The sequence below is a fragment of the Elephas maximus genome, chromosome 2 (assembly GCF_024166365.1).
Source record: "Elephas maximus indicus isolate mEleMax1 chromosome 2, mEleMax1 primary haplotype, whole genome shotgun sequence".
Taxonomy (NCBI): domain Eukaryota; kingdom Metazoa; phylum Chordata; class Mammalia; order Proboscidea; family Elephantidae; genus Elephas; species Elephas maximus.
The window spans coordinates 198,240,349-198,309,587 of NC_064820.1; the positions used below are offsets into that span (position 1 = coordinate 198,240,349).

Genomic DNA, 69,239 nt, shown 5'->3' on the forward strand with positions numbered 1-69,239 from the left:
TAAACAGAGCTGCAATAAACATGGGTGTGCATATATCTGTTCGTGTGAAGGCTCTTGTTTCTCTAGGGTATATTACGAAGAGTGGGATTTCTGGGTTGTATGGTAGTTCTATTTCTAACTTTTTAAGAAACTGCCAGATAGATTTCCAAAGTGGTTGTACCATTTTACATTCCCACCAGCAGTGTTTAAGAGTTCCAGTCTCTCCGCAGCCTCTCCAACATTTATTATTTTGTGTTTTTGGATTAATGCCAGCCTTGTTGGAGTGAGATGGAATCTCATCGTAGTTTTAATTTGCATTTCTCTAATGGCTAATGATCGAGAGCATTTTCTCATGTATGTATTTGCTGCCTGAATATCTTCTTTGGTGAAGTGCGTGTTCATGTCCTTTGCCCACTTCTTGATTGGGTTGTTTGTCTTTTTGTGGTTGAGTTTTGACAGAATCATACAGATTTTAGAGATCAGGCACTGGTCGGAGATGTCATAACTGAAAATTCTTTCCCAGTCTGTAGGTGCTCCTTTTACTCTTTTGGTGAAGTCTTTAGATGAGCATAGGTGTTTGATTTTTAGGAGCTCCCAGTTATCTGGTTTCTCTTCATCGTTTTTGGTAATATTTTGTATTCTGTTTATGCCTTGAATTAGGGTTCCTAACGTTGTCCCTATTTTTTCTTCCATAATCTTTATCGTTTTAGTCTTTATGTTTAGGTCTTTGATCCACTTGGAGTTCGTTTTTGTGCATGGTGTGAGGTATGGGTCCTGTTTCATTTTTTTGCAAATGGATATCCAGTTATGCCAGCACCATTTGTTAAAAAGTCTATCTTTTCCCCAATTCACTGACACTGGGCCTTTGTCAAATATCAGCTGCTCATATGTGGATGGATTTATATCTGGGTTCTCAATTCTGTTCCATTGGTCTATGTGTCTGTTGTTGTACCAGGACCAGGCTGTTTTGACTACTGTGGCTGTATAATATGTTCTAAAATCAGGTAGAATGAGGCCTCCCACTTTCTTCTTCTTTTTCAGTAATGCTTTGCTTATCTGGGGCTTCCTTCCCTTCCATAGGAAGTTGGTGATTTGTTTCTCCATCACATTAAAAAATATCATTGGAATTTGGATCGGAAGTGCACTGTATGTATAGATGGCTTTTGGTAGAATAGACATTTTTACTATGTTAAGTCTTCCTATCCATGAGCAAGGTATGTTTTTCCACTTATGTCGGTCCTTTTTAGTTTCTTGCACTAGTACGTTGTGGTTTTCTTTGTATAGGTCTTTTACATCTTTGGTAAGATTTATTCCTAAGTATTTTATCTTCTTGGGGGCTACTGTGAATGGTATTGATTTGGTGATTTCCTCTTCAATGTTCTTTTTGTTGATGTAGAGGAATCCAAGTGATTTTTGTAGGTTTATCTTAATACCTGAGACTGCCAAACTCTTCTACTAGTTTCAGTAGTTTTCTGGAGGATTCCTTAGGGTTTTCTGTGTATAAGATCATGTCATCTGCAAATAGAGATAATTTTACTTCCTCCTTGCTAATCTGGATGCCCTTTATTTCTTTGTCTAGCCTAATTGCTCTGGCTAGGACCTCTAGCACAATGTTGAATAAGAGTGGTGATAAAGGGCATCCTTGTCTGGTTCCCGTTCTCAAGGGAAATGCTTTCAGGCTCTCTCCATTTAGAGTGATGTTGGCTGTTGGCTTTGTATTAAAAAAAAAAAAAAAGATGCCCTTTATTATGTTGAGGAATTTTCCTTCAATTCCTATTTTGGTGAGAGTTTTTATCATAAATGGGTGTTGGACTTTGTCAAATGCCTTTTCTGCATCAATTGATAAGATCATGTGGTTTTTGTCTTTTGTTTTATTTATATGGTGGATTACATTAATGGTTTTTCTAATATTAAACCAGCCTTGCATACCTGGTATAAATCCCACTTGGTCGTGGTAGATTATCTTTTTAATATGTTGTTGAATTCTATTGGCTAGAATTTTGTTGAGGATTTTTGCATCTATGTTCATGAGGGATATAGGTCTGTAATTTTCTTTTTTTGTAATGTCTTTACCTGGTTTTGGTATCAGGGATATGGTGGCTTCATAGAATGAGTTAGGTAGTATTCCGTCATTTTCTATGCTTTGAAATACCTTTAGTAGTAGTGGTGTTAACTCTTCTCCGAAAGTTTGGTAGAACTGTGCAGTGAAGCTGTCCGGGGCAGGGCTTTTTTTTTGGTTGGGAGTTTTTTGATTACCTTTTCAATCTCTTTTTTTGTTACGGGTCTATTCAGTTGTTCTACTTCTGATTGTGTTAGTTTAGGCAGGTAGTGTTTTTCTAGGAATTCATCCATTTCTTCTAGGTTTGCAAATTTGTTAGAGTACAATTTTTCGTAATAATCTGATATGATTCTTTTAATTTCAGTTGGGTCTGTTGTGATGTGGCCCATCTCGTTTCTTATTTGGGTTGTTTCCTTTCCTGTATTTCTTTAGTCAGTCTGGCCAATGGTTTATCAATTTTGTTAATTTTTTCAAAGAACCAGCTTTTGGCTTTGTTAATGCTTTCAATTGTTTTTCTGTTCTCTAATTCATTTAGTTCAGCTCTAATTTTTATTATTTGTTTTCTTCTGATGCCTGATGGATTCTTTTGCTGCTCGCTTTCTATTTGTTCAAGTTGTAGGGACAGTTCTCTGATTTTGGCTCTTTCTTCCTTATGTATGTGTGCATTTATCGAAATAAATTGACCTCTGAAGCACTGCTTTTGCTGTGTCCCAGAGGTTTTGATAGGAAGTGTTTTCATTCTATGAATTTCTTTATTCCCTCCTTAATGTCTTCTATAACCCAGTCTTTTTTCAGCAGGGTATTGTTCAGTTTCCAAGTATTTGATTTCTTTTCCCTAATTTTTCTGTTATTGATTTCCACTTTTATGGCCTTGTGGTCTGAGAAGATGCTTTGTAATATTTTGATGTTTTGGATTCTGCAAAGGTTTGTTTTATGACCCAATATGTGGTCTATTCTAGAGAATGTTCCATGTGCGCTAGAAAAAAAGTATACTTTGCAGCTTTTGGGTGGAGTGTTCTGTGTAAGTCAATGAGGTCAAGTTGGTTGATTGTAGCAATTAGGTCTTCCGTGTCTCTATTGAGCTTCTTATTGGAAGTCCTATTCTTCTCTGAAAGTGGTGTGTTGAAGTCTCCTACTATAATTGTGGAGGTGTCTATCTCACTTTTCAGTTCTGTTAAAGTTTGTTTTATGTATCTTGCAGCCCTGTCATTGGGTGCATAAATATTTAATATGGTTATATCTTCCTGGTCAATTGTCCCTTTAATCATTATGTAGGGTCCTTCTTTATCCTTTGTGGTGGATTTAACTTTAAAGTCTATTTTGTCAGAAATTAATATTGCTACTCCTGCTCTTTTTTGCTTGTTGTTTGCTTGATATATTTTTTTCCATCCTTTGAGTTTTAGTTTGTTTGTGTCTCTAAGTCTAAGGTGTGTCTCTTGTAGGCAGCATATGGATGGATCATGTTTCTTTATCCAGTCTGAGACTCTCTGTCTCTTTATTGGTGCGTTTAGTCCATTTACATTCAGCGTAATTTTAGATAAGTAAGTGTTTAGTGCTGTCATTTTGATGCCTTTTTATGTGTGTTGTTGACAATTTCATTTTTCCACTTACTTTTTTGTGCTGAGACTTTTTCTTTGTAAATTGTGTGCTCCTCATTTTCACATTATTTGACTCTATGTTTGCTGAGTCATTATGTTTTTCTTGGTTTGGCAACTGGTTTTTAAGGAGATACAACAACAATGGGATTCTAGGTTGAATCCTGAACCAGAAAAAGGGCATTAGTGGAAAAACTGGCTAAATCCAAATGAAATCTGTAGTTTAGTTAAGAGTAGTAATGTACTGATGTTAATTTCTTAGTATAACTGATGATTGTACTATAGTTATGCAAGATGTTAGCACTTGAGGGAGGCTGAGTGAGGGTATAAGAGAACTCCTCTATTTTTGCACCTTTTCTGTTATGTCTAAAAGGTATTCGCCCAGAGCTATTGACTGTTAACTTTCCTAGTAAATTTTCTTTCTGTTCCTTTTTCCTGTCCTGGGTATTTATGTTCCACACAAGGAAGTGCACGCCATACCCAGGATTTTACTCCACAATGGGCTTTCACACACATCACTACATTTAAGCCTCACAACAGAGGTCACCACCCTCATTTCACAAATAAGGAAATTAAGGTCTAGAACAGGTTACAGGTTACACAACTAACAAGGGATGAAACCCAAAGTTAGTGCAGGTCCCTGATGCCAAATTTCAGGATCTCACTGTTAGGGGCTGAATTCTGTCCCCCTGAAAAATGCTTTGAAATCCTAAGCCCTGTACCTAATCCTATGACCTAGTTTAGAAATAGGAAGTTTCTTTTGTTACATTAATGAGGTTATACCAGTATAGGTTGGGTCCTAAACCTAATCACTTCTGAGTTATAAATAAAGCAGAATAGACACAGAGACATACATAGGGAAAGACAGATGCCAAGGATTGACAGTAGTCACCAGAAACTAGGAGAGGGGCCCACAGGGCTCAAAAAGACCCAGACCCTGATTTGGACTTCTAGCTTCCGGAATCATGAGAAAGTAGATTTCTGTTCTTTAAAGTCACCCACTGGTGGCATTTGCCATTATGGCAGCACTAGGTAACTAAGTCAGTCACTAAAACATAATTCTTTAAGAATGAGTTCATGCACTTGCTCACGCATTCATCCAACAACTCCAAGTGCCCTGCAGCACACTATGGGGAGATGACATCTAAGAGGTCACGCCCACCGTCCACCATCAGCACCTTCCATTCTAAAGGTTTTCTGTCTGCAGTCCCAGGGTGCCTAGCACACAGCTTGGCTTGGTGTGGCTGCGTGGCAGACAAGCAGATGTGCCCCTTCCAGAAAGGACCCACCGTCCAGCTGCAAAGAGTATGGTTGGGACCATTACAGCGTTCAGATCCAGGTCATGCTCTTCTCACACAGCCACCAGCAGTGGTATAAGGTCCTGGCCTCTTCTGCCTGGTGAGGAGTCCTCTAACAGATCTGAGTTCCATGTTGGGCAAGCAGAGGCTTGGCCAAGTTGGGGGTATGGTGCAGCGGTAGATTTCTCACCTTTCACACAGAAGACCTGGGTTCAACTCCAAGCCGATGCACCTCACGTGTAGCCACCACCTGTCTGTCAGTGGAGGATCTCATGTTGCTGTGATACTGAACAGGTTTCAGTGGAGCTTCCAGACTAAAAGGGACTAGAAAGAAAGGTCTGGGGATCTACTTCCAGCAATCAGCCAGCGAAAACCTTACAGATCACAAGGGTCTGATGTGCATCTGATCATGGAGATGACACAGAACTGGGCAGCATCTCTTTCCATTGTGCATGAGGTTGTCATGAATCAGGAGCTGACTCTACCACAGCTAACAGCAACAAGCACTGCAGTCTGATGGCGCCCCCTGCCCAACCTGGCTCAAGCTGATTCTGACTCAGAGTGACCCTGTAATACAATGCAGAGCTGCCCTGTAGGGTTTCCAAGGCTGACAGAAGCAGACTGCCACATCTTTCTTCCTCAGAGTGGCTGGTGGGTTCGAACCTCTGACCTTCCAGTTAGCAGCCAAGCGCTTTAACCACTGTACTACCAGGGCTCCTTTTCACAGATGTTACTCCACAATAAACCTCTTGCACTCCTAACTCCATCTCAACATCCCCTTCCCAGAAGGCCAAGCTCTGACGAGTAGCTCAGAAAGTTCGTGTGAACTTTCCACCAGTGCCCAGGGACAGGTGGTCTTCACCATCTCAGGCCACCCTTCTGGCCCCATCTGCCCAGAAAGCCCCCTGGTTTCTGCCAGCAGTGGACAAGAGGCCGGTGCAGGTCCTGTATGTCCTGATCTCTCCACACTGCATACCCTGTACCATCCTGCCATCAGACCTGTCCAGGGTGTGAAGTGCTCATGCTCGAAGGACCCAGAGGACTGCAAGGACCTGGGTGTGGCCCGGATCTTGGGGAGGCGGAGCTGCTGCCCTGGTAGGTTTGGAAGGAAGGTGGGGGCAGGACAGGCAGTACCAGGCAGGCAAGGTGTGTGTGCCTGTCTGGCTCTCCTGGGTGGGGCTGGATTAATGTTTGGGTATGGGTGGCGGCCGTCACGAGGCCCTGTGAGTCGGCCAGACTGCGGGTCTGGGACAGAGGCCAGGGAGACAGGCTATGTCAGGCACTCCTGCTCACTGGGCTCAGGAAGTAGAACAGACAGGGACCCAAGGAAACCTTTGTCTTAGCGGAATATACTGAGGAAAGAGGAATGGCTTACAGAGGGTTTTCAAGGCCTCCACTGAGGGCCCAAGGGAGGGAGGGCTATGCCCCTGGCATATCCTGGGCATGGATAAATGGAAAGGAGGATGACTGGCTGATGGGTGGCATGTAGGTGAGAGGCGCATGGATGGCGAGGTGGCTGGGACCCCTAGGACCGGGACCTACTGGTCAGGCCTGTGGCCCCCATAATCCATGGGAAGCGTCCTCTTTTTGGTGCCGAGGTGGTTCACTTCAGCACCTTAGCCACCTTGTCCACAGGTAATCCACGTCTTCTCTCCCTCTGGGGCACCCTGAGGAGGAAGGGCAGGCAAGAGTCACTTCTCCTGGCCTTCCCTTGAAGTGGAAAGAGTGGGATGAGCTTCCTCATTCTCTTTTGGCAGAGCAGTATCAGTGGGCAGGTGGCCTGTGGCACTAGTGGAGAGACAGACCAACTGACGGGACGCTGCTCAGAAGATCCTGCAGGGTCTTCATCCTCCAGCCTCGTTGTTGGCAATCACATCCGTGAGACTGTCTGCCCTAAAATAAAGGCACTGGAAAAGCGTGTCAACACTGAAACACTCAAGGATGAAATATCATAATATTTGGAATTTGCTTTAAAATAACCTAAGAGCGAGAAAGGGGCTGACAGCAGGGTTTACGTGGAGGTGAATGAGATCAGCCTCCAACTGGTAACTACTGAATTTGGGCGATGGGTACATGAGAAACTTTCATTCTCTTTTCTCTGCCTTTGTATATATTTGAAAAATTTCACAAGTGATCTAAAGAAAGTCTCTGTAAATAAATGCCTGTCCCGCTACCAGCACGTTTTGGACTACTATGGAGCATGAGAAAGTTCCCTGGGTGGAGCAGAGGTTTGCAAACAGCTGCTAAACTAAAGGCAAACCAAAGGTTTGAACCCACCCACTGGTGCCATGGAAGAAAGGCCTGGTGATCTGCTTCTGTAAAGTTACAACCAAGAAAACCCTATGAAGCACAGTTCTCCTCTGTAACAAATCGGGTTATCATGCACTGGAATTGACTCAATGGCAACAGGTTTTGGAGAACGAAAATCCAAGCCCACTGCACTGGACAGGTTTGTAGTGACCTCCCCCACCCCATGTCACCCCCATCCCCGCCTCCCTAAATCACTGCAGTGGAAGGCTTGGAGCCCAGGTCTCCTGAGTTCCAGAGCAAAGCACCCCCTTTTCATCTGGGCTGGCAACTCAACCTGGGGTTGGCCACAGGGCCCGTCCAGGTTTCTCGTGACCAAAAGTGGGCCAGCTGTGTGGCCTGAGCTTCCGGGGTGGCGTCCACATGGAGTCCTGGCTGGCTCCTGCAGGTCTGAGCTCTGCCCCGGGGTAGGTAAGCACCTGCGCAAGCCCTGGCAGCTCTCAGCTTCCACCTCCACCTCCCGCCTGGGGCTGCCCGGTCACCCTGGGAAGGGGGCAAACAGGGGTGAACAAGGGCTCCTCCCCAGCACTGGTGACTCGGGGAGGGCAGTTAGGGTCCCACAAGTTCTCTTTCACCCCAGGGCATGGGGCACATCTATCAGGGTGTGAGGGTGGGTGCACCCTGGTGCAGGATCCTACTGCCTCCTATCCGGACACAGCCACAATGTCCCCTCCAGGGCACAGCTCTCGGGCTTAACCAATCTTGGTGGCACTGACAGGAGCTAGATTTGTGAGCCTGCTTTTCCGAGGTCTGAAATCCTCAGACACCGCTGCTTCTTCAGAAACGCCCAGTTCTCTCCCTCAGGCTGGGGCTGGCCCTGCTCCAGGAGGGGGAGGCAGGACAAGAGGTGAAGGGCAGGTGGGGGACATGCAGCTGCCACGTCCCTCAACCTGCCGGGAACCCTGTCCTGAGTTATTTCATTTAATCCTTGTGGAGATGTTGCTTGTTTTACAAATGAAGAAACTGAGGCTCAGGGAGCTCCCCAGGAAGTTACAGTCCAGGACTTAAAACCTGGGCTGCCTTTCTTCTCTCTCCTCCTCCTGGTTAGAAAACAGCCACGCAGTTTCCTTTTTGCAGATGGTGTGTTGGAGCTGAACATGGTCAACTGTCATGCGCTGGAAGAGGCACTGGAATATGGATACAAGCTGGACACCAGTCCCTGTCTTCTCGTCCTCTCTGGGCTCAAGTCTCCTGGGGAGAGAGACAGGTCAGCCACGAATTAGGATGCAGCGTGGTAAGTGGAGTCACTGTGTGGTTACAGTGAAGAAACGGATGAGGTCTGGAACCTTGGGGGTGGGTGAGGGGCCTTGAGCACAGTGGGTGCCCATGATGGAGTCTCCCAACAACCCAGCCACTTACAGATGAGGACACCAGGCAGGTCGCCAGAGCAGAGGTGCAGGGAAGCAGATGCTGAACTGGAAGAAGCCGCGGGACCAGTCCTGGCGCTGGGACTCCACCTCCCAGGCAGGGGAGTGTGGGGACGGCGGTGTGGGCTAGGAAGCTTCCTCTGGGGCAGAGTGAGAGACACTGCAATGTAGGGAGTCCACGCAGGCTGACGCAGCCATCAAGGAGAAAGGCGATGAGGTCAGAGGTGGTAGCCAGAGAAGTGGGGGCAAACGTAGTCACCACTGGTGGCTCCATGATTCCACAGTCCTGGCTACTCGAAGGCCACACTATCCCAGCAAGGACATGCACAGATTACCCAGCTCAGACCCTAGGCAGTGCCGGTACACGCCAGTGTGGCAGCACAGTGACCTCACATAGCCTTCCCGGCCACTTCAAGACAGGCTCCATGTCAGGCATTTTGTCCTCTGGATAAACTTTCCCCATAAGAGAAGAGAGGCCAAACATTTCCAGATGGCTACCATTTGCCAGGCACTTGGTAGGAACTTTACATACATTAATTCACTTGATCCTCACAGCCAAATTTCTATCCCATTTTAAAGATGAGGAAACTGAGACTTGGCTCGGAGAGAGACATTAAATTGTCCAAGGCTAGCCAACTGAGGAAATGGGTGCATTCAGGGTGTTTGGTTTCACTTCTCCTGGCATGGCACCCGAAGTGCCTCACCCCTTTGCACCTTGGAAGTGTCCTTCCCAAGCCAACTCCAGGAAAGCCACAAGTCTGGGGACAAGGGGCTCCAGGCAGAAGGCTCTGCCCTACAACCCCAGGAAGGTGAGTGAAGTTCACTGCATATAAGTCCCCCTTCTCCTATGAGTCTCCCCTCCCCAAGAGCCCACTCTCCCTCATAAGTTCCCCTTTCCCCACTAGTCCAGGCAAGTGGGGAGAGGGGACACAAGCCTTATCTTCCTCCTGGCTCTGGACTCTCCCACCTCTGCCCAGCCTACCTTCTTTCAAAGGCCTCAGAAAGGCAGATAGCAGGCTAAAGGCTAATGCCAACATTAGCATGTTTTCAAGGTTCATCCTTGTTTTTACGACGAAATGATAGTCCCTTGTATGAATATGCCACATTTTGTGTATCCATTCATGTGTTGATGGACATTCAGGTCATTTCCACCTTTTGGCTACTGTGAACAGTACTGCTCTGAAGTGCTACAATCACTGCCAGGGCTGAGGGTGCACAGGTGAGAAGGCAGAGGGCAGCCTGCATTTGAAAGAATAACAGTAGGCAACAAGAGGCCCAGCTCCGCCAGGAACTAGCTCTAAGATGGTCTTTGTGGGAGAAAGGGCATGTGCTGTCTCTGGGCTTCATTTTCATTTGAGGAGGTTGGACTGAGGGCATCCAAGGAGTCAACGTATGGTTTACGATTGCGGATGTGGGAGTATCTTAGTTACTTTGTGCTGCTATAACAGAAATACCACAAGTAGCTGGCTTGAATGAACAGAAGTTTATTTTCTCACCATTTAGGAAGCTAGAAATCCAAATTCAGGTCACTATTCATAGGGGAAGACTTTGTCTCTTGGGGCTCCGGTGGTGCAGTGGTTAAAAGCTAGGCTGCTATCCAAAAGGTCTGTAGTTTGAATCCACCAGCTACTCCTTGGAAACCCTACGGGGCAGTTCTACTCTGTCCTATAGGGACACTTTAAGTCCAAATCAACTTGATGGTAACGGTTTGGTTTGGTTTTGGTTTTTCTCTCTCTGTGGTCCCTGGGGAAAGGTCCATATCTCTTTTTAGCTTCTGTTCCTCTGTTTCTGGCAATCTTCATGTGGAGTGGCATCTATCTTCCCCCATCTGTGCCTAATCTGTTCCTTTTGTATCTCAAAAAACGACTGGCTAAAGACACACACTACACTGATGCTAACTCATTAACATAACAAAGAAAACAGATTCCCCAAAGGAATTACATTCACAGGTTTGTTGTTGTTGGATGCCTTCAAGTGGATTCAGACTCATAGAGACCCCTGTGACAGAGTAGAACTGCCCCAAGGGGTTTTCTTGGCTGCAGTCTTTACAGAGCAGATCCTCAGGTCTTTCTCCAGTGGAGCTGCTGGGTGGGTTCGAACTGCCAACCTTTTGGTTGGCAGCCAAGCATTTAACCATTGAGTTGCCAGGGCTCCTTTCCACAGGTATTTGGGTTAGGATTCACAACATATATATATATATATATATATATACATATATATATATATATATATATATTTTTTTAATAATTTTTATTGTGCTTTAAGTGAAAGTTTACAAATCAAGTCAGTCACATATAAGCTTATATACACCTTACTCCGTACTCCCACTTACTCTCCCCTTAATGAGTCAGCCTACTCCCTCCTTCCAGTCTCTCCTTTCATGACGATTTTGCCAGTTTCTAACCCTCTCTACCCTCCTATCTCCCCTCCAGACAAGAGATACCAACACAGTCTCAAGAGTCCACCTGATACAAGTAGCTCACTCTTTGTCAGCATCTCTCTCCAACCCATTGTCCAGTCCCTTCCATGTCTGATGAGTTGTCTTCGGGAATGGTTCCTGTCCTGGGCCAATAGAAGGTTTGGGGACCATGACCGCTGGGATTCCTCTAGTCTCAGTCAGACCATTAAGTCTGGTCTTTTTATGAGAATTGGGGGTCTGCATCCCACTGATCTCCTGCTCCCTCAAGGGTTCTCTGTTGTGCTCCCTGTCAGGGCAGTCATCGATTGTGGACGGGCACCATCTAGTTCTTCTGGTCTCAGGATGATATAAGTCTCTGGTTCATGTGGCCCTTTCTGTCTCTTGGGCTCATAGTTATCGTGTGATCTTGGTGTTCTTCATTCTCCTTTGATCCAGGTGGGTTGAGACCCATTGATGCATCTTAGATGGCCACTTGTTAGCATTTAAGACCCCAGACGCCACATTTCAAAGTGGGATGCAGAATGTTTTCATAACAGTATTATTTTGCCAATTGACTTAAAAGTCCCCTTAAGCCATAGTCCCCAAACCCCTGCCCTTGCTCCACTGACCTTTGAAGCATTCAGTTTATCCCGAAAAGTTCTTTGCTTTTGGTCCAGTCCAGTCGAGCTGACCTTCCATGTATTGAGTATTGTCCTTCTCTTCACCTAAAGTAGTTCTTATCTACTAACTAATCAGTAAATAACTCTCTCCCCCCTCCCTCCCTTCCTCCCCGTAACCACAAAAGTATGTGTTCTCAGTTTATACTATTTCTCAAGATCTTATAATAGTGGTTTTATACAATATTTGTCCTTTTGCCTCTGACTAATTTCACTCAGCATAATGACTTCCAGGTTCCTCCACGTTATGAAATGTTTCACAGATTCCTCACTGTTCTTTATCGATGCATAGTATTCCATTGTGTGAATATACCACAATTTATTTACCCATTCATCCGTTGATGGACACCTTGGTTGCTTCCAGCTTTTTGCTATTGTAAACAGAGCTGCAATAAACATGGGTGTGCATATACCTGTTCACGTAAAGACTCTTATTTCTCTAGGGTATATTCTGAAGAGTGGGATTTCTGGGTTGTATGGTAGTTCTATTTCTAACTTTTTATGAAAACGCCAGATACATTTCCAAAGTGGTTGTACCATTTTACATTCCCACCAGCAGTGCATAAGAGTTCCAATCTCTCCGCAGCCTCTCCAACATTTATTATTTTGTGTTTTTTGGATTAATGCCAGCCTTGTTGGAGTGAGATGGAATCTCATCGTAGTTTTAATTTGCATTTCTCTAATGGCTAATGATCGAGAACATTTTCTCATGTATCTGTTAGCTGCCTGAATATCTTCTTTAGTGAAGTACGTGTTCATATCCTTTGCCCACTTCTTGATTGGGTTGTTTGTCTTTTTGTGGTTGAGTTTTAACAGAATCATATAGATTTTAGAGATCAGGCGCTGGTCGGAGATGTCATAGCTGAAAATTCTTTCCCAATCTGTAGGTGGTCTTTTTACTCTTTTGGTGAAGTCTTTAGATGAGCATAGGTGTTTGATTTTTAGGAGCTCCCAGTTATCTGGTTTCTCTTTGTCATTTTTAGTAATGTTTTGTATTCTGTTTATGCCTTTTATCAGGGCTCCTAACATTGTCCCTATTTTTTCTTCCATGATCTTTATCGTTTTAGTCTTTATGTTTAGGTCTTTGATCCACTTGGAGTTCGTTTTTGTGCACGGTGTGAGGTATGGGTCCTGTTTCATTTTTTTGCAAATGGATATCCAGTTATGCCAGCACCATTTGTTAAAAAGACTATCTTTTCCCCAATTCACTGACACTGGGCCTTTGTCAAATATCAGCTGCTCATATGTGGATGGATTTATATCTGGGTTCTCAATTCTCTTCCATTGGTCTATGTGTCTGTTGTTGTACCAGTACCAGGCTGTTTTGACTACTGTGGCTGTATAATATGTTCTGAAATCAGGTAGAGTGAGGCCTCCCACTTTCTTCTTTTTCAGTAATGCTTTACTTACCCGGGGCTTCTTTCCCTTCCATATGAAGTTGGTGATTTGTTTCTCCATCACATTAAAAAATGTCATTGGAATTTGGATCGGAAGTACATTGTATGTATAGATGGCTTTTGGTAGAATAGACATTTTTACTATGTTAAGTCTTCCTATCCATGAGCAAGGTATGTTTTTCCACTTATGTAGGTCCTTTTTAGTTTCTTGCACTAATACGTTGTAGTTTTCTTTGTATAGGTCTTTTACATCTTTGGTAAGATTTATTCCTAAGTATTTTATCTTCTTGGGGGCTACTGTGAACGGTATTGATTTGGTGATTTCCTCTTCGATGTTCTTTTTGTTGATGTAGAGGAATCCAAGTGATTTTTGTATGTTTGTGTTATAACCTGAGACTCTGCCAAACTCTTCTATTAGTTTCAGTAGTTTTCTGGAGGATTCCTTAGGGTTTTCGGTGTATAAGATCATGTCATCTGCAAATAGAGATAATTGTACTTCCTCCTTGCCAATCCAGTTGCCCTTTATTTCTTTGTCTAGCCGAATTGCTCTGGCTAGGACCTCTAGCACAATGTTGAATAAGAGCGATGATAAAGGGCATCCTTGTCTGGTTCCCGTTCTCAAGGGAAATGCTTTCAGGCTCTCTCCATTTAGAGTGATATTGGCTGTTGGCTTTGTATAGATGCCCTTTAGTATGTTGAGGAATTTTCCTTCAATTCCTATTTTGGTGAGATTTTTTATCATAAATGGGTGTTGGACTTTGTCAAATGCCTTTTCTGCATCAATTGATAAGATCATGTGGTTTTTGTCTTTTGTTTTATTTATATGGTGGATTACATTAATGGTTTTTCTAATATTAAACCAGCCTTGCATACCTGGTATAAATCCCACTTGGTCGTGGTGGATTAATTTTTTGATATGTTGTTGAATTCTATTGGCTAGAATTTTGTTGAGGATTTTTGCATCTATGTTCTTGAGGGATATAGGTCTGTAATTTTCTTTTTTTGTGATGTCTTTACCTGGTTTTGGTATCAGGGATATGGTGGCTTCATAGAATGAGTTAGGTAGTATTCCGCCATTTTCTATGCTTTGAAATACCTTTAATAGTAGTGGTGTTAACTCTTCTCCGAAAGTTTGGTAGAACTCTGCAGTGAAGCTGTCCGGGGCAGGGCTTTTTTTTGGTTGGGAGTTTTTTGATTACCTTTTCAATCTCTTTTTTTGTTACGGGTCTATTCAGTTGTTCTACTTCTGATTGTGTTAGTTTAGGCAGGTAGTGTTTTTCTAGGAATTCATCCATTTCTTCTAGGTTTGCAAATTTGTTAGAGTACAATTTTTCATAATAATCTGATATGATTCTTTTAATTTCAGTTGGGTCTGTTGTGATGTGGCCCATCTCGTTTCTTATTCGGGTTATTTGTTTCCTTTCCTGTATTTCTTTAGTCAGTCTGGCCAATGGTTCATGAATTTTGTTAATATTCTCAAAGAACCAGCTTTTGGCTTCGTTAATGCTTTCAATTGTTTTTCTGTTCTCTAATTCATTTAGTTCAGCTCTAATTTTTATTATTTGTTTTCTTCTGATGCCTGAAGGATTCTTTTGCTGCTCACTTTCTATTTGTTCAAGTTGTAGGGACAGTTCTCTGATTTTGGCTTTCTTCCTTATGTATGTGTGCATTTATCGATATAAATTGACCTCTGAGCACTGCTTTTGCTGTGTCCCAGAGGTTTTGACAGGAAGTGTTTTCATTCTCATTGCATTTTATGAATTTCTTTATTCCCTCCTTAATGTCTTCTATAACCCAGTCTTTTTTCAGCAGGGTATTGTTCAGTTTCCAAGTATTTGATTTCTTTTCCCTAATTTTTCTGTTATTGATTTCCACTTTTATGGCCTTGTGGTCTGAGAAGATGCTTTGTAATATTTTGATGTTTTGGATTCTGCAAAGGTTTGTTTTATGACCCAATATGTGGTCTATTCTAGAGAATGTTCCATGTGCGCTAGAAAAAAAGTATACTTTGCAGCTGTTGGGTGGAGTGTTCTGTGTAAGTCAATGAGGTCAAGTTGGTTGATTGTAGCAATTAGGTCTTCCATGTCTCTATTGAGCTTCTTATTGGAAGTCCTATTCTTCTCTGAAAGTGGTGTGTTGAAGTCTCCTACTATAATTGTGGAGGTGTCTATCTCACTTTTCAGTTCTGTTAAAGTTTGTTTTATGTATCTTGCAGCCCTGTCATTGGGTGCATAAATATTTAATATGGTTATATCTTCCTGGTCAATTGTCCCTTTAATCATTATGTAGTGTCCTTCTTTATCCTTTGTGGTGGATTTAACTTTAAAGTCTTTTTTGTCAGAAATTAATATTGCTACTCCTGCTCTTTTTTGCTTGTTGTTTGCTTGATATATTTTTTTCCATCCTTTGAGTTTTTGTTTGTTTGTGTCTCTAAGTCTAAGGTGTGTCTCTTGTAGGCAGCATATGGATGGATCATGTTTCTTTATCCAGTCTGAGACTCTCTCTTTATTGGTGCGTTTAGTCCATTTACATTCAGCGTAACTTTAGATAAGTATGTGTTTAGTGCTGTCATTTTGATGCCTTTTTATGTGTGTTGTTGACAATTTCATTTTTTCACTTACTTTTTTGTGCTGAGACGTTTTTCATTGTATCACAACATGTATTTCTGGGGCCACAATTCAGTCTGTAACAGGACAGGAAGGGGTGAATGCACTGAGTGCGTGGAGGGGGGACGAGGAGGTACTTTTTGATTAGGACTGAAACTGCTTCTACCCTGGGGCAGCTTGCCACTACCTAACCAGGTGACCAGGGCAACCTTAAAGGCCTCAGAGACAGCCAGGCAGGAAGGAGTATCTGCCAGGCCAGCTCCAGAGGCAAAGGCTGTGGGGGAGGGGTATGCTCTCATCACCCCAGAGCGAAGAGCCTGTGCAGGAGCCTGTGCACGAGGTGAGGACAGGTAGCCTGGTCCTGGTGGGAGGGGCTGGGAAGCTGAACTTTGTTTCTGCAAATGATGAGTCTGCTAGAAGGACAGAGCCAGGTTGCTCTCTAGCCCTACCCCAACCCCTTGAGCCCTGCATCCCAATCCACTGCAGAGAAGCCCACATCAGGTGTGAGACAAGCTCACTACTGAGCTGTTTGTTGGGGGAGGCTGGCTGGGCGGGGCGGGGCGGGGGGGGTGGGAACAGCCTCCTACCTGAGTTTTCAGCCACTTTCTCCATGATCCAGTCAGTCAGGACCCTCCGGACCCTCTCCCCTCACCAGCCTGTCTTTGACATCTCAGGGCTGGAGGATGCCTTCTGATTTCTTTCCCACCTGCTGGGAATTTCCAAGATGCTGAACACCCTTCCCTTCCCAGCTCCCACTGGCAGCCTGATGCAGGGAAAAGAACATTGGACTGAGAAGTCAGAAGACCCTGGATAAGTCACTGTATTTGTAACAATCCAGGCTTGTGACCCCTGAAGCTGAGTTTTCATCCGAACTAATCATGGAGCCCCTTCTCATAACATAAAATTAACCTTTGAAAATGCACAATTCACAATGTACATTTCCTACTTTCACAGCGTTGTGCAACCGTCACCACTCTCTAGTTCCAAAACATTTTAACCACCCCAAAAAGAATTCCATTAAATAATCACTCCTCACTCCCCCCCTTCCATTCCCTGGCAACCACTAATCTGTTTTCTGTCTCTCTCAATTTCCCTCTTTTGAATGTCTCATGTAAATGGAATCATACAACATAATACCTTTTGTGTCTGGCTTCCTTCACTTAGCTTAATGTTCTACACGGCCATCCTCTAGATGCTTCTTTCACTTAGTATTATGTTCTACAGGTTGACCCCCAATACAGCATGTATCAGTACTTCCTTCCTTTTTATGGGTGAATAATATTCCATTGTATGGATATACCACTTTGTTTATCCATTATTCTGCTGATGAATATTTGGGTAGTTTCCACCTTTTGGCTACTGTCAATGAACATACCTGTACAAATATTTGTTTGAATACCTCTTTTAATTCTTTTGGGTATATACCTAAGAATGGAATTGCTTCCTCATATAGCGGCACTGGGTTTATTTATTTATTTTTTTATAGTACTGTATGTTTAACTTTTTGACGAAAAGAGAAGTTTGAATTTTTGGGATTCGAATGCCTTTAGGTGGATGCCACGGTCTCCATCTCTTCCCATTGTCTTACACCCAGCCCGCTTGACTCACTTGTCTAGCCCCTGAAGGCATCTGAATTTGCTGCCCCTGGAAGGCTTTGGCGGCAAAATACTTGGGAGAGTGCCCAAGTCAGCGGCTAACAAGCAGTGGACCTCGAGAAAGTGTCTTCACCTCTCAGAGTATTATTTCGCTTGGCCTCAAAAGGATGCTGCTGCTCACGTGCGAGGAGGCGCTGAGATCATGAAGGTGAGGGACCGAAGCTGTCGAGTTCTGGAAACGGAGAGAGGCGGGCGAGGCCAGGAAGAGGAGGAGGAGCCAGGCGCCGTCCCAGGGCGTCACCGCACTGGGGCTGCGGACCCGGCCAGTCCGAAGCTGGCGCGCCCAGGGCGGCCGCGGTGCGGGGTGCAGCCAGCAGAGAGCTACGCTGTTGGGCCGGCCTGGTAGAGCGGAGCCCGGCAAAGCTCAGGTTGGATTACGGGTGGGCGGGTGTGCCCCGCGGTCCCCGCCCCCCCCATCCGGGCCTGGCCGGGCTCAGGGCTCGCCGCGCGCGGTGAGTCAGACCGGGTTTTCCCTCCACCTCTGGGCCAGGAGAGCAGCGCTCGCCGCGCCAGTCCCTCCCTCGCCAATCCGGCTCCGGCGTCCGCCCGCCCGCCCTCCCGCGTTTTCCCGGCGCCGGCCGCAGCGCCGCGCCGGCCCGGCTCGCGGTCCCCGCAGAGAGCGGCTGCTTGAAGAGAGGTTTCAAATCCGCGCGAGGAAAGCGTAGTGCGCAAGGCGGGGAGCGCGGCCGGCGCCGAGCGCACGAGTGCGGCGGCAACATGGTAAGTGGGCGCGCTTTGCCGCGGGCCAGGGCCCGGGCTAGACCCGGGGGTGGGGCCGTCGCCGTGGTCGTTCTGTCTGGGCGTCCTTGACCAAGCTGTAGCCCCTCGCTGCCTGAGGCACCCGTCTGAGACAGGGTGCGAGTGTGCCAAGGTGGCTGCGACTCCCGGAAACCGACCGAGTCACGGACCGATCCCGACGCCCGGCTGGAAGGTTAGGCGGCAGGTTTATTCTCTTCGCCGCCGCCCCCTGCAAGTGCTCTTTACTTGGCGCAGCGCCCCGGACCCCTGGGGCAGGCGTCCGGGGCGCGGGAGTCGGACCCAGCAGCCTCCACCCCAATGTTAAGCAACTCCCTACAAGCCCCAGGGAGGGTAGAGCCGCGCCCCCCACCCCAGGTAGCTCGAGGGGAATTAGGTGGAGATGCCAGCTTCGGCTGCCCCTCGGCTCGCCCCATGAGACCCTTTGGCTCTCCGCGCCCAGATACCCCCTTTTTTCCTCACCCCCCGCCTGTCCACGCTGCAGCTTGCTGCCAGGCGCCCTGACCTGTGGATGAGGGACGCCCCCAGGTTTTGGCGCCCAGAGCACTGTCCCAGTGCTTAGACAAAACCTTTGGCCAAAGTGAGGGCCGCCCTGGGACCAGGTCGAAATCAGGACCTCAGCTGTGTCCGAGAATAGGACTGGGACCCGCGGTCCCCTCCCCACCCCCACCCCCATCGGAACAGATGGGGCTCTCCAGGCGTTCCCCAGGGGTTCGCCCCTGCCACCTTCTGTCTCCTGCCGGCCTTCTTTCTGCACAGCCTGGGGAAGGGGCAGAGACCGGGCGCCGTCTTGGCCCGGTGAACAGTGTGCGTGCTCCCGGGGCCTTCCCAGGCAGGCAGGCAGGGCTTCTCTGTGGCTGTGTGTGGGTGTGTACGTTTGAGACTGTGAATGAAAGCGCCAGCTTGCTCCCGCCACCGCCTATGGAGCTAGCAGCTTCCAGGGCTTGGAGTCTACATGGAAGAGTGATCCCACTATTTTTTCCTGCCCCAGGGGCAGGCGGGAGGGAATCAAGGCTGGAGGAGGGGGCTAGGGTCCAAACCTGCCTGCTACAGATGCTTTCGGGAGAAGTGGGCGTGGGGGGCTGAGGTAAACATACATAGAGACAGTGTGTGTCCCCATGGGGGCCAGGAGGTGACCCCTGGCTGGGACAGTCTGGTCCAGTAGAGAGAACTTCGTCCAGGGAATCCAGATTGCTTGCCACTGTGGGATTTGGGGCAACTCACTTCCTCTTTCTGGACCTCAGTTTCCTTGTTTGTAAAATGGGATGAAGGTAATTACTGTCCTGCCTGCCCCAGAGGCTGTTGTGGATATGAGATGAGATGATGAAATGCAAGGGCTAAGAAAACTGTAGAAAGCTGTGCAACTGTATAGCAATACTAAGAGTCGCTCCTCCAGGGGCTAGGCACTGAGCTCTGCCCCCAAGTGTCCTCTCTCCTCTCTGGGCCCCCTTGCCCACTGCCCCTCTTTTAGAGCTGGGACATTCCAGTCTCATTCCTCTGGGGCAGCTGCAGACACGCCTCCAGCTAAGCTGATCCCTCAGCAGGTGGTGGGACCCTCCCTTGGGGCCAGGGCTCAGGAGGGGCTAACCACAGCTAAGACCAGACTGGGAGCTTCCTGCCCACATAGGGGCTGGGATGTCCACCCCAGAGGAGAGAGGCAAGGCAGGGCCAGAGAAGGCCTCCTAATAAGACAAACATACTCTTTAAACCTGTGCACTTTCTCTCTGGGCAGCTGACAGGACCTTAGCCACATTATTTCACCTCTTGGGCCTTAGTTTCTTCTTCCGAAGAAGGCGATAACAGTCCTCACCTCCTGTGTGTGTTACAAGGATGTGGTAGTGCCCAGGTCAGGCCTGACCCAACTTGGTACCCACTGCCAGGCATGGGCATACTCCCTGCTAGTCCTTCTCTGCTTCAAGGCCAGTACAGTCCCCCAGATGCCCTGTGTCTATCTCCACAAAGTTAGTCCAAAAAAGTTACCCCTCTGTGCCCAGGGTTTTCTGTGCTGCCCATTAGTCTTGGTGTCAGGTGATGAGAGCAGAAGTAAGGGGCCCTGTTGGGGCAGCTGGGGCCCAGGGAGATGTGGCTTGTGCTGCCTGGCCCAAATCTAGCCCAGCTGGGTGGTGGGGAATTTCAGCTCTGTGCTGAGCCCTGGGCCCAGGGCAGGCACCCAGCTCTGGCCAGGGAAGCAGGAGGAAGCCCCAGCTTTTTGCTTTGCTGGTCCCATTGAGGCTGCAAGGCCCTTGCCCTCTTGCCCCCACTTCTTTCTCTCGTAAGTCCTCTGCAGCCCAGCCTGCGCAGCTGCCCCAGCCAGACCATACCAATCCCGTGGCTTCCCAGCAACAGGGAGGAATGTGTATGTTGAGGGACGGGGTGGCAGTGGGGTAGACCCCTTCAGGAGGAGAGACTAGTCCCCAGACAGACCCGGGCAGGCTGGAGCCTCCGGAAAGCTAGGGGCTTGGGCCCTCCTGGGGGAGCTGGCCATATAGCAGAGCAGTTACCCGGTGGGGGAGGGGGCCTGGAGGAGAGGGGCCACCTGTACCCCTTTCATCAAACTTCATGGCTGTTTCTAACTGCTCCAGTTATTTACACACACACGTGCACCTGCATCTAGCCTGGAGGCTGGGAAGGAGACCTGGGTCTTCATGCTGGGGTGTTGCTCTATTCCATCTGTGTGTGTGTCCTGGGGTGCTCGGTGCTGTGTTACTGTGTCTGCTGTTGGAGGGACTGTCCGTGCTGCTGGGTGGGACTGATTGTGGACTGTTAAGTGTATTGTATGCATTGCTGTGGTTACTTCTCGTCCAAGGTTTCCTCCTGAACCTGAGACCCATTGTGGGGAAAACAGGGTGTCAGTCATCTCAGGAAGATAGGCACTGCCCAGGGGAAGGCGAGGTGGTATGTGTAGTGAAGTGGGCGTATTTGGCACCATGGCCAACATTGCTGCCCCCATGTTTGTACAGGGTTTATGTTTCACCCTGTGCTGTCTCTGTGACTGTCACAAGAACCCTGCCAGAGAGGCAAGGCAGGCACTGTCTTTCCCATTTTAGAGATGGGGAAACTGAGCTATGGCAAGGGGTGGAGCATCAGTGTCCAGAGTCCCACAGAGGCTGTGTGGGGCAGGGCTGGACACCAGCTGTCTGCTGTACTCCTCCCCAGGCTGCCTCCCAGGAGCAACAGGAGTTCAGTGTGTCTCTGTCACTGGGGGAATTACCACTGGGGGGTGGGTGGGGAATCAGGGTGGGAGGCAAGATGCTTGAATTCCAATCCTTTTGCCCATGGGTGACATCCTGGGGCCCTCAACTAGTCATTCAGGAGCCACGTACTGGGATCACCCTCACCCTGACCAGCTCTTTGACCTTGGGCAAGTCACTGCACCTTTCTGAGCCAGTGTCCTTAACCTAAAAATACTGACAGTAGCTACGTCACAGGACTCAGACCTCTACCCAGGGCCTCAATGCCATAGGAGCGTAGCACCTGTGATTCTGTACCTGTCTGAGCACCACCCTACTCTCCCCACCCTGGGTGGCTATGACACCCTCAGAGGGGTTGGAGCCTGGGATATGCCCACTCGCATCCGCCTCCCTTCCCCTACCCAGGTCTGGTGGCTGAAAGGGCCTGGTTGGGAAGGATATTTGTCCCCGGGGTAAGGTTGAGGGCTACAGGGTGTCGGGGGCAAGGCATGGCCCTTCCTCTCGTTCCCTGGTCTCCCACAAACACAAAACCTGGAAATGGTTGAGGAAGATGGAGCCTCCTAAAGACCATTGTTTGGGGCAGGCTTGGGTGTCCCGGAAGCACATTGGTGGGTGGTGGGGACTTGCAGCTGCAGCCAGCCGGCCTGCTGGGAGTTTGTCCGGTAATGTGCTCAGCTGCACGTGCGTGTGAGCAGAGAGGATGGCATCTGTCCATCCATCCCACAAATCACCTACTGTGTGCAGGGTGCTGGGCAAGGTTTAAGGGATTCCTCCAGAGTCCGGGTCCCAGCACAGGTGGGAGAGGTCCGTAGGCTTGGTCACTCAGCCGGCCAGCAGGCGCATATGGATCTGACTGGCTCAGCTTAGCTCCAGCCGGCGAGCGTGGACTCAGGCACGCTGGCCTGGGTGCTTTGTCATATTATCTCACCCTGTTCTGCAGCATCCCTGTGTGGTATGATGTATTATCTCCGTTTTACAAATGAGGAAATCATTTCAAAGAAGCCATGGTTTGGCAAGGTCATTCACTGATTGGCTCCAGGCAGCGTCAGAGTCTGGGATCCTGCCCTGCCTGGTGGTGGGCTTTGGAGTGACAGCATCTGCAGGGGTTGGCCGGGGCTCAGCGACCCCTTCCCTCTGCCTTCCCCTCTACACAGCCATGAACACCTGTCCCGGAAGTTGTGTCCATTGTCCTCTCCATCCTTCCTCCCCTCAGGCCCTTCCTGTGTGTATCCCTCCCACTGTAGCCCCCAGGCCCCACCCATTCCAGATGTTTCCCTTGGGGAACTCTGACCCTTGGCAGGAAGAGGGGCTGAACTGGGTTTTCACCTTCCCAAGGAATGAAGACGGAATGGAGAGTCTGAAGCCATGGGCCCTGGTTCCCTGTGCCCTTGCCCCCCAAATTTGGTGGGGAGCCCGGGAGGATAGTATGGTCAGGGTTCACACAGAGCCTGAGTCCAGCCTCCTTGGCCCTTTGCTGCTCGGTCCTGGGCCGGGGAGGTGGGGGGGGGGCAGGGGCAGGGAGGCTCTCTTGCTGCTTGAGGGTCATAACCCATCCCCCACACCCTCTTTAGTCTCGGTGCCCCAGCTGGGGCAGCTCCCATGTCCTTTTCCTCAGACTTGCCCAGTGGCTTTGGGGTCTGCACCTCTTTCTCTTACCAGCCTGAGAATCCTGTCCTGGGATTCTCTCTGGGACCCACAACTGCCTGCCCCTGGGCCTGAGCCTGGGCCAAGTGGAAAACTATCCCCAAGAGCAAGCACCTGGTTTCAGGGACACTGGGGAGGTGGGCAGCAAATCCCACCCACCCCTGATGGAGTCTTCTGATCCCCAGAAGCAGCCGCTGCCTATGCCCTGTTGAAACTTCATGGCCACAGCCCCAGGCCCTGCTGGCATTGCCATGGGCAGCGTGGGCAGCCTGTTGGAACGGCAGGACTTCTCCCCTGAAGAGCTACGGGCAGCGCTTGCAGGGTCCCGGGGCACCCGCCAGCACGATGGGCTCCTCCGAAAGGGCTTGGGCCAGCGTGAGCTCCTCAGCTACCTGCACCTCCCCAAGAAGGACAGTAAGACCGCCAAGCGGGCTGCTCGGAATGAGCCCTCTGACTACACCACCCTCTACTACCGTGAACATCCCTGGGCTGGGGACTTCAGCAAGACCTCACTGCCTGAGCGGGGCCGCTTCGACAAGGTGCACCTCTGTCCATGCCCTTCACTTGGGGGAGGAGAGGCTTGGGGATGGGACTCTGGAGGCCTGCTTGGAGACCCTGGGGCTGGGACAGGGTAGGCTCGGATGTAAAATGTTGTTCTGGGCTGGCCTGAGCTCGGTCACTGCCTGTTGGCGACACAGGCACACTGTTCTCTGGAAGGATCCCCGGGGACGGGGGAGCATTGGGTGGGCAGACAAGGCGGCCAGCCCAGAGACTCACGATGCCCTCTCTTCCCGCAGTGCCGCATTCGCCCATCGGTGTTCAAGCCCGCAGCAGGCACTGAGAAAGGCTTCCTATCCATGCAGAGCCTGGCTGCCAATAAGGGCCAGAAGCTGTGGCGCAGCAATGGCAGCCTGCACACACTGGCCTGCCACCCTCCCCTGAGCCCGGGTCCCCGGGCTAGCCAGGCACAGGTCCGGGCCCAGCTGCTGCATGCCCTCAGCCTGGATGAGGGTGGTCCTGAGCCCGAGCCCAGCCTGTCAGACTCCTCTAGCGGGGGGAGCTTTGGCCGTAGTCCCGGCACTGGCCCCAGCCCCTTCAGCTCCTCCGTGGGCCACATCAACCACCTGGGGGGCTCGCTGGACCGGGCCTCACGGGGCCCTAAGGAGGCAGGACAGCTGGCTGTGCTGAGCTGTCTTCCTGAGCCACCACCCCCCTACGAATTCTCCTGCCCCACTGCCGAGGAGGTGGTGGCCACAGTGCTGCCTGAGACCTGTGAGGAGCTCAAGAGGGGCCTCGGGGAGGAGGACAGCTCCAACCCCTTCACACAGGTAAATGAGGCACCTTCTCGGGGGTCCTCCTGTGTCCCTTGGCATTGGGGTATGGGGCAGACAAGAAGTCCCCAGCCAGCCCACCCACATAGCTCTGAGCACAGGAGAGTAACAAAGGGGAAGATGACTCGGCTTCTGTCCCCCACCCCACGTATCACTGGTGGTCCTTGCGTGGGAGTTGGGTGGGACAGAGAGAGAGGTTCCCTAGGGGGCATCCCAAGTCAGGCAGCATGTGTGTCTGGGGCACTGAGCCCGGTGGTGCTGGGTATAGGACATGAGCCAGGGCTGGAGTGTTGGGATATCAGCTGTATGAGTGCAGCGGTCCATGTCGAGGCTGCTGGGCTGTGGGTGGGTGTCCAACATGACTGCACTGGCTGCAGCTGGCTCCTCTTCTCCTGGACAGGTGCTGGAGGAGCGGCAGCGGCTATGGCTGTCAGAGCTGAAGCGTCTGTACGTGGAACGGCTGCATGAGTTTGCCCAGAAGGCTGAGCGGAGTGAGCGTAACCTCCAGCTTCAGTTGTTCATGGCCCAGCAGGAGCAGCGGCGCCTGCGCAAAGAGCTGCAGGCTCAGCAGGGCCTGGGCCCTGAGCCTCAGTCCCTGGGCACCCTTCCAGATGGCGACCCCAGCATCCGACCGGAGGAGGAAGCCAGATGGGAGGTGAGAGATGGCCAGGTGCTCAGAGGAACTCCCCCGACCCTGTGGCCCCGGTCTGGTCCTCTGCCTGCCCCCAGCCATCTCCCCTTACCTTGCCCATCCTGTGTCCCTCTGCAGGTGTGCCAGAAGACAGCGGAGATCAGCCTCCTGAAGCAGCAGCTGCGGGAGGCCCAGGCAGAGCTGGCTCAGAAGCTGGCTGAGATCTTCAGCCTGAAGACGCAGCTTCGGGGCAGCCGGATGCAGGCGCAAGCCCAGGACGCAGAGCTGGCCCGGCTGCGTGAGGCTGTGCGGAGTCTGCAGGAGCAAGCCCCTCGGGAGGAAGCCCCGGGCAGCTGTGAAACTGATGACTGCAAGAGCCAGGGGCGACTGGGAGAGGCTGGAGGCAGCGAGGCCCGGGATAGTGCTGAGCAGCTGCGGGCTGAGCTGCTGCAGGAGCGGCTGCGGGGCCAGGAGCAGGCGCTGCGCTTTGAGCAGGAGCGGCGGACGTGGCAGGAGGAGAAGGAGAGAGTGCTGCGCTACCAGCGGGAGATCCAGGGGGGCTACATGGACATGTACCGCCGCAACCAGGTGCTGGAGCAGGAGCTACGGGCACTGCGGGAGCCCCCCACACCCTGGAGCCCTCGGCTTGAATCCTCCAAGATCTGAGGCCAGCAGAGTAAGCTGACAGAAGAACTGTCAGAAGATGGCCTGGGCAAGTCCGCCCCAAGGCAGCAGGCCCCTTCCCTTCCCTAGGCCTGGGGCAGAATCTTTGAGGCTGGTCCAGGGGTAGGAGTCCACCTAGAGGAGGGATCCACTGGGGTTGTGGGCTGAATAGGTGCCAGGAGAAGGAGTACCCTTGGAGAGGAGCACCCAGGCAGGGCCCAGACCTGCTCCCTGGAGTGGGGCAGTACAGGAAAGGAGATTGGGGCATAAAGAGCCCCGTGATACAGAAGGGCCAGCATGAAGGAGGGAGGTGTGGACCTGGGCTGAGACCTCCCTGGAAGGAGGCTGGGATGGAAACATTGGCCTCCCCCAGAATAAAACCAGGTTTTCTATGAGAAGGCCCTGGCTGATACATCAGGCCTGGCCCTGGCCCAAGTCCAAAAGAGTGGTGACTGATTGGGGTTGTTGACCTGGGCTCCAGCTCCTCCCTGGGAAGGAGGACTTGGTCAGTGAGAGGGATATGTGCCCGGATCTGTGTGTGAAGCCACTGAGTGCCATCATTTGGGGAATGAAGGAAGCTTTCTTCTCACCTTAGCACTGCACGATTCCTTAGCAGCTGCGTGGGCTAGAATTTCTTCAGCACCAGTGGGGTTATTGATAAGGAACAATACAGGGGAACCCCAGGAAAACAAAAGGGCAAGTCAACCAGGGCATTTCTAGAACACGAACTATTTTCTTGGTGGGAAGCCTGGGCCGCAGGTGCCCAGACCCCTGCTAGGTTTACGACTGGCCTGACAGCTTCTGCCAAAGGCTCTGGGAGAGCCCCACCCTGCCCGTCCCGGATGCACTTTTGTCTTTCTGTGTGTCTGTGGTGGGCCCTTCTTCAGTTAATGCTAGAGGGTGGGAGGGTGGCTAGGAAGGTGCAGGAGAAGAAGCAGGAAAGCTTGTAGGTCAGTTGGTACAGGGTCTTCAGCACAGCAAGGAGTGTGAACATTTCCCCGTGGCAGTGACCATGGCGTATTTGTAAGCTGGGGTGAGATGAATGGGATTTGTATTCTGGAAAGTCCTTCCTAGGGAGGAAACAGACCTCTTTTCTCCCCTGCTCTTGCTCAGCTTCCTTGGAGATGTATCACTAGGATGGCTGCCTCTGCACTGAGTGCTTACTATCTGATAGTGCTTACTATCCCCCCCTCAGCCTCTGGTTTAGCAGTGGCAGCCTCTGAATTCTCATCAGAAACCCCCTAGTTTGCTCCCTTTTACTGTGTACCTGCCTACCAGGGCCAAGGCCTGGTAGTATCCTTCAGCGAGCAGGTGGGTTGTAGTGGTGAAGTCGAGTCAGAGTATAGGGGTATGGATGGGTGGATGGGGTGTTTATGAGCTGTGGAACAAGAGCTGGTACACCCGCCCTTGTAGGGTGGAGAATGGGGTGTGTGAATTGTCTGTTTTGAGGATGGTGTTTATAGCTCTTTGAGTGGCAGGTGTGTGTAGAGGTATGTGCTTGCGGGTGGTGGGTGTGTCCAAGGGGGTGTGTTTGGGACACCTGGCCCTCCTGGGTTGGAGGCAGGGAAAGCTGCTTTCCAATCCCTCTCTCTACCCCCATTCCTTCCTGCCAGCCCCAGTCCCTTTATCAGGTCTGGTCAGGCCCGGATGGACCTCTGGGCTTAGCTGAGACCCATCTAGGCCCACACCTGGGCCCAGGTCTTCTGCCTAGGAAATGGGGAGTACCCAGGTTAGCCAGGCCTGTCACGAATCCTTAGTGTCCATTTCACAGACCCCTCCAGAGGGCTCTGGGCTGATGGCCCTGCAGAGGACCCCCCAGAGCTGGGTGCTGGCCTGAAGCTGAGGTCACACCTTCCTATGGCCAGCTGATGGTCAGGCTGGTGCCCATGTGCCCCACAGGGGCCAGGGCCACCTCGTGGTATACCAGCCTGTAGAACAGCTCCCCACCTAGCAATTAGGGAGCTGGGCTGGCCAGCACAGCCCTCGGGGAGTGGGTGGGCGGTACCAAAACTTGGCAGCTGTGCCAGAAACCACAGCCAGGCCCAAATGTTGGGGGAGGGCATGAGAGAGCCGGAACTGGGGCGTCTCAGAGGGAACCAGATCCCTGGGTTAGCTAATCTGTGCCAGGCAAACCAGTTCTCGGGTCCCCAAGCCGGCTGGGTGGCTCTGGGGCCAGCTGATCACAGGTGCCAGTGCAGTGGCTACTGCTTCGGGGCAGCCCCTCCCTCCTGTGCCCGGTGGGCCCTGTGGCTCCTCAGCTGCTCTGTCCAGCCTCTATCTTGGAGACTCCAGGAGCCCAGCAGTCCACTCCAGGCCTGTGGTGAGCCCCCCCACCAAGCCCCCCATCCGTCCTGTTCCCCCCAGGCTCTGATCGAGTCATGCCTCCGATTCAAAGCTTCCAGTGGCTCCTTGGGCCCCTTAGCCTATCACTGAGGCCCCTGACAGTCTGGCCTCCCGGGTCATCCAGTGTGGTGCCCTCTTTTGACCCAGCCACCCCTCAGAGCCCTCTGGGCCCTCATCCTCCTGGTACACCCCTCCTCACAGTGCTAGTATCTTGCCTCCACAGGTGATCCCTGCCCCCTGCACTGCCTGGGTACCCCCTCCTCCCTGTGCCCACAGCCCCCGTATGTCCATCAGCTGCTGTACTTGTTGGGCATCTGTCTCCACAGGCTGTGGGCACTGCCAGGGCAGAGTGACACCTTCTGGTTTTATCCCTGTTCAGAGCCCTGTTCCAGCGCCAGCCTAGATGACAATGGGGGGGGGGGTGTGGAATCAAGGGCGACCAGATGCCCCCTTAACCTAGGGTGGGTTTTAATTGGGGGTGGGGTGCGGTAGGAAAGGCTCCAGCTCTGAAGTTCATGCCCTATTGGTGGCACCTGCCCCATGCTGGGCCCTGTGCGAAGACAGAGGCTCTAGAAGGCCAGTGGCCCTTCATTCCACAGGTGAAGGTTCTCAGGTGAGCACACAGAGGTGATCTAAGGCCCTCTGGCTCCCTGCCCTTGCTGTGATGACCCATGGGTGGGGGAGGGAGATAATACAAATTCATGTTAGTGAACATTTTGGAGAGTGACTGGGGCCAGGCAGGAGATGGAGGTTGGGGAGATTCCAGAAGAGCTCAGAGCTGTAGGAGAGGGGGACATATAGACACAGGAACAACCAGTGGCTTCTGCAACAGTGAGCCAGGCGGCAGGGCATGGAGAAGGCAGAGGGGCCCTTCCTGGGAGGATGAGGGGAAATTGCTCAGACTGTATTAGGGAGTCTTTCTCCAAGGAGGGTGCAGGCCCTGCAGGGACAATTCAGATAGGGCTCCTCCTCACCCTAGTGGGTGGGGGCTCAGCCCTCTGTATTTGATTCAGGAAAGAAAAAGCATATGATGTCTCTTGCAATAAAAACAAAAGTGGTGTGTCCCACCAGAGAGGTGAGGCTTCAGTGCTGTGGGCAGCCAGGGGAGAGCAGACTAATTGTCACTCTGGGTGGTGGGTGGGGCAAGCTTCCCTGAGGAAGGGACGACCAAGCTGGCCTTCACTGAGGTTGGGGGATTTCCTTGGGGTTAGGTATGAGTTGAGGGCATTCCAGAATGCATCATCTAGACGTGGACAAGGGAAGTACGGGGCAGGTTTTGGGGGATAAGGTCTGCTTGGACGCCAGGTTGGGGGGCATGGCAAAGGGCAGGTGGACCAGGAGGCAGAACCAATCCCAGACAGCCTGTAAAAAAGCAAGCACAAGAGGACTTTATTCTGCAGGCCATGGGTGGGGTCCCTGAGCAGCCAGGGGGAAGAGTGACCCAAGACCAGCAGTCACGCAGGACCCCACGCTTACTTGGTATAACACCATGCTGTCTTGGAGCCCTGGTGGCACAGAGATTAAGAGCTCAGCTGCTAACTAAAAGATCTATACTTTGAATCCTCCAGCCTTTTCTTGGAAAACCTATGAGGCAGTTCTATAGAGTCGCTAAGAGTCAGCACTGACTTGACAGCAAAGGGGTTTTTTAAGGGTTGCTGCCTTGAGATTCTTAATCAATTTTAAACAAGGGGCCCTGTATTTTTATTTTGCACTGGACGATGTAAAATATGTAGCTGGCCCTGGCCTAAACCAAAGTCTTGCAGGAGTGATGGGAACAGGGAAAAGGGGCAGGGATCAGGTTAGGGGCCACCTGCAGGCAACAGAAGGAAAAGAAGATGAAGAGGGCCTGAGCAGATCCCAGGTCTGGCTAGGGTGATCAGGAAGGCCCTTTTGGCTCCCACGGGCTGAGCCCTAGTGCTCCCAGGTTCCGTGGAGGAGGGCAGGCAGTGGGTCCAATGCTGTGAGTCAGTATAGGCGCAGCAGCACACAACTCTTTGTGTACCTTTTTTTCCCTCCACCCATCTTAAGGTATAAAAAAAAAATACCAAAAAAAACGCTGTCCAGTTGATTCTGACTCAGCAGCCCTGTAAGACATGGTAGAACTGCCCCATAAGGTTTCCAAAGAGCGCCTGGTGGATTTGAACTGCCAACCTTTTGATAAGCAGCCATAGCTCAACCGCTACGCCACCAGGGTTTCCCAAGGTATAACCTGCATATGGTAAAATTTACCATGTTTTAAGTAAAGTTTTTAGAGTTTTGACAAACACATAGAATTGTATAACCAACTCTACAATCAAGATATAGTTCGATAACCTCTGTGCTCCTCTGTAGTCAACCCTTATCCCCCACCCCCAGTTCCTGACAACCATTTATCTCTTTTCTCAATGACCTTGTTTTTCTTTTCTTTTTCCTTCTTGTGAGGGATGTTTAACCCCACCACATATTAGGGCATATTACAAAACAGCAAATAAAACAATACCAATATGATATTGGTGCAAAAATAAAAATATACCTCAGCAGAACAGAATCAAGAGCCAAAAGTAGATTCAATTTTGTAGGTAATATATGGTAAATGACTTCAAAACAAAATAAGGATTATTTAACAAGGGGTGCTGGGATAACTGGATGATTGGGGGGGGAGGTCATACTTTGCACCATCCCTTGCCAGAATGAACATTTGAGGAGTTAAGTTTAAAAAATCCAGCAAAGAGTTAAATAGGCTATTAATGAATTAGTGGGGGACTTAAGTATCTCCGTTTTGAAGCAAAAAAGGAAAAAAAGCAACAAAAAAAACCCCACAAAACAAAAACCCAATGGAGACGGACTGACAAAATCAACTATCTCACAAAACTTCATGCACAATGAAAAGTAATAAAATCAAGATGGAAAGACAGCTACTGCCCTGGGAAAGCAATGACAAAGGTTAAATGACCGTAGTGTGTCAGGCCTGGGCTTCAGAGCCTAAACAGTGAAGCCCGGGGCATCTGCGAAAGCCTGTGAGGTCCTGTGGGCTCAGAGGCGGTGACGGAGACCCTCGGCCCCCCGGGGCAAGGTTCACCAACTCCCCACCTCCGCGGCTCCCGCGTGGGGCCCACAACACCCAGGCTCCGGGTGCACCAAGAGGCCTTTCTGGGGCCGCTCCGACGCCGCTGCGGACACCCTCCTCCCTGCCAGGTTGAACCCATAAGCTTTTTAAGCCTGTTTGCCAATTATTTAGCAACCTCGAAGTATACTTGAGAAACTACTGTGTTCCAAGCATATGGGTGTTGGTGATACAACCGTGATGAGTAGGAAGTCCCAGCACTGATGGAGCCTTTATCCCAGAAGGGGGTGGGGAGATAGGGACGGGGAGGCAGAACAATGCAAAAGATCATTTCAAGTCAAGTGCTATAAAGAAAACAAAACTGGATAGTACAAGATTAAGAGTGTTTTGAGGTGGCTGGGGAGAGAGGAGAGGGTGGAGGGCTACAAGGGAGGATGCCCTAAAAGTAGGGGAAACAGAGACAGAGCCTTTTCTCTTGGGCTGTGTCTAAGTCCAGGACCCTGAGGCCTGTATGGGCTTCTTTGCCCCTTTCCTCCAGAGTAAGGGCCTGGGGGCTGGAAGATTCAGTCCTGGAGAGGGCTTGGGGTTATGGCCCCTCCTCTCTCCATAACCCTTGCCCTCTCTCCTTAGGGCCGCTGTGCGACGCCCCCACCCCTTGCCACTCCCCACCACCGAGGAGAGAGACAAAGGGAGGGAGGAAGGGCTGGGACTGTGTCCTCCCAGGAAAACTCAATTCCCCTGTTGGATACCCTGTGGGCAGATTAAGTAAGTACAGGTTTAGGGGACCTGAAAAGCCGGGACACAAAAAGAGGACAGCCCTGAAGAGCCATCGCCGGAAAAACCTCACTGTTGGACTCCTTACATACATTGTACTGTTCGGTATAGCCTCGACTTTGGATGAGGGCGGGGAACGAGGTGGCATAATCACGTCTGCATTTAGGGCTTCGGAGCACTCAAACCCGGACCGCAGAGGGTGGGGAGCTGGGGAGAGCCAAGGAGCTGGCACCCAGGCGCACCCCGACCAGGTGCCGGGGCTACCGCCCCCTCGCACCCCCCGCCGGCGAGTGAGTGGTTAGGGCCGATTCCGGCCAGCGGACGGGGAGGGGCAGGGCCGAGCCTGCCAGATAGCGCTTCGGGAAGCGCACCCGGCGACCCCCTGACTGCGGGAGGCGCCACTTCCTCCGGCACCGCCCGGCCCCTGTGGGCGTCTCCACTCCCGGCGTGCGCGGAAGGGGGAGGCTCGGCGCTCACAGGCAACCCGCGCTCCGGGGGACGGGGGGGAACCGCCACCCCTCCGCGAAACCGCAAGTGGGCGAGGCCGGCCCGGTGGAGCAACCGCCGCGGCTTCCGGTTCCGATGACAGCGGCGCCGGAAGCCGGGGCCCGGGCTGCGGGGCGAGGTGAGAGCGGGCGGGTGCTGAGCAAGGAGGCGCAGGCCGAGGGCGGGGCGCGCTGGGCGGGCGGAGGTGGGCATCCGCTCGGCTCGGCTCCCTGGCCCCCAACCTTCATCCAGTAAGGCCTCCTCCCCTACTCAGCCCCAGCATCAAACTGCTTTTGGGCTTGTTCTCTTTGCAGTGGTCGGTCCCGGGTCGGGAGTTGGAATCTTCCAGACTGATAGGACCCAGGCACCGCCTCGAGGAGCCTTACCTGCCTGGGCAGGCACTCGGACTCAGAAGTCCCATCTTAGTGTCACCCGGCTGAGTCGGAGGTAACTTGGTGCGGGCTGGGGTCCAGGCAGGGCATTTGAGAAGAGATTTTTGAAGGATCAGTAGGATTTCGACAGTCATTTGCACATTTATGCAGATGAAACGCCCAATAGGGGCTCCTATCCCAGGGAAATGGTAGGCTTTTTCCTCCAGTTTTGTCTAGTGAGAAAAGAAAGATTTGAAATTTTATATAGGAATGTGCAGTAAAGAAAAAGGGACTCTATGATAGTGACGGTTGTGGGGGCGAGGTGGAGTATTAAACGCTGTGGTCTAGGAGAGCATCTCTGAAGAGATACACTTCCACGTTGAGTCCCAAGTAAGAAGGAGCCAGCCATGGGAAAACCTGGGGGAAGAGTGTTCCACACAGAGGGAACAGCCGGTACAAAGGCTCTGAGATAGAAATAAACTTGATGTCAACAAGGACCAGAAAGAAGACTAGTGTGGTGAGTGAGAGAGAGGGTGGTAGGAGATGAGGTTGGAGAGTAGAGGTGGTGGGGATTTGGTTCACATGAAACCTTGTAGACTATAGGAAGGAGCTTGGATTTTAATCTAAGCACAGCAGGAAGCTGTTGGGTTTTAAGCAGAGAAATGATGTGTAGGGTGGAGAATGGATGGGGGCGAAGGGTACAAAAGTGTAAGAAAGGATGGATCCTGGATCAGTAGATCCTGTCTAGTTCAATGGATCCTGTCTAGTTCTGTGTTAGGCAAAGGGGAACTTCCTGTGATTTGCATAAATTTCCCTTCTCCCCCACCCCCCCCACAGAAGGGGGCCTTCTTGTTTTAGGATGCTGAAGACAGAATAAAACCCCCCTGCCTGTCTTAGTGGGAATTTTGATATTTCACTCATGTCTTTTCTTCCCCAAGCCTGTAGCTTTGAGCTCAGGCTCCCTAGCCCGAGGATTACTGTTTACTGAGGCCCCACCGGCGTCCAGGCCCTAGGCTGGGCACTGAGGGGGAGAGAGAGAAATGAGTCTGGACTCCAGCCCTGGAGCTCACAGTCTACCAGGGGAGATAGGCATCTGAATAGGCATTACTGCACCGCACTGGTGAGAACTCAGATGAGTGTGCTATGGGTGCTCTCCACAGAGGTTTGCCAGAACAAATGAAGCAGACAGGGAGGCAGATTTCATTGAGGGCTTCATGAGATGTCATTGAGAGCAGATGATTAAACTGTATTCTGTGTTCTCCATGCTGAGAACTACAGAGGGCACACTGGCACAGGAATGGCTTGTTCAAAGGAGGCGAGTGTGCAGTTGCAAAGGACTTGTATGTCAGGCCATAGTAGGTTTGAGACAAGAGGTGACAGATCTGATGGGTGTTTTAGAAGGATCAGCCTGGCAGATAATTTCTGTAAATGGGAGAACTAGAGGAGGAGGGGACATGAAGTTCCAGTCATCAATGGTTATATTAATCACAGAAGTCCTTGTCAAATTCATGCATGCGCACACTCGGACGTCCTTATGCCTGGAGAAGATGACAGAGCGTGATTCATCCAGTGGCTTACTCTCCACAGACCAAATTAGCCTCCTGAGCATTTTGGATGGACTACCCCCAGGCCGTTCTGTTTTCTCAGCTCGCTTACTTAATTTTTTGAGTTAATCGTATTCCTCAGTTCATGGCATGTTTCATCGGTCCATGCAGGGCCTTTTTCTTCTTTGTGTTTATTTATGTACAGTACTGCCTTTTCTTCCCAGTCCTCTCTTCTTCTCCTACCATAGAAAACCACTCTGATGTGTTTGGTGTATTTCTTTTCATTTGCATGTGTCCTTGCTTGTATGCATACATTTTTTTATTTAATTAAATGGTATTCTGCCTAGGCTTCATTTTATTTCTTTTTTCCCCACTCAGTACGATGTATTGAGGTCTCGTTGATGTTGCTGTCGGTGTATCTGAATGCTACACAGGTTTCCATAGGTACATTCCCCATGTTTTACCTATTTGACTCATAGATTCTCCTAGTGATAAGGCCCTTAGATTGTCTCCAATTCCCTTCCACAACAAACAGTGTTGTTGTTAGCCCAATCCTGTGCCATGCCCATGATTGGTTGCAGATTGGACTTCTGTGATCCACAGGGTTTTCATTAGTTGATTTTTGGAAGTAGGTCGCCAGGCCTTTCTTCCTAGTCTGTCATAGTGTAGAAGCTCTGCTGAAACCTGTTCAGCACCTTAGCAACACAGAAGCCTCCACTGACAGACAAGTGGCGGTGAGGTGCATTGATGGGAGTCAAACCCAGGTCTCCTGCTTGGATCTTCTACCACTGAACCACCACTGCCCTCCACAATGAACGATGCTGAGATGCAAAATTTTAAGATGGTGATTTGGGCTTTCTTTGGTAATCTGGGTGTCAGTTGATTTCTGACAGGACCAGACTATGTTTGACTTTAGGGACCTTTCTTGAGCTACACTTATTTTCTAGTAAACAGTGATTCTGGATCCCAAGCACTCTTAGCAAACAGTCTTTTGCCCCGCCATCTTCCCCAGCTGAACATTCTCACAGGCTTCATGGATGGTTTCCTGTTTTCTGGTAATTTTTTTTTTTTTTTTATCATGCTTTAAGTGAAAGTTTACAAACCAAGTCAGTCTCTTCATACAAAAACGTATATATACACCTTGCTATATACTCTTAGTTGCTCTTCCTCTAATGAGACAACACACTTCTTATCTCCACTCTTTATTTTCGTGTCCATTCGGCCAGCTTCTGACCACCTCTGCCCTCTTATCGCCTCTCCAGACAGGAGCTGCCCACATAGTCTCATATGTCTACTTGATTCAAGAAGCTCACTCTTCACCAGTATTATTTTCTATCCCATAGTCCAGTCCAATCCCTGTCTGAAGAGTTGACTTGGAGAATGGTTCCTGTCTTGGGCTAACAGAAGGCCTGGGGGCCATGACCTCCGGGGTCCTTCTAGTCTCGGACAGACCATTAAGTCTGGTCTTTTTATGAGAATTTGAGGTTTGCATCCCACTGCTCTCCTGCTCCCTCAGGGGTTCTCTGTTGTGTTCCCTGTCGGGGCACTCATCAGTTGTAGCTGGGCACCATCTAGTTCTTCTGGTCTCAGGCTGATGTAGTCTGTGGTTTATGTGGCCCTTTCTGTCTCTTGGGCTCATGATTACCTTGTATCTTTGGTATTCTCCCTTATCCCTTGCTCCAGGTGGGTTAAGACCAATTGATGTATCTTAGATGGCTGCTTGCTAGCGTTTAAGACCCCAGATGCCATTCTCCAAAGTGGGATGCAGAATGTTTTCTTAATAGCTTTTATTATGCCAATAGACTTAGCTGTCCCCTGAAACCGTGGTCCCCAAACCCGCCCCCCCCCCGCCACGCTGGCCTTCAAAACGTTCAGTTTATTCAGGAAACTTTGCTTTTGGTTTAGTCCAGTTGTTCTGACCTCTTCTGTACTGTGTGTTGTCTTTCCCTTCATCTAAAATAGTTTTTATCAACTATCTAATTAGTGAAAACCCCTCTCCCTTCCTCCCTGATCTCGTAACCATCAAAAAATATTTTCTTCTCTGTTTAAACTATTTTTCAAGTTCTTATAATAGTGGTCTCATACAATATTTGTCCTTTGGCAACTAATTTCACTCAGCATTCTTCCACGTTATGAAATGTTTCACGAATTCATCATTGTTCTTTATTGATGAGTAGTATTCCACTGTGTGAATATACCATTATTTATGCATTCATCCGTTGATGGGCACCTTGGTTGATCCCATCTTTTTGCTATTTTTTTTTTTTTTTAAACAGTGCTGCAGTGAACATGGATGTGCATATATCTGTACATGTAGAGGCTTATTCCTCTAGGACATATTCCAAGGAGTGGGATTGCTGAATTTTCTGGTAGTTCTATTTCTAGCTTATTAAGGAAGTGCCAAATTGATTTCCGAAGTGGTTGTACGATTTTACATTCCCACCAGCACTGTATAAGTGTTCCAGTCTCTCCGTAACCTCTCCAACATTTGTTATTTTGTGTTTTTTGGATTAATGGCAGCCTTGTTGGATGAGATAGAATCTCATTGTAGTTTTGATTTGTATTTCTCTAACGGCTAATGATCTTGAGCATTTCCTCATGTATCTGTTAGCTACCTGAATGTCTTCTTTAGTGATCGTGCCTGTTCATATCCTTTGCCGATTTTTAATTGGATTATTTGTCTTTTTGTAGTTGAGCTTTTGCAGTATCATGTAGATTTTAGAGATCAGACGCTGATTGGAAATGTCATAGCTAAAAACTTTTTCCCAGTCTGTAGGTAGTCTTTTTACTCTTTTGGTGAAGTCTTTGGATGAGCATAGGTATTTGATTTTTAGGAGCTCCCAGTTATCTAGTTTCTCTTCTGCATTGTTAGTAATGTTTTGTATACTGTTTATGCCATGTTTTAGGGCTCCTAGCACTGTCCCTATTTTTTTTCCATGATCTTATCATTTTAGATTTTATATTTAGGTCTTTGATCCATTTTGAGTTAGTTTTTGTACATGGTGTGAGGTATGGGTCTTGTTTCATTTTTTTGCAGATGGATATCCAGTTATGCCAGCACCATTTGTTAAAAAGATTGTCTTTTCCCTATTTAACTGACTTTGGGCCTTTGTCAAATATCAGCTGCTCATATGTGGTTGGATTTGTGTCTGGATTCTCAATTCTGTTCCGTTGGTCTTTGTACCTGTTGTTGTACCCGTACCAGGCTGTTCTGACTGCTGTGGCAGTATAATAATAGGTTCTAAAATCAGGTAGAGTGAGGCCTCCCACTTTGTTCTTATTTTCCAGTAATGCTTTACTTATCCGGGGCCTCTTTCCCTTCCATATGAAGTTGGTGATTTGTTTCTCCATCTCATTAAAAAATGTTGTTGAAATTTGGATCGGAATTGCATTGTATCTATAGATGGCTTTTGGTAGAATAGACATTTTTACAGTGTTAAGTCTTCCTATCCATGAGCATGGTATGTTTTTCCACTTTTTTAGTTCTCTTTTGGTTTCTTGCAGTAGTGTCTTGTAGTTTTCTTTTTATAGGCCTTTTATGTCTCTGGTTAGATTTATTCCTAAGTATTTTATCTTCTTGGGGGCTATTGTAAATGGTATTGATTTGGTGATTTCCTCTTCAGTGTTCTTTTTTGTTGGTGTAGAGGAATCCAACTGATTTTCATATGTTTGTCTTGTATCCTGATACTCTGCTGAACTCTTCTATTAGTTTCAGTAGTTTTCTTGAGGATTCTTTAGGGTTTTCTGTGTATAAGATCATGTCATCTGCAAATAAAGTACTTTTACTTCTTCGTTACCAATCTGGATGCCTTTTATTTTTTTTATCTAGCCTAATTTGCTCTGCCTAGGACCTCCAGCACAATGTTGAATAAGAGTGGTGATAAAGGGCATCCTTGTCTGGTTCCCAGTCTCAAGGGGAATGCTTTCAGACTCTCTCCATTTAGGATGATGTTTTGTGTAAATGCTCGTTTATTATGTTGAGGAATTTTCCTTCTATTCCTATTTTGCTGAGAGTTTTTATCATGAATGGGTGTTGAACTTTGTCAAATGCCTTTTCTACATCAGTTGGTAAGATCATGCGTTTCTTGTCTTTTGTTTTATTTGTATGATGTATTACATTAATTGTTTTTCTAATGTTGAACCATCCCTGCATACCTAGTATGAATCCCACTTGGTCATGGTGAATTATTTTTTTGATATGTTGTTGAATTCTATTGGTTAGAATTTTGATGAGGATTTTTGCATCTAAGTTCATGAGGGATATAGGTCTGTAATTTTCTTTTTTTGTGGTGAAAAATACGGAACCGTTCATGAATTTGCGTGCCATCCTTGCACAGGGGCCGTGCTAATCTCCGTATCGTTCTAATTTTAGTATATGTGCTGCTGAAGCAAAGCCATCATTGATGCTTGCAATACACTCATTGTAGTCAGTAGTGACATAGTGGCTGTTAAGCAGGTCCTGAGAGTACCAGTGAAGCTTAGCCTTCCTGCAGTCATTTCCCATCTTCTCCACTTACCAGCTGTGTGACCTTAAATAAGGCAACTTATTTAATCTTTTTGTGTTTTATTTCCCATCTATAAAATGGGTCTAATAATTGTACCTGTAGTGTGTTTATGAGAATTAAGTAAATGTATTAATACGTGCAAAGTCATTAGAGCAGTGCCTGGCACATAATACGCACCTACTAAATGTCAGTTGCAGCCTTGGTAGCACAGTGGTTAAGAGCTATGATGAGCTTCGGCTTCTGACCAAAAGATTGGCGATTCAACTCTACCAGCTGCTCCTTGGAAACCCTATAGGGCAGTTCTCCTTTGGCTTTTGGGTCGTTATGAGTTGGAATCAACTTGATGGCAATGAGTTTAAATGTTAGTTAGGAATCCCTGGGTGGTGCAAATGGTTAAGCACTCAACTGCTAGCTGAAAAGTTGGTAATTCAAATCCACTCAGGCGCCTTGGAAGGCAGGCCTAGTGTTCTGCTTCCGAAAGGTCACAGCATTGAAAATGTTATGGAGCAGTTCTACTCTGTACACATGGGGTTGCTGCCATGAGTGGGAACTGACTAGACAGCAATGACCAACAACAGCAAATGTTAGCTATTGATAAGGGCAATAGCAATAATATTACTGAGTTACTCATACTTCTAAATTCATGTCATGTTTAATCGATCCATGCAGGACCTTTTTCTCCTTTGTGTTGATTTATTTTTATTTTGCCAGTAATGGCTCACATCCAGTCATAGGATAGTTGTTCAGGGGTAGGCAGCGGCAGGAGCATATCTTCTGGGCAGCACGATTACGGCTTCCAGTGTGATGGCATCAGCCGTCAGGAGAGAGTGTAAACACATCCCTGGATGCCATTTCCCCAGCAGGCACCTCCTGTCTGATAGGGAGACAGTGGCAGCAGGCTAGTCTGAGATGGTGAGGTCAGGATGGAGGGTGCTGGTGGGAATGGGAAGAGAGTCTGGGTGCAAGTGAAACTGGAAAATCCCAGTGGTCATCGTGGACACAGGATTCTCTCTGGGGTGTTAGTCTCTACCCGCCTTTGAGAGAATGGACAGTTGGCTAGATTTGAATGTTTTAGAGGGACATCTGATCTCATTTCAAATCCCACAGATGGAGGGGTGGGGAGGAGAGTAACTCTCACCAACATTTGAGGATTGTCCACATGCTGAGTGTGAAAGGCTGCTCTGAAATGAAGGAAAGGAGCAGGGCCCAGGGTGGACAGGACTTAAGCAGGAGGCCTCAGTGGTAGAGAAGTGGGACAAGTTAGCTTTCTTCCAGTGGTATAATGATGTGGGAAGGCTGTGTTACAACAAGAGAGGTTCTAGTCTTGTGGGGAAGGCAGGCCCTCAAACAGGTCATTACCCAGTGATGGAAACTGACATAGAGGGCACAAAGTTTGGGGAAAGCTGAGAGGAGAGGGATCCAGGGTGGGAGCAGGCTAGGAACAGCTGCTGAAGCAAATGACATCTGAGCTAACAAGGAAAGAATAAACCATCTTCTCAAATAGTCTAGGAGGTGCACGGTAACGGAGAGCGTAGCAGGGAGAGGACGCAGCATTTTCCGGGGCATGGAGCCAAGAGAGAACAGGTCGTTCCGGCCAGCTAGCTGGACACAAGGTTGGCTGTCTGTGGAGGAGCAGCAAGGCTGGCACGGTGGGCAAGGCCAGTTGGGCAACGTGGTTGGCTATTATTCCCCAGGCTGCATTTCTAAATAATCAGCCATTCAGGGTCTGCCTTTATGGTTTATATCACTATAGGTAGTTCCCAGTTTACGACAGGGTTCCGTTCTGACAACTCCATTGTAGGTCAGTTCTGATGTAAGTAGAATACTTTTTTTTTTTTTTTAGTTTTCACTATTGCCTTTTATTATCAGTATCTTCATAAATTTGATCTTTATTTGTCTTTGGGGGTTGGAAACATTACATATAAACTTAGAGATATATTTTAATATATACATCCATATTACTAATTATAAGATGTCCAAAAAAAAAAAAAGACAGTCGTAAATGCGGTTTATCAGAATTCTAATATGTTGTAAATTGGGGACTATCCTGTATAGTAAATGGAAAACCAGTTCTATTTATTGTAAGAGACCCCCCCTCCAAAAAAAAAAAAACCAAAGTCGTTGCTGTTGAGCCGATTCCGACTCATAGCAACCCTACAGGACAAGAGTAGAACTGCCTCATAGGGTTTCCAAGGAGCGGCTGGATTCAGGCTTGCCACCCTTTTGGTTAGCAGCCAAGCTTTTAACCACTGCACCACGAGGGCGCCATCGTAAAAGAAGGTGGTCATAAAATAAATACATGGAGACGTGCAGGGTTACTGATTTCTTGTTAGGTAGTGCTGCCTGCTGAGTGCTCTCTCTTCTGATTTAAAAGGGAGATGAACAAAGATTATTGAATGTAGAGTTGAAAAGGGAGTAATTTTCTCACCACGATTCAAAAAACTGCCTTCTTCCCAGCCTGATGGAGCGCTGTGGACAGATGTTTTAAGCAGGGGAATTTGTGCAACACTGATGTATGGGCCTGGTGAGGGCATCTGAGGAAATGGTGTGAGAGAGCCCAGCTCACCATGCCGGCCTGGTCCCAGTGGTACCTGACACAGCCGACCCCTGCTTTCTAGGCCGAGGCCACCATGGAGCAGTGTGCATGCGTGGAGAGAGAGCTGGACAAGGTCCTGCAGAAGTTCCTCACCTACGGGCAGCACTGCGAGCAGAGCCTGGAAGAGCTACTGCACTACGTGGGCCAGCTGAGGGCTGAGCTGGCCAGTGCAGGTGGGTGTCCTCCCGACAAGAGCCCCCAGCAGCCACACTGCACCTAGCAGACCTGGAGGCCACCTTGTGACAGGGTTCTGGAAGGATGATAGTTAGGACATTGGTATATGGATCCCTAGGCTTCCTCAAAGGGAAGTGTATTGCAAGTCTCTGAGCTCTTTCAAAAGCCAACAAAAATTAATTTACCTGAGATTGTTGCCATTTCACTTTTTAAAACTATTTTTTAAACATTGTAAAATAATTTCAGACTTACAGAAATGTCCCAAGGATAGTATAAAGAACTCATATATATTCTCATATACTTATTAAGATTCAGCATTTTGAAAGCATTTTGCCATATTTGCTTTGTCATCCTCTTGCATACTATTATTCTTTTCTACCCATTTGAAAGTAAGTTGCAGATAGCATGTTCCTTTGCTCCTAAACCTTCAGTGTGTATTTTCTAAGATCAAGGGCATTCTTACATAACTACACTATAATTACTAAAATCAAGAAATAGAGCGTTAATATAATATCATCTAAAATACACAACTCATATTCATTTTTGCTATCATCCCAATAATTTTCATAAAGCATTTTTATTTTCTGGGCTCGGATCCAGTTCAGGACCATGCACTGCATTTAGTGTTTTGTCTCTCTAGGTTTTTAATCTAGGACATTTCCTCGACCCTCCTTTATCTTCTGTGACAGTGACATTTTGAAGCATTAAGGTCAGTTATCTTGCAGACCGACTCTCAATTTAGATTTGTCTGATGCGCCCTCATGATTAGCTACAGGTTCTGTATTTTTGGCAGGAGAACTTCCAAAGTGATGTGTTCTTCTCAGTTCATCATATTAGGAAGCACATGCTGTCGGCTTGTTCCGTTATTGGCGATGTTAACTTCGATCACTTGGTTAAGATGGTGTCTGCCAGGTTCCTCTACCATAAAGTTACTATTTTTTCATTTGTAATTACTAAGTAATTTGTGGGAAGATAATCTTGAGACTGTATAGGTACCTTGCTTATCATCGAACTTCAACCCACTCGTTTTAAAAATCCATGATGCTTCATGTCTGAATCAAATATTACTGTGCTAGTTGCAACATGGTGATTTTTTCCTGCTGAATCTTTCCTTCAACATTTATTAGCTGGCATTCTGCTGTAAGGAAGAGCTTTCTCTTTTCCCTTATTTATTTATCAATTATCAATTCACATTTGCAGATTCTTACTTTTATTCACTGGGTTATATAATCCATGACTGTCATTTATTTTGATACTCAGATTACACCAGATTTGACCAAAGAGTTGTGCAACCATCACCACTATCTAATTTCAGAACGTTTTCATCACCCCAAAAAGAAACCCTGTACCTATTAGCAATCACTCTCCATTCCTCCTTCTCCCCAGCCCCTGGCAACCAGTAATCTCCTTTCTGTCTGTTTCAGCTTTGCCTGTTCTGGATATTTCATGCACATGGAATCATATAACGTGGCCTTTGGTGTCTGGCCTCTTTCACTTCGCAGAATGTTTTCAAAGTTCATCCCTGTTGTGGCATGGCTGATTAGGGTTCCATGGTATGGATGTACCGCATTTTGTTTATCCGTTTACCTGTTAATGGCTATTGTGATCAGTGCTGCTATAAGCATGCACTGATCACAATAGCCATTAAGTTCCTGTATGGACGTGTATTTTCACTTCTCTTGGGTATATACCTAGGATAGAATTGCTGGGTCATAACCAAAGCGTCAGCAGTTTGAATCTGCCGGGTGCTCCTTGGAAACTCTACGGGGCAATTCTACTCTGTCCTATAGGGTCGCTATGAGTCGGAATTGACTCGACAGCACTGGGTTTTTGGTTATAGTAACTCTATGTTGAGCTTTCTCAGAAACTACAAATCTGTTTCCAAAGTGGCTGCAGCATTTTACATTCCCACCAGCAGTGTATAAGGGTTCCAGTTTCTTCACATTCTTGTCAACACTTGTTATTGTCTGCCTTTTTTATTAAAGCCATCTTAGTGGGTACGAAGTGGTGTCCTATTGTGGTTTTAATTTGTATTTCCCTAATAAATAGTGATGTTGAACATCTTTTAAAAGTCTCATTAGCCATTTGTTAAATCTTTTTTGGAGAAATGTCTATGCCAGTCCTTTGCCCATTTTTTAATTAGGTTATTTGTTTTTTTACTGTTGAGTTTTTACAGAGTCTATATACAGGGCACTTATCATATGTATGATTTGTAAATATTTTCTCCCACTCTGTGGGTTGTCTTTTACTTCCCTGGTAGTATCCTTTGAAACACAAAAGTGTTGTTTTTTTTTTTAATAATTTTTATTGAGCTTTAAGTGAACGTTTACAAATCAAGTCAGTCTGTCACATATAAGCTTATATACACCTTACTCCATACTCCCACTTACTGTCCCCCTAATGAGTCAGCCCTTCCAGTCTCTTCTTTCGTGACAATTTTGCCAGTTTCTAACCCTCTCTACCCTCCTATCTCCCCTCCAGACAGGAGATGCCAACACAGTCTCAAGTGTCCACCTGATACAAGTAGCTCACTCTTCATCAGCTTCTCTCTCCTACCCATTGTCCAGTCCCTTCCATGTCTGATGAGTTGTCTTTGGGAATGGTTCCTGACCTGGGCCAACAGAAGGTTTGGGGACCATGACCGCCTGGGAAGCACAAAAGTTTTTAATTTTAAAATTGGATGAAGTCCAATTTATTTTTTCTTTGGTTGCTTATGGTTTTCAAGTCATATCTAAGAAGTCATTGCCTAATCTAAAAAAAAAAAAAAAATCTAAAGCCATGAAGATTTACATCTTTGTTTTCCCTGAGAAGTTTTATCATTTTAACTCTTACATTTAGGTCATTGATTTCATTTCGAGTTAATTTTTGTTGTGTGAGGTAAGGGGTACAACTTCATTCTTTTACACGTGGAGATCTAGTTGTTGAAAGACTATTCTTTTCCTTCCTATGTCCTTTTGACATGTTCCTTTTTTTTTTTTTTAAGTACTTACTTACTTTCTAGCACAGTAAGATGTTTCATTCTCCAAGGAGCCTTGGTTCTTTTAGTGGGGAATGGTATTTGGAAACCAAGATCTGGGTTGCTACTAGCATGTCATTATCTCTAGATTCTTTTAGCAGATAGACTTCTGTCTTTCTTTCCTTGTTTATTTCTATTTACCTATTTCAAACCGTGAGTTCGTATCAACTGGTTCTTCTTAGATTTCTCACATTCCATAGTTATATCTCCCTTCAGGACAGTATGAAACCTGGCTCCCAACATCATCGATATATTTTCTCATTTGCTCAATTTCTATAATACATAGAAAGTATTTTCAGAATTACTACACCCAGTACCACAGAGAAAAAGCAAATCTACTAGTTTTATTTTTTAATCTTTATTTTCGAAGAATATATGCACAGAGAAAAAACTTAAAGTTCAAAATGAAAAGTGAATCTCCCTTTCACCCCTGACTCCCAGTTTCTAAGTGTCCCTCCCTAAAAGCCACCCTTGTCCCCAGTTTCTCAGCTGTCCTTACAAATAGCATCTGTGTAAACACATAGGGGTATGTATAGGTGTCTGTTTCATGAGAATACACATAGCAGAACATATACCAATTCAACAGTGTCTGCCTATACAATTCAGTAACACTGATGACATTTTTCAAGTTGTGTAACCATTCTTCCCCTCCCTTTCTGAGTTGTTCCTCCCCCATTAACAAACTCACTGCCCGCTAAGTTTCCTATCTAATCTTTCAAGTTGCTATTGTCAGTTTGATCCTGTATGGTCACCTTCTTTTTTTTAAAAACACAAAGGGTAGCATAAAATACATACTTGCTGTACCTTGAAGGCTTTTTTCCCTAAACAATGTGTCTTGGAGAGTGTTCTACATCAGCACGCAGAGTTCTGCCCCATTCGTGCTAACAGCTGCCCAACAGTCCATCGTATGGTTGTGCCATGCTGCAATAAATGCCCAGGTCACCTTGCTTCTGGTGGCATCTGTTAGCTGCATGAGGTAAAAACAGTTTTCTCTCGCTGGTTGGAAACGTTCTTTGGCGGCTGCCTGTGCCCTTGGTTAGGAGCCCTGGTAGCGTAGCAGTTAAGCATTCTGCTGCCGAACTGAAAGGTAGGCATTTTGAACCCACCAGTTGCTCTGCAGGAGAAAGATGTAGCAGTCTGCTTCTGTAAGGTTTACTGCCTTGGAAACCCTATGGGGCAGTACCGCCCTGTCCTGCGGGTCACCATGAGTCGGAATCATCTCGACGGTAGTGGGTTTTGGTGCCCTTAGTTAACAGGAGATACTATGTTTTGGCTCCAGTGTGTTTACAGGGATACTGTGTCTTCTCAGACGTGGAATCGTTGGGCTAATGATAGTCAGTGTGATCCTTGCGAGATGGGGATTTGGGAACTTCTAGGTTAAAAGGCTTTGGTTTCCTGAGAGCTGGTTGCTTTGTGCTAAAGGGGATATGGCCAGGGAATGTGCACAGTGTACCCCTGTGACCTGGCGGCACAGCAGATGGTGAGGAATGAGTAGAAGCTGGGGTTCCGCAGGGCAGTGCTGGTGCTGGGAGTGGAGTACAGTTGGACTTCTGACCTGTCTGCCTCGAGGAGGTAGTGGCCTGACCAAAACCTCCTGTTTATATTTGTCAGAACTCATTCAGTTACAAGTGACAGAAACCCAGCTGGGACTGGCTTAAACAAAGGGGGATGGATTCATTAGCTCACATAACTGAGTGTCCAGGCCCAGCTGCATCCAGGTGCTCATCTGATACCCTGAATCTTTTTCTCTTCACTCTTCTTCAAGGCTGCACTCAGAGCACCTTCTCAAGGTGACCATGATGTCCTAGCAGCTCCAGTTCACACTCTTATTTAGCAGCCTGGCAGGAAGAGCATTTCTCTTCTGGGGCTTCCAGTCTCACAGCTGAGAGGCTTACTGGGCTTCTTTGCTCATGTGCCTGTCCCTGCACTGAGGCACTGCCATCTGAAGGGGGCGTAGATGCTGGACCAGAAGAAGCAATGGTCTCCTGTCTCATTCCTCTAGACCCTTTGTGCTCCAGCCTGGCCATGGGGGTATGCAGACCACTGTAGGCCTGGCATCCTGAGTCAGAAATGTCCCTGAGCTTCCCTGGCAGACCCCAGCCTGTCTTGTGTCCCTTGGTTAATAAGAAGTATTGTTGTGGGGACAAAGCTTCATGTTTCAAAGCCGTTTCATGTACATTATCTCACTCAAGATAATATGCATCAGTCTAGCATAGTGATGAGAAGCACAGGCTTTAGATCTGTCACTTACTGCTGTATGTCCTGGGTCAGTTTAGCATCATGGTACCTCAGTCTCCTCAGCTATAGAACTGGGATACTAAGAGGATCCATGGCATGGCGTGGTGGTGAGATTAAATGAGTTGAAGTGTCTCAAGTACTTAACCCCATTTTGTTGTGAGCTGCTGTCGAGTCAGCCCCCAACTCATGGCGACTTCACGCACAGTGTGATTGGACCATTGTGATCCATGGATGATAGATTGCCAAGCCTTTATTTCTAGTCTGTCTTAGTCTTGAAGCTCCACTGAAACCTGGTCAGCATCACAGCAGCACATCACAGCGGTGACAGGTGAGTGGTAGCTGCACATGAGGTACATGGGAGGCGAGAATCCCATCACTGCCCTCACTTAACTCACAGACTTAAAAAAGCCCAAAAAACCAGTTGCCATGATGTCAGTTCCAACTGATGGCGACCCCATGTGTACAGAGTAGAATTGCTTCATAGGGTTTCAATAACTATGACCTTTCAGAAGCAGATCGCCAGGTCTTTCTTCCACAGCACCTCAAGTGGCTTTGAGCGGCCAGCCTTTTAGTTAGTAGTTAAGTGCTTAACCTTTTGCACTGCCCAGGGCCCCAAACCATCACAACAATTTACAAGTATTACAAGTAATACTATCCCTTATTTTACAGATGAGGAAATGAAGGCCCAGAGATCTGGGTTGCCCTAAGTCATGCAGTTAAAAAGTAGCAGGACCCAGGATAGAAGCTCCTCCAGGTATTTTACTCCTGAGTTAAGGCTGCCTCCCCCCGCCAGGCTGGCAGTTAGAGAAGTAGAGACAAGGCCTGCTGTGGGAGCGGGTGCTCAGGTCTGCCTCCTCTGCGTCCTGACTCAGTGCCAGCGTTTCTCTGCAGCCCTCCAGGGGACGCCACTCTCAGCCACCCTCTCTCTTGTGATGTCCCAGTGCTGCCGGAAGATCAAAGACACCGTGCAGAAGCTGGCTTCAGACCACAAGGACATCCACAGCAGTGTCTCCCGAGTGGGCAAAGCCATCGACAGGGTGAGCACAGAGGCGGCCCTAGACCTGGGTTGGAGAGATATGTGGGGCTGTTCTGGCGCTGGTGAGTCCGGGGCTCCGCAGGAAGGCAGAGGTGCACCCCGGTCACAGGGCTCTGTCTCTCGCCCTGGTCAGAACTTTGACTCTGAGATCTGCGGTGTAGTCTCTGACGCGGTGTGGGACTCGCGGGAGAAGCAGCAGCAGATCCTGCAGATGGCCATCGTGGAGCACCTGTACCAGGAGGGCATGCTCAGCGTTGCCGAGGAGCTGTGTCAGGTAGCGCCAGCCCGGGGAGGTGTGGGGACGGCCTGCCTGGGCGGCTTGTACTTGATGGTTTTCCTGAAGTTGTTGGTGGTGTTAGTTACCATCACGTCGGCCCGCTGCTCGCGGTGACCCCATGCACAATGAGATGGGACCGCTGTGATCCACGGGGTTTAACTGGCTGGTTTTTGCGAGTACACCACCCGGCCTTTCTTCCTAGCCTGGCTTCGTCTCCAGGCTCCACTGAAAGCCGTCCAGCGTCGTAGCAACACGTAAGCCTGACGCATGAGGTGCACCGGCTGGGAAGCAAACCCGGGTCTCCTGCATGGAGGGCGAGAATTCCAGCACTGGGCCACCAGTGCCACCAGTTCAGTCCCTGTTATTCTTCTGTTTTTGTTTTTGAGTGAAAATATACACAACAAACCCATTCACTAGTTTTTACATGTACTCATCAGCTGCGGCTATACTTCCCACGGCGTCACCATTCTCCTTACCTCTGCCCCTCTTGTTTCACCACCCTTAACTTGCTGTCTGCTCCTTGAAGTTCTCGTCTGTGTTTCAGAGCTACTGTTGGCCATTTAATCTCATACAGATAATTTTTTAAAAGAGCAGAATGCTCAGGGCAGACATTCTTTATTAAACACACTAACTTGTCTTGTTTAAAGATGGCTTTGTAGGATAGTTTTGGTTCAAGGCTTAAAAGCTGTTTCCAGGCAGTAGATTCGGGGGTTCCTTCAGCCTCAGTGTAATCCCTGTTATTCTTTAAATATATTTATTTTAGAAAGGGTATCAGTCTCTTCTTGCCATAAATGAATGTAACCTTATATAATATATATGAACACATACACACATATATATGATGAAAATAAAGTGAAGTTTTTAAATTCTAGTAAGAGTTTGTTGCCAGCCAGGGCCCTGGGTTCAGGCCTGATACTAAACTCTCTCTTTACTATCCCTTTTATTAACAGAGGAACTTAGTAAAAAAAGGGACAGAAGAGTTGTTAGGTGTTAAAGACCACTGACAGTCAACGAGACTTTCCCTCAGTGTGATCAGGACTGGCAAGGAGCTGAAGGGGACGTAATTTTCTCACCATTGTCCTCAGTGCGGCCTGGGCCTGTCTCTAGCACCACGGTGGCGGGTGGGCTTTGTGGGCCACATTTGGGGAAGCCCAGCATTCAGCTCTTTGCCTCCCCAGAGCTCAAGTGGGAATGAGAGAGCCCAAGTGGCTCCTGTTGCAAATCCTGCTCCCTCCAGCCTGTCGTGGTGGATGAGGATTCATCACGAGAAGAGCAGAGAATTCTGGAAACACTGCCCTCCAGTGGGTGGGGTCTCTCTCCCCCTACAGGAATCAACACTGAATGTGGATTTGGACTTCAAACAGCCTTTCCTGGAGTTGAACCGAATCCTGGAAGCTCTGCATGAACAAGACCTGGGCCCTGCCTTGGAGTAAGGAGGCCCTTGGGGTGGGCCAGCAGCTGCTCTGCCCAGAGAATCGTCTCCTGCCTTTGCTGACTCCCAGGGGACAGGGCTGTCGTGGCCTTCATTTCACCCAGATGTAATCTGACATGCCTCCAGGGGCCTCACTTAGGCTTTGGGAGCCCACCTCTCAGGTCCTGGCTCTGCCACCAGCTCTAAACTGGCTCGTTTCTTCCCAGATGGGCCGTCTCCCACAGGCAGCGCCTACTGGAGCTCAACAGCTCCCTGGAGTTCAAGCTGCACCGCCTGCATTTCATCCGCCTCCTGGCGGGCGGCCCTGAGAAGCAGCTGGAGGCCCTCAGCTATGCCCGGCACTTCCAGCCCTTTGCTCGTCTGCACCAGCGCGGTAGGTACCTGGATGGGTATGGACACGGGCATTGGAGCTGCTGGCTCTGGCAAGTTTGTTGGGTTGTCAGTCTTGCCCCTACATGAGGCTGTAGTTACTTCCATGCCCTCCCCACCTGGAAACCTCCTTGGCCCCTCATCTTCTGTGGGGTGAACTCAAGCTCCCTCCGTGGGGCACCTTTTTAGCTTACTCAGGCCACTCCGGTCTCCAGTGCCCTGCCACATACGCACAACTGCCTCAGACTTCTCCTAGCGCTCACAATGTGCCAGACCCTCCTTCCACTTGCTTTTGTACATGCCTTTCCCTGCCTAGAAAGTTCCTACCCATTTCTTTAGGCTCAGCCCGGGCACCTCCTCTGCAGCATCCTTCCCGACCCCGGTGGGAACGGTTTTCTCTAGCTCAACTTATGCTTATTACTTTAAACTTCATTTGAAATAAGTATGAAAACCAAGCAAATGTCCTTAAACTTATTAGCTAGATACTGCTGCCTCCGTAAGTACTGACTCTGAGGTCTGCTCTGCTAAAAAGGGAAATGAGAGTTGGAGAAAAAAAGACTTTAGTGTCAGCCTCGCACTTGCTCCTGGAGGCACTCAGAAGGATGGGGAGACCCAAGAAAGGGCTTGCCTCCCTGTGGAATTCTCTTTGTCCCACATGGGCAGGCCACCAGTGGGTGCCCACACTGCCTCCCTGCCTGGAAGTGAGGGAGCCCCTAGATGCCAGCTTTCCACTGGATTTTGGGAAAACCAGTTCTGCCTGAGGGTGCTGTAATCCCAGACCTGGTGGGAAAGGCTGGCTCCTGGGCCCCACCCTGAGCTGCCACCCTGGTTGCCTTGTAGAGATCCAGGTGATGATGGGCAGCCTGGTGTACCTGCCGCTGGGCTTGGAGAAGTCGCCCTATGGCCACCTCCTGGACAACAGCCATTGGGCCGAGATCTGTGAGACCTTCACCCGGGATGCTTGTTCCCTGCTGGGGCTTTCTGTAGAGTCCCCACTCAGCGTCAGGTACCACCCAGCCCTGTGGGGGGCAGCAAAAACGGGAGGGTGCAGAGGGATGTAGGAATTTGCAAAGATTTGCTGTGCCAGGCATGATGTTCTGTGCTTCCAGACCCACTTTGGGTCTTAGTCATTCTTTGAGATTGAAATTACCTCCATTTTTACAAACAAGCTGAGATGAGGAAGCGTTATAGTCTGAGGTCCCCATGTCAGTGGCAGGCAAAGGTTCTCATAACATCTCTGGCAGGAGGCCCCTGCCTTGCTTGCATCTCACCCTGGATTTCTGCAAGACCCTCCTGCAGTTGCCCCATTCTCACCACCTTATCTTTCGAAAACCCCACTCTCCTTCAGGGGAGACCTGAGAGGGACTGAGTACCATTAGAGCTGTAGCTTGAAGCTCCTTTACCTTAATACTCCTCTCTCACAACTTCAGTGGCCTAGGAGTTAGAGGCACTACTACCCTCATTTTACAGATGAGAAAACAAAGCTCAAGATGTAACCAACTTGCCTGAAGTCTCACGGGGAACTAAGGGCTACTAGACTTGACTCCATGGCCACGTACTCCACTGCAGTGGATATCTATCACAGGGTATTTTTATTTAGACTGAGTTTGGAATCCAGTACCCCAGCCTACCCCAATCTGATGAACCTCCAATCTCATTTAACTTGTTAACGTGCACTTAGGCCATGGCTCTAGGCAGGATGGTTCCCATGTTGTGCAGCACTGCCCTGCAGTTTCTACCGTCCACCCTCCAGCCAACAGACCCCCCCGCCACCTCCACTACATCCTTCCCCCGCTCTAGATACTACTGAGACAGAGGTTCTGGTTGACAGCAGCACCTTGGTCCTACGTGCAGGATGGACCTCAGTCACACTAAGGATTTTTTAATGTTTTGGATGAGCAGACATCTGCCCCTGGATTTTCCTTTTGTTTTTCCTGTAGGCTTTCAAATTTGGAGGTGCATTAGAATGACTGTCTAGAGTTGGATACACACAACTATGTATGTGGCACTTTATAAGTGATATAAGAGATTTTCAGACTTACACAATCTTAGGCTACTTTGGACCTCAGGCACGAGTCACCTGCTGACAGGGCATATGGATGACTGTGTGTCTGCTGGGCTCCTGAGGGCCAAGCTGACCCAGCTCTGCTCTTCATCCTGCAGTTTTGCCTCTGGCTGTGTGGCCCTGCCTGTGCTGATGAACATCAAAGCTGTGATTGAGCAGCGACAGTGCACCGGCGTCTGGAGCCACAAAGATGAGTTGCCGGTGAGGCCCAGTAGGGGGGTGTGAGCAGAAGGGACTCAGGGCAGACAGCCAGGACAGGACATGGGGCTCACCCGTGCTTGGCCTCCTCAGATCGAGATCGAATTAGGCATGAAGTGCTGGTACCACTCAGTGTTCGCTTGCCCCATCCTCCGCCAGCAGACGTCGGACTCTAACCCTCCCATCAAGCTCATCTGCGGCCACGTGATCTCCCGAGACGCGCTCAACAAACTCATTAACGGAGGAAAGTGAGTGCCCCATGGTTGGCTCCTCCTCAGGTTGGCTGTCCTGCTGGCTGTCCTGAGACCTCCTTGGTTCTCCTTTCTTTGCAGGCTGAAGTGTCCCTACTGTCCCATGGAGCAGAACCCAGCGGATGGGAAACGTATCATCTTCTGATTCCTGCCTGGAAGGAACTTTGTCAAAGGGTCTTTCACCCCTGAGCCTTGGTTGGGTGGTTGGCCTCAGTAGTTTGTGTTCATTTCAGAGCAACTGGCTGAGGAGGGCTCCCTTGGGGAGGGGCCGAGGAGGGAGGTGGACCACCCTGCACTGGGCAGCTGGCTCCTCTGCTGGCAAGGAATGAAGATGCTGGCCTCTTTCCATCCCTGCCCTCTGCCGTATCTTTTGCCATGCCAACACCATGCTAACCCTGGCCTGTGGTAACCCTGGCACCACATGGGTACCTACTGTGGCCACCTCTTGCTGTACACAACTGTATGTATGAATCTCCCACTGTAAATAGTCCAAGTGAGAGCTGAATGTCACTGTTTTCTAACTGTAAGTAAATATATTCTCCTTACCTCTCCTCACCTGCCCTTAGCTTCATTTGACAAGTGATTACATGTCTGCTGTCCACAAGGTCCTGGCCTGTCCTGACTGCAGCATTGGCAGGAGCATGGTTGGCCAGTGCCCAGGCAGAGAGAACTCATCCTGCATCTCTGGGTAGAGAAGGAACAGCCTGAGGCATTTTCCATAGGGTACAAACAAGGTAGAAGCCAGAGGCTTTAAGGAGAAACCTGGGAGATGCTAGACCCAGAGCAAGGTACTTTTACATATATAGGTTTTATTACCTGTGTATTGTCAGTCAGTGTGAGGGGATTTAGGAAGATCAAATGACTTGCACAGCAGAGCTCACAGCTTGCAAAGGAGAGAGCTTAGAATTTAAACCAGATCTGACTCTCAAGCCCAGACTCTTTCCAGTTTATTTCAGGGTGCTTAAGACTTGGTTACTATGTGCACTGAGCCCTGCACTGGACCTTTGACAATTAGAAGAAATCTAAAATGTCCAAAGGGATAAGATTACCAGGGGCCATTATGCTGAACGGGAGAGATGGCCTGGGGTTTTGTATTTCATATCCCTGTTTAAAATGTACTGTGTGGGTAGATAAACTGCTTACTGAAGTTTCACAGTAACATTTAAGCTCCTGGGGGAAGAGAAACAAGAGTGTCCTCCAACATAGGGGCTGCAGGTTTCCGTGAAATGAATTCGAAGCTCTGCCGCCTGCTGTCAGCTCCCTACTTGGGAAGTGGGAGCTGAGAGCTCTGGCAGGCAGCAAAGAGTCCATTCTGAGCTTGAGCCCAAGCACCCAGCCCTGGGTCGCCAAGCACAAGCACTAAACTCTCTTAAGAGTCCTTTGTGGCCTCTGGTTAAAACAGCCGCTTCTGCTCTTTCCTGTCCACCAACTCCTTGGCCCCACCTGAAGCTGCTGCTTAGAAAAACACCCACAGACTCACATTTTAGTCTTAGCATTTACTTCCCCCACACCAGATTCTTGGAACTGTCTTCATGTAAGCCCAACAGGAAACAGTGCTGAGTGAGAAGGTGCTGGTTTTATCCTCTTGAAGTAGCTGTTGGAGCTGCCTGGGAAGAATACATGCCGCAGGCAATCAGAGAGATGCTGGGAGTGTGGGTGGTAGCCGGTTGGCCTGCTGCCTGCCCAGCAGCTTCCAGAACAGGTGCCAGGTTGCTGCTCAAGTCCCTCACAGTGGCGGGGGCAGGGCTTGGACCTCCTCGAGGCACTCGTCATAGGCCTCCTGATACTCCTCATGGGGCTTGACCATTATTACGCAGGTGGGGCGCTTGGAGCCAGCCGCTGCTCCCAGGTCCTACAGAGAAAAAGATGGGCTATTTGGGAAAGAAGGCCACACAACCTGTATGCCAGGAGTCACAAACTGATGAAGGGCAGTGATGGAGAAGGGCCTAATCTGGTCCACACACAGGAAAGAAACAGAAGTGCAGAGAGGTAACTTACTGCACCCCAATGAGGAAGCAGCAGAACTAAGAATGGACTCAGGCCTATCTTCACTGCAGAGCTTGTGTTTTTTTTCCTACTAGGCAACCCCTCCCCCAGAGCTGACCAGGGTTGGCAGGGTCATGTGCTCCTTACCGTTTTAGAGGGAATATAGACATAGGGCAAATTCCGGTCCTCACACATAACTGGTAGGTGGCAGTACACCTCAACGGGCAGTGTGTCTCCCGCCAAAACCATGATCCTAAAATGAAAGAAATCACGGTCATTTCTGGCCTGTTCTTCCTTTTGGAATCAAGTGCTGCCTCAGGACTGGGTCTTGGGGATACAGAGGCAAATGAGATGACCTTGCCTTCAAGAAGCCCAGTTACTAATATTGGAATGTAGCCTCTGAAAGTGGGTGCAAAATTGTGTGTTTGGTTGAGTGTGTTCTTCTGAAGAGATGGTCTTTATTTTTTTAATCACAGTTTCAAAAGTATGTCTGACCCAAGAAAGCTGAAGAAGGACTAAGCAGTAGAAGCTGACATGGCAACGTTTATGCCACCAACTGGTATAGTGCTGGGACAGGAAAGGTGTGGCGGGAGGGGGGGCGGGCCCCAAGGAATAAGTGCTCAGCTCTCCTAGGAGACGCAAAAAAAAAAAGCCTGAGGAGGTGACACTTGAACTGAAGGTTGAATGATGTCTGTCTGCAACCATGGTTGGATGGGGCACTGGAGATACGGAAAGCATTCAAAGCTGAGAAGCAGAATGGAACCACAAAACACGGGGGTTGTTGGCCACCTGGGATGGATTTGCAATCCAGGGGTAGTAGGGTGGAAAAGAAAGCTGGAGAGACAGATGGGGGCCATACCTGCCAGAGGGTCTTGAGTACCAAGGCTAAGAAGCCTGGGCTGTGTCCCATGAGTGATGGGAACCACTAAGGGCATGCCAGAGAATCCTCGGGGTTCTCGACTAGCAAGGTTTGCCTTGGGGCTCTGGGCAAGGGCCACAGGAGGCCTGAAGACACAGAGGGACAGGCAGACACAAGAAGTCTCAGTTCAAAATGCTGTTTCTGGAGAGGTGGAGCCAAGATAGCAGAATAGACACTTCGGTGAGCCCTCTTTACAACAGAGACCCAAAAAAACAAGTGAAACGAGTATATTTATGACAAGCTAAGAGCCATGAGCATCAAAGGCAAGCTTAGAAAACGAACTGAGGGGCAGGGGGAGGAAGAGACAGTTTACCAAGTTATTGGACCTGAATCGCGAGGAGCCCTCAGGAACCATTCCCGAGAGCGGCGGCTCGGCCGCAGTTTCCTCAGGGAGAAGCAGCCAGCCACACAGCCTGCTCACACCTCTGGAATCTGAGGAGAACGGCACTCTTGGCAAAAACTAAGTACTTGCGTATAATTTAACCCCCCCCCGCCCCGGACCCCCAGCTGGCTTCAGCAGCTGAATTCCCTGGGCCTGAGATAGGCCCTGTTGAGCACCTAGAGCCATCCTCCCGGCCTTGGTGAAGGAATAAATTTGCAATTAGGGGAAAAGATAATTTGCCAGCTCCACTAACCGGGGGAGCTCAGGACAGAAGCAGCTCCCGTCCAAGTATAAACAGTCTGTGGACTTTGAGTACCTTTCCCGTCTGCATGGACCTGGGTGAGCCTATCTCAGGAGAATAGATCCTTGTTGGCAAACTCCAACTGTTTCAGCTGTGCGGCGGCAAAGTGGGTGCTTGATGTTTGACATTGCTTTGCCTATTGAACAGGGTCCTCACCTACCCACATCAGGGGCCTAAGGACTGGTAGCTCCACTCAGGTCACCCAGCCACCCGCGACAGGGGTCCAGGGATAACTGGTACCTCCCAGTCCTTACAACCAAGAACACTGGGTGCCCATGGTCCGTCTGCAGAACCCACCCACCTGTACACTCTAGGGAACAGGGACAGGCTTTCCTCAGAGACACATGGGGAATGATTCTTAGCCCCGCCTTGTTCAGAGCATGACCCCCTGCTGCAACCAGATACTGGTATCTACACCAATCATCCCTGCCCCTCTAAGACTGTAGGACAGAGCCTATACTAACACACTTGATGATCAGCTACCTGGACACCTGAGCTGAAGTCATACAAGAAAAGTGAATGGACTTCTAGACTAATACACCTGATAACAACTCTAACCATCTGGGAAGAGGACGTCAGAGCCCCAAAGGCAGAAATAATCAAGCTAGCTCACTCAGGCAACCCATTTGGGCATATCAAAACAAAAAGCAAGAAGCTATGACACAGTAAGCAAACATAAAATTAATAAAATAACTTACAGATGGCTCAGAGACAACAGTCAATATCAAGTCACATAAAGAAACAGCATGATCACCTCAACAAGCTCTAAAAACAAAGAATCAAGGGATCTTCTAGATGAAAGTGCCTTCCTGGAATTACCAGAGGCAGAATACAAAAGCTTAATATACAGAACCATTCAAAACATCAAGAAGGAAATAAGGCAATACGCAAAACAAGCCAAGGAACACAGAGATAAAGCAATTGAAGAAATTAAAAAGATTATTCAGGAAAATGCTGCTTCTGTATTCTAGTTTTCTTTTGGCATCTTGGCCTCTACTACTCTTCCTTTAAGTGTTGGTGTTCCCCACACTGTGTGCTGACAACTCCTAAATCTGTTCTCTCCAGCCCGGTCCTCTCAAGCTCCTAGCCCACGTGGCCACCTGTGCTGCTGAGTAGCACTGGGGGCTGCAGAGGGGTGTTGGGGGCTGGGGGTGTGTATCTCAAAGGGACCTAAAAAAAACTGTCTAAAACCAAACTTGAGATATTCCCACATAAACCTGGCCCTCCATTGTTGGCTCTCAGTGAATGGGGCCCTCCATCCATTTGGCTGGGCAAGCCAAAATCCAGAAGTCAATTGCAATTCACTCTCCATATCCTAAATCCTCTCAAATCCACCCACTTTCATTCTCTCCATCTCCCTCACCTCTTCTGGACTACAGTAACCTTCCTAGCAAGAGTTTTCCCAAATCTACTCTTGTCTCTCTAATCCTTTCTTTCTTGGATTGAGAAATGTTAAGGCATAAATATAATGTCACTCCCTGGCTTTAACCCTTCAGTGGTCCCTAAAGACCAAGTACAAAAACTAAAGTCCTTACCATTGTTCATAGGCCCCTCTTGTGGCTGGAACCACCTCCTTCCCCCTCATACCTCCATCAGCCCCTGCATCTTCAGGGTTCAGCTCAAATAAAACTCCCTGATGCACGACCTCCCCGCGACCCAGGTCAAACTAGGTCTGACACCCAACTGTGCACCAAATCCCCCAGCCTTATTTCTTGAGCATCTACAGTGTGCCAGACGCTGGGGATAAAGCAATGGGAATCCCTGTTCTCAAAAAGCTTATGGTCTGGACTGCGTGGGAGGCACTGGAGATAAAAATGTAAATACAAATTTCAGATTCTGTTAAATGCCAGAAAAGAAGCAGAGGAATGAAGTCTTTCTCACGGCACTTTTCCTTCGTGATTATCACAACCTGTAACTGTGTTCTGATTATTTGCCCAATGTCACTGCATCCCCATAGGCAGAGTGCTTGACAAAGCCCTCAAAAAACATTTAGTTGCTAAATGAAGGGAGAGGGGTCTATCCGAATTGAATTAGATGATACGATTAGCTTCCTTCTGGAGTTCACTTTGCTCATGGGGTCCCTCTGAGCTCCTGCAAATGGTATGTCGGTATCTATACTGAGTGAAACTTACCGACTGCTTTATTATAGGGGACAGTCAGCCCACTCGACTTTTACAGAGCACCTAAGTTCACCGTTTAGAAACGCGAAACGTGGCGGAGAGGGGAGTCTCACCCTTTTTCGCCTTTGTTGATAAACTTCTGAACCTCCTTCACGCCGCGCCGAATCTGCTTCTGCTTCACGGCTGCAACGACAAGAGAGTCAGTCGGGGGTCTCGCACCGCCCCCGCGCCCCGCCAGCCCCCGCGCCCGCTGCACCTTTCTTGATGCACTTGTAAAGCTTCCGCGTGAGGCGGCGGGAGGCCAGGGGCTGCGCGATTGGGTTCAGGTTGACCAGCAGCTCATGGTACGTGCGTTCCCCACAGGACGCCTCTGCAGGAGCCTCCGGCCCGTCCGGGTCTGGCTTTATTTTGGTCATAGCGGCAGCCACGGCAATACCCACGCCGACTCCCGGGAGGCGAACCCACGCGGCAAGCCTCTGCAGAAATCACTTCCGGGTCGTCCCACTGTGCGGGAAGCCAGCCGTGCGCTACAACCAATTGGGAAACTAGGTTCAGGCCAATCGTTGACGGAGAGGGAGGCGGAGTCTTGGCCCTAGGAGGCGGGGCCACTTCTATTGGACAAAGCGGATTAGGGGCGGGCCCGGGGGGGGAAAAAAAAAAAGAACTAAGGCGAGGGGCGGGGCCTAGGGGGTGGGGCGGGAATAGCCTGCACTTTCCTATTGTCTCCTATTGTCTGAGAGTGGGGGTCGCGGGGAGCGGGAACAGGAGGAAGTACCTGTGGGGGCGTGGCCATGCCTGACGGAACGGGATCCACGCCCGATGGGCGGGGTGTGCGACCATAGTGCAAGAACTGGAAATCTGTGCTAGCGTGATTCCGGACCAATTTAGTTAGGTCTGAAGTTTCAGGTTGTCAGTGCGGAGCCTGGTCAGGTCCCGGCTCCTGAGCTGGTCCTGGGTAGTGTCTGAGTGCTAAAGGTAAAGCCTGACACTGCTAATGGTAAAGCCTGACACTGCTAATGGTTTCTTCCGTTTTTGCATAGTGTCTCTCCATTTGCTTTCTCATGGCCCGCGTTGCACGGCTGTGGAAGGAAGATACAGAGCAAGGAATGGCCCCACTCGTTGACCGCTTTTCCCTAGATAGCCCCTGGGCTCGCTTCGTGTCTTCCTTCAGGTATCTGCTCAAATGTCACCCCATAGGACAGGATCCTCTGATCACGTTATCCAAAGCTGTGGCCCCTTCCGGCCTCCCACCTGCATCCCTTATCCCTTTTATTTTCTTAATAGTTCTTACCACTGTGCCTGGCATTTCACACATCGCTGAGACAGAGCTGGGTATGAAGGACAAGGGAGGGAAAGGCATTTGGGTCTGAGATTTGGGGCAAGAGGGGTGCAGGAGAGCGCTGAGGAGACAGACTGATTTGAATGGATCTGTAGAGGGATGGGGGCGCTGGTCAGGTGAGCAGGCCTGGGCTGGTATGGATCTTGGTATCTTTGACATAGTTCTTTGTCTTGAAACCAGACCAAAAAATCCAAACCAGTTACCATCAAGTCAGTTTGGATTCTTGGCGACCAGATGCGTGTCAGTAGAACTGTGCTCCATAGGGTTTTTAATGACTGGTTTTTGGAAGTACATTTCCAGGCCTTTCTTTCAAGGCACCTCTGGGTGGGTAGATTTGAACCACCTTTCGGTTAGTCGCCTGCTTGATTAATAGCCTTAACCTTTTGTACCACCCAGGGACTCCTGTCTTGGAACACACTGGCTGGATATTAATTAGATAATTGCTACCAATTAATTGCCTTCGATTATTCAGTGGTAGGCCTGCCATTTTTGTGGTGATGTAACAGGTCAGTAAGTGGAACTTTTGAAGTGTGTGGGAGGCCATGGAGTTGGAGCATAGGTCAGTTAAGCCAACTTGTCCAACTTAAAAATGTACTTATAAAATTTTTTTGCTTTGGAATTTCCTGAGGTGGCCTCTTCCCGATCCTTAGGTTGACAAGTCACTCTCAGTTTTTGCCTCACTGCTGACAACTTTGCAGTAACCATTTCCCACCCCCAAAATCTCCCCTGCCATGCCCTTCCCCTGGCCATCCTGGAGCAGCAGCTCTGCTCCTCGCTGGGAAGGCCTCTCCACGTGGTCTGCAAGGCTGTGAGACCAGCTTTGTGGTCTCCTTTGAACCTATGGCAGGGTTTTCTGTTCCTTCCCAAGGGACATTCCTATGAACAGATTCAGTCTTGTAGGACTGGTATGAAAATGTACCAGGGTCACAAAGATGAGAAGCTCCCCAGATGAGTGCATGGGGCATGATGAACTGTCCAGGGGAGCAATGGAGAAATTCTTCTTGGAGAAACCTAATTCAAACATATTTTTTTGGTTGAGGCCTTGACCTCACCAAGGCCTCAAACCCATTGTCATAGAGTCGATTACGACTCATAGCAACTCTATAGGAAGGAGTAGAACTGCCCCATAGGGTTTCCAAGGAGCAGCCTGTGGATTCCAACTGCCAACCTTTTGGTTGGCAGGCAAGCTCTTAACCATTGCGCCGCCAGGGCTCCTCTTACACAGAAGGAAGAGGGAAATGAATGTTTGTGTCCCCAGCATATTACATGTAATATCTCATTCAATGCTCACTGAAAATACCATTATTATTCACAGTTTACTGAAGCTCAGAAAGATGAGTAGCTCGGTTCAGGTCATACAGCTAGATTTGAACCACGGTCTGCTTGTCTCCAAGCCCAGACTCTCCCCATACTAGGGGAGTTGGTTTTAGTGCAAAGATTGTGAAATGTGGCTGATAGTGAAAGTGTAGGAACCTCAGTCTGGCCAGGTCACAAGTGTCAGCTTTTTTGTGTCCTCAGTAAACCACGCTGTGTATTTCTAAAGCCAGCTTCAGAGGTCTGTGCCAGATTCAAGGTGGTTTGTATGATTTTTACCAATTTTTTTTGTTAGAATGGTGATAAAGGATAAAATCAGAGGCTTCTGACAGTATTTGTAAAATGACTGAGCTAGCTAACTCTAAGAGCTCAAAGTAACCTTTCCCCCTTACTCTACCTTTGTTGCCTAGAAACCAACCCCTATTATTGTTAAGGAATTAAGTTTCTCTCTGGTCAGGTTAAAGAATGTGAATACCTCCCAGAAACTCATTTGTTCCCTGATGGAAGCTCTTTGTTCCCAATCTCCTCTAGAGATTGACGCTCTGAGCAAGGTAACTTTTAACAGACCACTCCGGAAATTTTCCATCATGTCATTGCTTTATTACCAACGTGAAGCCCCCCCTTGACCCCATGCCTTTCAGTTATGTCTTTTAGCCAATAGTGTATTCACATAACCAGTAATGTCAAAGATTATCCGTTACTTTGTCTTACCTTTGACTGACTTCAGTCAGTGTAAACCAATCAGAATATTGTGTTTTGTACTTCCTCCTCCAGCCCTATAATCTCGTGCCTCCAATTTCTCCCCCTTGGATTCACCTGTTGCATTTGGTGGGACGCCACGTTTTCTTGTTGCAGTGTTTTTTTGTGCTGCAGCTGGCTCTATTCCCTCAATAAAACTCTTTCTTTACTTTGGATTTTAACCAGGCTTTATGATTTTGCTCTACGACAATGGTCACACGAGCTTCCATGAAGCAGCGTAGAGTGGGTGAGAACATAGTGACTCATGGGCAGTAGACCAGAGTTCTCAATGTCAAATGTTGTTGTCATTAGCTGCCATCAAGTCAGCCTTCAACTCATGGCGACTCCATGTGTTACAGAGTAGAACTGCTCTATAGGGTTTTCTTGGCTATAATCTTTATGGAAGCACATCACCGGGCCTTTTTTCTGCAAGAGCCTCTGGGCAGATTTGAACCGCCAATCTTTGGGTCAGCAGCCAATTACAAATTGTTTGTACCACCCAGGCTCCTAAATGCCCAGTGACTTTGTACAAGTCGTTTAACCTCTTTGGGCTTTAGTGCCTTATCTTTAAAGTGAAAAAGTTAGGCCTTGCTGGACTAAGGTCCCATCTTTTAAAAAATTGAGGAGGATTTTTTTTTTTTAATATACTTCACATACTGTATAATTCGCCCACTTAAAGTGCAAAATTCAATGACTTTAATATATTCACAGAATTGTGCAACCATCAAATTTAGAACATTTTCATCACTTCAAAAAGAAACCCCATAATTTTAGCTATCACCTCCAAACCCCCCAGCACCCCCAGCCCTAAGCGACCACTATCTGCTTTCTATTTTCTATGGATTTACATATTCTGAACATTTCATATAAATGGAATCGTACAATATGTAACCTTTTGTATCTGGTTTCTTTCAGCCAGCATAATGTTTTCAAGGTTCATTTGTGTTGCAGCATGTGTCAGAACTACATTCCTTTTTATGGCCAAATATTATCCCATTGTATGGATATACCAGATTTTATCCATTCACCAGTTGGTGGACATTTGAGTTGTTTCATCTTTTGGCTATTGTGAGTAGTATTGTTATGAACTCTCATGGTCAAGTTTCTATGTGGACATATGCTTTCATTTCTCTAGGAGTGGAATTGCTGGGTCAAATGGTATATTGATGTCTAACTTTTTGAGAATTGCCAGACTGTTTTCCACAGTGGCTGCATCATTTTACATTCCCACCAGCAACATATAAGGGTTCCAATTTCTCTACATCTGTGCCAAAACTATTACAAAATCTAATAATGTATCTCTTAAACACTTGCCAATACTGGTTTTGTTTCTTAATTTTATTGTGGTGAAATGTATATTAAAAAAGCTTGCCATTTTAACTGTTTTTAAGTGTACAAGTCAGTAATATTAATTACATTCGCCATGCTGTGCTACTGTTGCCAGGTGGAAACCCCAGGTTCTGCTCTGCGTGACTCGTCTCAGCCAATAAATGAGAGACTGAGGTGGGAGAGTAGAAAAGAGCCTTTATTTCGTTGCACAAGGAAAGGAGACAGTCGGGGCTGCTGCCACCAAGATTGCTCAATGAGGGTTAGGGGGATGGGTTTACAAGTAGGAAGTTCATACGGATTATATCAACAACATTCTTAATCGAACTGTGAAGGCACAATGAGGTTTGCATATAACTTCATGCATCTCATGTTTAGAAAATGGCTGCTAAACTACACCCAGAGGCAGGGAAGTTACTGTGTATAAGGTCTAAAAATGTATCCTGAATGTCAACATGGCACCTCAACCAGTTTCCACCAATTTCCTCTAGTTTTAGGTCAACAGATAAGGAGAGGAAAACCAGGATTTTAATGTAAAGTTAAGGAGCATACCAAGCAAAGGAACCAGGATTCTAGTGTAAAGCTACGGGGCATGCCAAGAAAGCTGCTTGAGGCAGTGGAATTGTCTGCAGCCTGGGGACCTCTGTCTTACTACCATCACCACTGTCAATTTTCAAATGTTGTACATTACCTCAAACAGAAGCACAGAATTCCTTCAGTAATAATTCATTCCCTCTTCCCCCCAGTCCCTAGTAACCACTAATAAATAAGCTTTGTCTCTATGCATTTGCCTATTCTAGATGTTTTATATAAGTGGGATCATACAGTATTTGTCCTTTTGTGTCAGGCTTATTTCACTTAGCATGATATTTTCAAGCTTCATTCATGTCTTGGCATATATCAGAACTTCATTTCTTTATGGCTAAATAATGTTCTATTACATGGTATAGATATACCACAATTTTTTTTATCCATTTGTCAGATTTTGGGCACTTGGGTTGTTTCTACCTTTTGGCTATTATCAATAGTACTGCAATGAGTTTTGGTATACTTGCATGTGTTTGGGTCCCTGCTTTCAATTCTCTTGAGTATATACCTAGGAGTGAAATTGCTGGGTCATATGGTAATTCCATATTTGACTTTTTGAGGAGCCGTCTGTTTTCCACAGCAGCTGCACCATTTTACATTCCCATTAGCAATGGAGGAGGATTTCAATTTCTCCACATTCTCATCAACATGAAGCACTTACTGATGAAGGTCAAAGACTACAGCCTTCAGTATGCATTGTACTTCAATACAAAGAAAACAAAAATCATCACAACTGGACCAGTAAGCCACCTCATGATAAATGGAGAAAATATTGAAGTTGTCAAGGATTTCATTTTACTTGGATCCGCAATCAACACCCGTGAAGGTAGCAGTCGAGAAATCAAACAACACGTTGCATTGGGCAAATCTGCTGCAAAAGACCTCTTTAGGGTGTTAAAAAGCAAAGATGTCACTTTGAGGACTAAGATGTGCCTGACCCAAACCATGGTATTTTCAATTGCCTCATGCATGTGAAAGTTAGACAATGAATAAGGAAGACTGAAGAAGAATTGACAGCTTTGAATTATGGTGTTGGTGAAGAACATTGAATATACTGTGGACTGCCAGAAGAATGAAGAAATCAAGCATGGAAGAAGTACAGCCAGAATACCCCTTAGAAGCAGGGATGGCAAGACTTTTTCTCACATACTTTGGACATGTTATCAGGAGGGGCCAGTCCCTATCATGCTTGGTAAAGTAGAGGGTCAGCAAAAAAGAAGACCTGCAATGAGATGGATTGACGCAGTGGCTGCAATGATGGGCTGAAGCATAATAACGATTGTGAGAATGGCACAGGACCAGGCAGTGTTTCCTTCTATGAGTTGGAACCGACTGGACTGGGACCTAACAACAACAATAGTGGAAGTGAAATGGCATCTCATTGTGGGTTTGATTTGCATTTCTCAAATGACTAAAGACTTTGAGCATCTTTTCATGTGCTAATTGCTGCCAATAGAGCATTTTAGCCATCTTTTTTGGCCGGTGGCTGTGGAGGGAGTAAATGGTATCTTTAATTTCCATTTCTTTAATTCTGTGGGAGGCTGAATATATCATAATTTCACAGGTCATTTGTATTTATTTTGTGTGAACTACCTGTTCAAATTTTTGTCCAATTTTTCTATAGAGTTGACTCATAGCTTTAGAAAAGCTTTTTGTATTTTTCGGGAAATTTGTGCTCTATATGATTTATGTGTGGCAAATATAGACAGAAGCTTTTAACCAGTTTGTCATTTGTCTTTTGACTGTTATAGCAAAGTTATGTTTAGGTAGTTAAATGTATCAATCTATGGCTTCCAAGTTTTGTGCCATGTTTGAAAAGAACTACTTCTGGCATTGCCGTGAGTTGGAGCTGACTCACTGGCAACTGGTTTGTTTTTGTTTACCCTGTTATCGTGTAAGTCTCTTCTATGTTTTCTTCTGGTGCTTTTACTTTTGATCATCTGTGTTCGGAGCAAGCAGGGCTCCAGCTTTCCTCTTTTCCAGATGACTAGCCGATCGATGGTCCTGGTGCCATTTCTTGAATTCTTTGTCTTTTTCTATCCACTTACGTAAAATGCCTCTATTGTACATTAGATTCTAAAATGTACAGGGGTCTATTCCCAGTCTTTCTATTTTTTCTCTAGCACTGATTTAGGAAATAATATTGGAGTCATTATTTCCTGTCCTTGAGCATAGAGAATGTGACCCAGCTGGAGCTGGGCTCACAAGGGCTCACAAGGACTCATCAACTGGGCCCTGAGGTATAAAGACAGTAAAATAATCTCGGAAACTATCTTTTAGGGAACCTTTCGTGCAAACCAGAACACAGAAGACTTTCTCCTCTTGTCTTTTTCTATTAACATTCAGTGAATAGAAATTTGTTGGACCAATGAAGACCCTCCTGACTGTGAGTTACTGAAACCTGTACCAATGATTGTTAAGAGAGGCAATTAAAAATGTAGGATCACAGCTTCTAGCCAATCTGTGAAAAGATGAAGCTTTCAATGGTTTTGCCCATTTGAAATGTTAGTATATACTGATGACTCTGTAACCTCACTTGGACTCGGACAGGCACGGCTGTCACAACGTGCTTGTCCATTTTCCCGTTCTTGGCTATTCTGTAATATTCTCTGGACTCGGGGAGACATGGCTGTGGCAGCATGCTTGTTCATTTTCCCATTCTTGCTTATTCAGTAATATTTCCTTGGACTTGGCCAGACATGGCTCTAGAAACATGCTTGTCCGCTTCCCACTTTTGTCTTTTTGAATATATGCCAAATAAAACTTTCTTTCTGCTTTACTAAACTTTGTGATTTTTTTCCCCCTACAACAGTACTAAGCTGCTTTGCTAACTGTAGTGGTTTGTTTGTTCTTTATATTATTTTTAATACCTAATGGGGCTTAGATCCTTTACCAATTTAAGCCAAGCCTATGGAAAGCATATGGTAGAGAGAGCACGGGTTTAGGAGTATTCTAGGGTAATAACACCACAGAGTTTAGTAAGGCAAAAAGAAAGGTTTTATTCAGCATGTATTCAAAGAGGCAAAAGTGGGAAATGGACAGGCATGCTGCTAGATTCACGTCTGTCTGAGTCCAAGGAACATTACAGAATCATTGGTATATATCAACATTATCAAAACTCAGACCCACTGCCATCGAGTCGATTCCAACTCATAGCAACCCTATAGGACAGAGTAGAACTGCCCTGTAGAGTTTCCAAGGAGCACCTGGTGAATTCGAACTGCGGACCTTTTGGTTAGCAGCCATAGCACTTAACCACTACACCACCAGGGTTTCCATATTAATATTACTAATGGGTAAAATAGTTGAAAGCTTCCCATTTTCACAGATTGGCTAGAAACTGTTAAATCACTTTGAATTGTCTTTCTTAATAATCATTGGTACAGGTTTCAGTAAGAACAGTCAGGAGGGTCTTCATTGGTCCAACAAATCTTCTATTCACTAAATGCTAATAGAAAAAGATAAGAATGGAAAATATGTGGGTCTTTTGTGCCCTGTTTATGATTTATGTGGACGTTTCCCTACAAGATATTTTCCAAGATTGCCCTAGCTATTGTCTTTATACCTCAGGGCCCAGCTGATGTGTTCCTGTGAGCCCAGCTATAGCTGGGTCACATTCTCTGTGCTCAAGGACAGGAAATAATGGCTCCAATATTAGCTCCTAAATCAGGAGTCAAATGGACCAGGATTTATTTGAGTATCAGGTGTATAGTTTAGAACTTTTTAACTGTCCCCAGTTAATAAGTTGGCCGTGTTGGGGAAAAGTTACTATAAAATGAAATCTGCATACTCCCAAACCAGAAAACCTCTTCACAAAAACAGAAAAGAAAGCAAAGTTTTATTCTTGAATAAACTGTAAACTAGTATGTGATGCATCACAGGTAATCTGCTAGAGAGATTGCAAGACAGGGATTTTATCCTTTATGTATATATATTTTTTATAGCAACAGATAAAACCCATTACATGTTTTCAAGATAATATTACTAATTTCCTAGTATCTTTCAGATACCTGAAGTTATGCTAAGCCTCTTACAGGAAACTGGAAGGTAGGGGTAACCTTCCTTGATGTTTACATTTCAAAAGACAATGGCTCCCAAGCACTTGAGGAAACATCCTTGATTTACATACTTTTCAGAGAGAGAGACAAAAAATTTACAGTTACAAGTTATCGAAAGTGGATTCTGAAAGAACAGGGGAAGAGAGGAGCCTCTTACCTTATTTTCAAGAGTGAGATTTAAAACCTCTTCTTTTTTTTTAAAAATTTTTATTGTGCTTTAAGTGAAAGTTTACAAATCAAGTCAGTCTCTCATTCAAAAACTTATATACACCTTGCTATATACTCCTAGTTGCTCTCCCCCCAGTGTCGTAGGGGAAAAAACATCACAAAATTTAGTAAAGCAGAAACAAAGTTTTATTCAGCATATATTCAAAAAGACAAAAGTTGAGAAGCGGACAATCATGCTGCCAGAGCTAATGTCTGCCCAAGTCCAAGGAAATATTGCCGTGTAAGCAAGACTGGGAAAACGGACAAGCACGTTTCACAGCCATGTCTGCCCGAGTCCAAGAAACGTTACTGAATAAACAAGAATGGGAAAACGGACAAGCATGCTGCCACAGCCATGTCTGTGGAGTCCCAGGAAGGCTACAGAATCATCAGCATGTACTAACATTACAAATGGGCAAAATCATTGAAAGCTTCACCTTTTCACAGATTGGCTAGAAACTGTGATCTTACATTTTGAATTGTCCTTCTCAACAATCATTGGTACAGGTTTCAGTAACTCTCAGACAGGAGGGTCTTCATTGGTCCAACAAATTTCTATTCACTTAATAGAAAAAGATGAGTGGAAAGTCTTTTGTGTTCTGGCTTATGTGAAAGTTTCCCTAAAAGATATCTTCCAAGATTATTCTATCTATTGTCTTTATCTCAGGGCCCAATTGATGTGTCCTTGTGAGTCCTTGTGAGCTCTTGTGAGCCCAACTCCAGCTAGGTCACATTCTCTACGCTCAAAGACAGGGAATAATGATTCCAATATTATTTCCTAAATCACCAACAAGGCAGCACACTCCTTCCTTCCACCCTCTTTTCCTGTCCATTCAGCCAGCTTCTGACCACCTCTGCCCTCTCATCTCCCCTCCAGACAGGAACTGCCCATGTAGTCTCGTGTGTCTACTTGATCCAAGAAGCTCACTCTTCACCAGTATCATTTTCTATCCCATAGTCCAGTCCAATCCCTGTCTGAAGAGTTGGCTTTGGGAATGGTTCCTGTCTTGGGCTAACAGAAGGCCTGGGGACCATGACCTCCCGGGTCCTTCTAGTTTCAGTCAGACCATTTAGTCTGGTCTTTTTATGAGAATTTGAGGTCTGCATCCCACTGCTCTCCTGCTCCCTCATAAAACCTCTTATTTTCAATCTATGTTTTTCCTTACAGCTCCTAACCAGAAGGTTGGAGGTTCAAGTCAACCCAGAGAAACCTCAGAAGAAAGGCCTGGCAATCTACTTCCCAAAATTCAGCCATTGCAAACTCTATGGAGCACCGTTCTACTTTGATACACGTGGGGTCTCCATGAGTTGATGCCAGGTGGACATCAGTTGCTTGGTTGGTTGGCTGGTGCTTCAGTTTCTTCACATTTAACATGGGATAAGGGTCAAATGGGACAACATCACGGTAGCTCCTAGGCAGCTGTGAGGCCCCTGTTTGATGTGGGAGGTTCCCTTCTGCCTGCCCTTAGACCTGGGTCCCCGGGGTACCCCTCAGGGCCTGAACTTTAGTGCATTCACTCTGCCCCTTGTCTGCCTGGGCCCTTGCCCAAGAGGTGAGAATCTGCAGGACCCAGGGTTTGTGCCCACCCACCCCGCACTGCATTCAGGTACCTGGACCCTGGGATTCCCACCAGGGTTGCCCAAGCCTCTCCCTCAGTCTGTCTTCCAGAGGAGAACTGTGCCCCTAGG

General features: G+C 47.8%; 3 protein-coding genes and 1 pseudogene across 9 annotated transcripts; 2 read left to right on the plus strand and 2 right to left on the minus strand.

Moving 5' to 3' along the window:
* The first annotated feature begins 17,572 nt into the window (after positions 1–17,572).
* On the plus strand, positions 17,573–30,429 carry N4BP3 (NEDD4 binding protein 3). 2 transcript variants are annotated; one of them, XM_049874454.1, is made up of 5 exons: positions 17,573–17,706; positions 23,115–23,468; positions 23,727–24,257; positions 24,661–24,915; positions 25,030–30,429. In XM_049874454.1, exons 2-5 carry the CDS (start codon positions 23,148–23,150, stop codon positions 25,555–25,557), a joined length of 1,635 nt encoding a protein of 544 aa, XP_049730411.1. In that variant the 5' UTR covers positions 17,573–17,706; positions 23,115–23,147; the 3' UTR covers positions 25,558–30,429. The 2 variants fall into 2 exon arrangements, with proteins under 2 accessions (XP_049730411.1, XP_049730410.1); XM_049874453.1 differs by lacking the exon at positions 17,573–17,706 and adding an exon at positions 17,895–18,058.
* A 1,747-nt stretch (positions 30,430–32,176) lies between these two features.
* On the plus strand, positions 32,177–52,987 carry RMND5B (required for meiotic nuclear division 5 homolog B). Of its 6 annotated transcripts, none has more exons than XM_049874472.1 (11): positions 32,177–32,339; positions 32,515–32,647; positions 41,239–41,389; positions 47,536–47,681; positions 47,814–47,954; positions 49,286–49,386; positions 49,596–49,762; positions 50,599–50,764; positions 51,922–52,024; positions 52,115–52,269; positions 52,354–52,987. In XM_049874472.1, exons 3-11 carry the CDS (start codon positions 41,251–41,253, stop codon positions 52,415–52,417), a joined length of 1,182 nt encoding a protein of 393 aa, XP_049730429.1. In that variant the 5' UTR covers positions 32,177–32,339; positions 32,515–32,647; positions 41,239–41,250; the 3' UTR covers positions 52,418–52,987. The 6 variants fall into 6 exon arrangements, with proteins under 6 accessions (XP_049730429.1, XP_049730430.1, XP_049730428.1 ...); XM_049874473.1 differs by lacking the exon at positions 32,177–32,339 and adding an exon at positions 32,388–32,405; XM_049874475.1 differs by lacking the exons at positions 32,177–32,339; positions 32,515–32,647 and adding exons at positions 42,031–42,099; positions 47,314–47,398 and having other exon boundaries at positions 41,335–41,389.
* Positions 38,408–38,507, minus strand: LOC126070724 (uncharacterized; annotated as a pseudogene).
* Positions 52,988–53,061: 74 nt separating the features above from the next.
* Positions 53,062–58,505, minus strand: NHP2 (NHP2 ribonucleoprotein). The gene is made up of 4 exons (XM_049874489.1): positions 58,237–58,505; positions 58,094–58,163; positions 54,406–54,511; positions 53,062–54,124 (listed from the first exon to the last, which is right to left on the minus strand). Exons 1-4 carry the CDS (start codon positions 58,394–58,396, stop codon positions 53,999–54,001), a joined length of 462 nt encoding a protein of 153 aa, XP_049730446.1. The 5' UTR covers positions 58,397–58,505; the 3' UTR covers positions 53,062–53,998.
* Positions 58,506–69,239: the final 10,734 nt, after the last annotated feature.

Coding starts and splice junctions, on each gene's coding strand:
- N4BP3 (XM_049874454.1), top strand. CDS start 23,148: ATGGCCACAGCCCCAGGCCCTGCTGGCATTGCCATGGGCAGCGTGGGC. Junction 23,469..23,726: donor AGCGGGGCCGCTTCGACAAG/GTGCACCTCTGT, acceptor CTCTTCCCGCAG/TGCCGCATTCGCCCATCGGT. Junction 24,916..25,029: donor AGGAGGAAGCCAGATGGGAG/GTGAGAGATGGC, acceptor GTCCCTCTGCAG/GTGTGCCAGAAGACAGCGGA.
- RMND5B (XM_049874472.1), top strand. CDS start 41,251: ATGGAGCAGTGTGCATGCGTGGAGAGAGAGCTGGACAAGGTCCTGCAG. Junction 49,763..50,598: donor TGCTCGTCTGCACCAGCGCG/GTAGGTACCTGG, acceptor GTTGCCTTGTAG/AGATCCAGGTGATGATGGGC. Junction 50,765..51,921: donor GAGTCCCCACTCAGCGTCAG/GTACCACCCAGC, acceptor TTCATCCTGCAG/TTTTGCCTCTGGCTGTGTGG.
- NHP2 (XM_049874489.1), bottom strand. CDS start 58,396: ATGACCAAAATAAAGCCAGACCCGGACGGGCCGGAGGCTCCTGCAGAG. Junction 58,164..58,236: donor TTACAAGTGCATCAAGAAAG/GTGCAGCGGGCG, acceptor TTGTCGTTGCAG/CCGTGAAGCAGAAGCAGATT. Junction 54,512..58,093: donor ATCAACAAAGGCGAAAAAGG/GTGAGACTCCCC, acceptor CTTTCATTTTAG/GATCATGGTTTTGGCGGGAG.